The sequence below is a fragment of the Streptopelia decaocto genome (assembly GCF_964273445.1).
Source record: "Streptopelia decaocto genome assembly, chromosome: 4".
In the NCBI taxonomy this organism is placed as follows: domain Eukaryota; kingdom Metazoa; phylum Chordata; class Aves; order Columbiformes; family Columbidae; genus Streptopelia; species Streptopelia decaocto.
The window spans coordinates 69,041,836-69,105,985 of NC_138658.1; the positions used below are offsets into that span (position 1 = coordinate 69,041,836).

A 64,150-nucleotide genomic window follows, 5' to 3' on the forward strand; every position below is an offset into this window, starting at 1 on the left:
CTTGTTCTTTCTTCAGTACTGACAGTGCATCAAGGCTCTGGATTTCAACAGTGTCTCCAGTTATGAAGCTTCAGATGAGTGATGGGGCAAGGTAGGTCTTGAGGGGATTGCAGAGAACTAACAAATGACACTATCCCAGAAGAGCTCAGAACTTGCTCTCTTTCCACCCATTTATTCTTTTGCCTTGAAATACATTCACAAGTCCCTTACACAAATCAGTGGTTTTTATTTCATTGCTCAACTTTCTTCAGCTATTTCACCCTATTGGGTGAAATAATTGGAATCATGCAAATAGATCCAAATATTAATAACAGTTGCAAATTAAATTATGTTCTAAGTACTTTATAATAAACAGAGTGAGAAAAAATATATTCATGTTAACACCTGAATTCATTGTGTAAGCAGAATCAAGAAACTGAAGATGAGAAGGAATGTTAGAAGTTGCAATGACCCTAAATCTTGGGTCACGCAATTTGAGCTCAGCCACTGGAAAACTGTTGTGCGTATTTGCTTTGTTTTAAAAAACACACTGATGACCCTGCAAGAATGCTCGATGGATCAAGTCCCCAAAATTACATGGTAAAGTCCGTGATCAAAATATATCATTTCATGGTAAAGTCTCCAAACCTAGGCTGAACTTCACAATGGTGCTGAGCCTTTACAAATGCGTTCACTGCTAATTTACACGATGGCATCACCCTGGCACAGGGTTGCTCATCCCACTTCGGCAGTGGACCAAGCCAGCTGGCATTCAGCATGAATAGGGAATGGGTATGGGCGAGGAATAACATCTACACCCTGCTCTGCTGCCTCCTGCCTGCCTTGTCTCCCCAAACCCCACCAGCGCCACTTTGCAGCATCAGACCGCATGGAGCTTTTCTACAGTCGCATTGCAGGCGAGGAGTGAAAAACCCTTGTTTCAAACTCCTGCGTTATCAGAAAACTTCTAGAGTTTCTCAGGCATTCATCGCAAACCCTCTATCTGTCCAACAGTGAAATGCCTTGCAGCGGGATCGGGTTTTATCCAGCACCAGGTACGCTGATAACCCTCCCTAATCAGCCACCAGCCTCTGCTCGGTGAAATCGCTCCCTGCCGTACTTTTACTGAAGCTATTTTTAAATGACAGTGTGATATCTGTTTCATTTTGCCTGTTTGTCAATGGAAGAACTGGCTGTGGGTGGGTCTGCTCTGGCAAGAAACTTGCAGTGATTTTTCAGCCCATTCCAGCTGGGATGGAGGGACGGAGGCAGGGTTGGAGAAAGTGCTGGTTGCAGGCAGGGTGAGTTCCCTGGGAGCAGTGACCCCACGAACCTCTGCCTGGCGGGGTCCCCCAGTGTCCAGGTGTGGGAAAAACCTGCTGGGTTCCTTCTGGCTCTGGTGTTGATGTTGCTTTGGGCTGGTTTTCACAATTCAGGTTGTTTTATGTTTAGCTCCGCTGCTACTTTCATGAATGTTGGGGTTTGGGGTTCTTTTTTTCTTTCACTTTAATTGTACTAGATTTTCACGAAATTATATTTTTAGGTTTCAGTTCTGAATGGCCTCAAAGCATGAGTATCTAAAAACTGAAAATTAAAACCCGAAATGTCCAAATGGGGTCACTGCATGGACCATTCACATTTCTTTTTGTCAAACAGCTTTCCCAAACGGAGACGTAACCAGTTCCACCTCTTCATCCAAGCGCCTGGACACCACAGCATGTTCCACAATGGGCTTTGCATCTCATTTCTCTCAATAATGTATTACAGATTGACATTAGCCACTTTCCAACCCCTGGGGATTTCTTCTGGATGTAGGAAATAGGAAATGCCTGCTGGAATTTTGCTGATTCCCAATTCCTCCACCCATAAGCACTGTCGGATGACAGTTGTCCCACAGTTTTTTACCAAGATTTTCTAGCCCATCAAATTCAGACACGAATGGCTCACAGTAGATAAGAACCTACTGAGAAATACGGATTGTCTATATGTGTGCAGCGATTGGATATAAAACATGCCTGATTAAATCCTGGAAAATTACATTCTCTGGTTTTAAGTCCTCTGTTTGTACATGGGCCCAAGATTTTTGTTTCTACACCAGTGAGTTACCCCAGGATTTGTTCCACCCCCTTCTCTTACACATAATATATACAATACTGCTTCCCTACAGAGCTAATCCCAGAGACTTCAGCAAGATTACTGCTCAGGTAGCTCAAGTACCTTTCCATCTAAGAAATGGGACTGTACCAGTCCCATGAGAGGTGCCAGTCTCCAGGGTCAGCCTCAGGAGTAGAACTAGATCTTTACTAACATTTTCTGCCCTGATCCAGCAGCTCCAGCAGCTGGAGCAAGAGTGAGAATTTCATCCCTGCTTGGCCTGAGCTCTGCCAATTCCCACCAGTTATCCAGGCTGGTTTTCTCATTGCAGAATCCCGTAGAACTAGATTGAAACCAACATGTTTATTTTCTCATAGAGAATCTGACCAATATTCTAAAATCTCTTAAATTTTCTAATTTCTAATCCAAAAGCCATTGGGAAGACCAGATACAGTTTGATGGGCTAGATTTTAAAGATAAGTTGGACCCCAATAATTTCTGCTGCCCTTGGTTAAGATTCCTGAGGCAATAATAATGGAAGCTGTAAAAATATGTCCTTTATTCACCATGGCTTTACATCAGTTTACCGCTCTAATCATTAACTAGCCTGCTGCATTATCTGTGAAAATTGCTCTGTAATATTTATGAGATGTGACCTTTGTTAATTCAATGTTACAAAGTGTTGGATTTGTTCTGTTTGCAAGTGGAACAGATTTCCAAATCACTCTGCAATTAGTACAGTTTGATCTAACCAGCCTATCTCTGCATGGGGTGGCCTTCTCCTGGAACAGCAGGATCGCTGTCAGAAATGGAATCTATTTTCCATATGGCTGAAAGGAAGGCTGTAACACCTGCTTGCACTGCATCATCTTTGGCAAAGGTAATCTCTGAATGAATATTCCTGATAAGGGAAAACAGTAACCAGACTTAGAAAGCTTTTTTGTTATAAGAAATACCTCTATTAAAAAAATAAATAAATAAAGTATGTGGCCAAAAATGTTTGCTATTCGTAACATTGTAAGGAGACACCAAAAGGTAACAGGACAATCTCAGGCTGAAATGGGCACTATTAGTCATTCCACAACAGATACAGATAAAGCAACGGCAAGTGACAACAGGAAGATTCAGGAGAGCCCAGTGGAGTCAGGATGCTTCAGTACGAGACTCTCCAAATCACTCCCAAAGCCACCATTAGGAGTGGATGGTAAGGTCCTTCCCAACCATCTGGGTCCATCCCCAGCCCATCTTCCTGATCCAGCTAATGCTACCACGAATTTCTGACTCTCACCATCATACAGGACAACCAATACCACTGCAGCGTAGGTGGTGTGCTAGAGGAACCAAGTTTTGTTGAAGCAACAGCTGTGCCGGAGCAGCATCACGCAGCGCGGCCATGTGGCACCACTCGACAGTGGATCAGCAGCAGCCTGCAGCATCCCCAGAATTCATATCATATTTTTCCATCCCTGAGGTCTGAGTGGTCCATGTCAGCACTTGGTTTTCAATACAGAGTGACCATGGCTTGCTCCAACCGGAACTGCCTCATGTGACACACAACGTTGTGAACAAACTGAGCATTTTCCTGTCCCTGCATCAGTCCCCTGAGCTTGTCCACTAGTGATGGAAAATATTAGAGTTTGGTTTGATGAGCCAAGTTAAGCCCTGATTAAATCTCTGTGTAAAATCATAAAAGATACCCATTTGGCCCCTCGTAAATCTGTTTTAATTTTCCTCTAGTGTGACATCTGACTGTGCTTTCCTTCGCAGGAAACAAACATCATCTTGGACAAAGCAGGGACTGGAAAGCCACAGAGACACCACCCGCACGCTGTGCTCCCTGCCTGGGAACAGAGAGGGAGGCTGGGGCTGAGCTGGGACGGGATGGGCGGCGGGTCCTTGTCCAGGACAAACTGGTGCAGCTGCCCCATGGACAGCACGGCTCTACCAGGCCAAGGAGAAAGGTGCTCAGGTCCTCACAATGGTCCTGCCTTTCAAACTGGTATTTTACCACTTTTTTTCTTTCTTAGGTATGAAACGGAAACCGTATTAACCTACAGCACATGAGCAGTTTGGTGTGAAGGCAGCAGCGCAGGCTGCAGACAGAAAGTCCTGCCTGTGCTCTGCTGCCAGAGTCCATGTTTTGGTCCTAACATTCAAAGCTGCCTGCAAGCCTGGCCAACAGTGCCTGAGGAACCTCCCCTCTCCTGGTGACCTTGACAATGTGCTGGTGAACAAAGGAGCTGCTAAGGAAATGAATCTGAGTTGTGCCTGCGAATGACATGGGTTTCTTGGCATCTGGCTGAAAATTGTGGCACTTGTTCCTAGAACTCAACAGAATCGGGGAATCCTCCTTCATCTACGTCACTCTGCTGTCCCCTAAGGGAAAGGAAAAGGATACAAAGGTCTGAGCAAGGAAAGCGCAAGAGAGAAGCTAGAGACACGTACATGCCATTGTGATATGAAAAGTGGGGGAAAACAGGCTCCGTCAGTACTGGAGCTGCAGCATTGCCTGTGAACAGCAGTGGGGAGAGGGACCCTCCAACAGGCTCCACTCACCACCAGCCCACCCCAAACGTTTATTTAGATGACCTTCTCATCTCCCAAAGTTGTTTCTGAATGCAGGAACATTTGGAAGGGGTTAAATCACGTGCTGTGAACCAACTGGCAAGAAGGAGAAGATTTGAGAGCAAACACGTGAAACCAGGGAGAAGGGGAAGGAGCAGCTGCTCTGATGGGATGAGCTCAGCCCCTCCAGGTGTCCCAGGAACACGAACACATGCCCTGCCAGCCGTGACGAAGACAGCAGGATTGGCAGCGACTACGGCACTCAGAAGTGTGGCAGCAACAGCACAGGCATCGCGGCCCTTCAGCTCCTTGCTGCGGCTCCATCATCAGCACTTATCGCAGTTGCATGTGCCTGCACTGGTGCAGACTGGGTGAAGTCCTGGGTGACCTGGTTATCCCACAGCTCTGAGACAGACACAGATCCAGGGAATGAGGGAGCCTGAGACAGAAGAAGTGGTCTCGGCAAAAACATGTCTAGAAATCCCCAGGCTCCCACAGGAGAGCAGCGCTAGAGCCAGGTTCTTCCCTGCTGGGCTGAGCAGGTTCCTCTCTGCAGCAACTCAACACGTTTTCTCTTTTCAGGATCATGGATTACTCCATCAAATGAAAGATTTTCCTGCTACTGTGTCCTTCCTCAAAAATGAGACTCTCTCTACCATGCACTGCTGCCCTCTTCTAGCAAATACACACAAGTAAGTGTGCTGCGAGGGGAACACGGCTTTGCAAAGTCTGTGAGATCTCAGCATCCATGGTGTGAAACTCCCATTCAGTTTCAGGTCTTCTCTTTGCCTTTTTTTTTTAACCACTTCAGCATTTTCAACCTTCTGAAGGTTTAGGAGTTTCTACATTTTTGCATAATTAAGAAATCGAGAGCTGTGGTTTATCTACTTGTTTCCTGCAAAACACAAAGGGCCTGAGAGACCGGGGGGTGTCTGTGTGTGTGGGGTGTGTGTGCAAGGCCAGGCTGGACAGGGCTGCCCGCCCAGAGAGCACGAGGGTGAGCGTGCAGCACCACCAGGAGAGATATTCCCCGGGTCCCACTGGTATAAGGAGAAGACCACAGCCACATTTGCCCATGACTTTTGGAAAGTACCGCTCACACCGAGATGGTGTGCTGCAGCTTATTGTCCTTGCAGCTTATTGTCACTGCAGCTTGTTGTCGCTGTGGCTCTCAGGCTGTATTTCAACAGCCATGGCTGTGCCAGTTTGACTGAAAATGAGTTAATTTTCCCATGCAGTTAGAAACTTTTCTTTTTCATAACTAGTACAGTCATTATTTGGACTTAGTTTAAGAGCAAGAGATAACACTCCAGAACAGAGCTGATGTTTTTAATTGCTCTAGTCTGAGAGCCAAGGACATTCTGAGCTCTGCCCACAGGTGTGAGGCATCGAGGCACAGATGAGGCAGAGCTTGACTGACACCCAGACTGATCAATGAGAGTACTCCATCCCAGTAGCGCCACGCTTCATATTTAAGGAGAGTCAGGATCTTCTGGGCATTCTCTCTCTCACGTTCTTCTTCACTCTTTTTGTCAGAGCCGGGGGAGTTCAGTTCAGGACGTTTAGTTTGGCCTTTAGCTGTTTTGCAGAGGCCTCTGAGCCTTTCTGCCTCTTTTTTTTCCTTTTTTCTCTCTAACAGGATCAGCTGTTTGGGACCAGGTGCTGCTTCCTGGGACTGGCTGCTTGGTGTGGACAGAGTTCATGAGGAAATGCCTTGAGTATATTTTATTTATATTTTATATATAGTTACTAGTACTGTATTAATATTTTGTTAAACTGTGTTTATCTCAACCCAAGTTTCCCCCTTCCCTTTCAATTCTCTCCCCTATTTGGGGGGGGAGGGGAGGGGATGAGTGAGTGGTTATTGTGGTGGTTGTGCTAGCTCGGGTTAAGCCACAACAATGGCACCCTCTTGTCCTCACCAATGCCAGCGACATTTTCCACCATCCGAACCCTCTCCTCTATTGTGGTGTTTGCCACAGAAGTGTTTTGTTGATGAGGAGGTGTCTCAAACAGCTGTGATGAGGAAGGGGCACGGTGCGTGTGAGGGACGGTCCATCCACGAAGATGCGGCAGCACTGCTGGAGAGGTTGGTGCTCCCCATCCAAGCTGCCCCTTCCCCTCCAGCCCTGGTCCTGCTGCTGGGCTGGGACCACCGAGCTGGGGCAACGTGCAGGCTGTGATTGAGCAGCACTTACTTTGGAACCAGCTTTCCAGCTGCCAGAAGGCAGCAAAGTTCCTGTATGAAAATGTTTTCAGTTGAGGATATCACAAAAAGTAATAACAGATATTAAACAGTAAACAGTAGCTCTTTTCCTCCAGCGAGAAAAAAAAAATCACAATTACAGGCTTTGCATGTTGCATAGCTGTTTACTAACATGTAACGTAACTTTAGGGATCAAAAGTGGGGGAAAGAAACTGAATTAAAGGAAATGTGGGGTTTTTTAACCTAAATGTTCTCCATAAAACTATTATGCTGAGAGGATGACTAATGTAACCAGTGTGTGTTTTGAAGCGTGTCATGAACACTTTTTATGCTTTCTGAGCACACAAAGAGAAACCCCAGGAGAGAATTAACTTACAAATCTGATTAAGCATAGTGCCTAAGTGGCAAAAAGCATCATACAATAAATAACAGACCCCGCAAGTAAGCAAAGCTTTACAAAATAAAACAAACATATTCTACAAAGAGCCCAGATGTGTGCATTTTGGGTAGCTTAACACATTTGGTTAGATGTCAAAGGTAGAGACAATGAAAGCAGAGGTCATGCTGAGGTATTACTTCCAACCTCTTCTTCATTAAGCCATCATACTGCCTGCCTAGTGTCAAGCACGTATCTTAATTTGAGAAGCAAAGTTGAGCCTGTAAACAGAGGAAAGAGTCATAAGACAGGGGTTTTCTACCTGATGACAGACTTACAGTATGGTTCTCGGCCAGTCACAGTGGAATAAGCTGGGGTGAACCACGAACCTGTCATCTCCCAGGGGTTTTATCTCCCACCAGGTGCAACATATTCCCTCACCACTGACCCACAACATGGGGGCAAAGTACCCCAGCATTGACTCCTTACCCTTGGGTACAAGATCTGCTCTGCTTCGCACGGGGCCATGGCAAGGTCCTGCCCCAGCCTCCTTTGGCACAGGGCCCAGTGACCTGAGCCTCGACCAAAGCTGCCTTTTGTATGGGTTGTGTCAGGCTTCGTTCATGCGTGTTTATAGAGTAGTTTATGACCGCGCTTCAGAAACGAGCAGTAATATTGCTCAGCAATTGGAGTTTACCTGCCTTTGGGGACTTTCTGAGTTCACGGGAGTTTGTGTGTTAATTACAGCGTATTATAGCTGTACATCAGGGTGCCTTCAAACTCCAGAGAGACGTATATTAGAAGTTAAAGCTTTAAATCTCATCAGCGCACCTCTGAATATTGCAGCGATCTTTTATACATGGGAATATACTTCTGCTAATCTTCTCACCCCCTGGGATAACCGCCAATATACGTAACACTTTAAAATAACCCTCATCATTTCATTCAAAAGTCAGAGAGATGACAGAGTGACTTGGTGTGACTTAGACTTTCCCATGCGAGTGAGTGAGCGCGGAAATGCCCTGTCCCAATGCTGTTGTGGCAGTTGTCTGATATGGGTCCACCTTCTATTATTCTTAGCACATTCGAATGGGAGGCAACAGTGAAAATCCATCCCTGTGTTACACTGGTTCCAGTGAAGAGAAGGAGGACCATTTTGCGGTGAAAGCCCTGAACTGGACTCCAGGTATCCAAGTTACTACAGGTACATCATGACCCCTACTAATGAGATCCAGGGGTTTCTCTGCGTTTCTACGTCTCTCTGCATAGGGAAGATTCATTCACAACAACTTTCTCATACCTTTTTCCTTTTTTCTCCATGTTGACTTTAAGGTCTTCACATTAAAAAAATCTCTCTCACTGTGTGAAGATCATCTAGACTAGAGGGACCTTGGTCTCCTGTAGATACCAAGAGACCAGCAAGAATGAAGAAAAGGTGAAGAGCTGCCAGTGTCTTGATCAGCTAGAAAAGAGAACCCATTAAGTAATGCCCTGGAACTTCTTTTCTGAGGGATAGTAAAACATACGCTCACTTGCACAATGCAGACACTGTCAGCGAAGCAGGAGGCCGTGTCCTCGGCATTGCGAATCTGTGCCGTGGCTGCAGGGAGCCCAACACCTTGGACGTGGCTCAGGCGGAGAATCTGTGTCACATGAAAGGAGAGGAATGGAAACAGTGGGAAACCACCGGCAACAAAGGAAGGCGAACAAAACCAGGACAGACGGGATCACAGACAGAGCCAAGTACAAGGCAAAAAAATAGACTGTGGAAAGCTGGAAGGAAAACAAACCAAGTAAGCTAAATTCTCCATCCTGGCCCCATCTCCCCTCTCATTTGCACCTTGTTACTGAAATTTTCTCCCAGTGCTAAAATCAGTGCATCAACACAAAGGATGGGGCACCCCACATGACACTTGCATGGTAAACATCTTCCTGAGGATGAAGCTTTCCCCTTGTGATTTTGGCAGTTTGCAGTTACCACATTTAGCAAACACAGTGCTGTGTGGGTCCCGTAAGGCTGGGTCCAAACCACTTTGTGCTACAGCAACCCCAAACCAACAGAGCAGCTTAAGTGATTCATTTTTTATTTTTGCATGCAAGGCTGCTTTCAGCAAGTGGTGCCTTTTGAAGGCCATTCCTTTTCCACTCCACCCCATCACAGAAGTCTTTTTGGGGTTGTCGAGCAAAGATCTTCCCTTTGCTGGAATTCAGTGCCTCGAGCAAAGCACCAAAACCAACATCCAGCTTGAAGGCTTAGCTCGGAAATAATACAGGGAAGCATCACATACAGTCGTTGTTGGCCAGACCTACGCCACCTCCCACCCACGATCCCTGAAAACAGTATTCACTAAATCAGTTCCATCCACACAGAGATGGTTAGTCTGCCAACACTTACTTACTCATTAGCATGATTGATTTCCCATTATCTAATTAATTACTGCAGATTTCACATTTTCACGTTACCTGCTTTGCCATTTGTTCAAGAACAGCAAATGGCTCGTCACCACAACGTGATGGCAGCAAATTTGTCTTTGTCCTGTACCTTGCATTTTTCCCCAAATCGATGCAAAACTCCAACCAGGGACCAGCAAAAGCGGTCCAGGAGGTCTTTGGGTGCTCTATCCCCTGCCTGAGGCTGCAGCCAAACCTCTCGCAGGCTTCTTGAGCTGAAGGTGCCAAAGGCTCCCGGTTCCCAGCCCGGTGTCTCGCTGTCCTCGCTGTCACAACGTTTTGCTGATATCCGACCTTCTTGCTGCAATTTAAATGCATTGCTTCTTCCTCGCTCAGATGCCGAAAGCTGATGATTTCCTGCTTGCATTAGCTTTTTGTTGCATAGTGAAGAGAGCTTGTTAGAGTTGTTCTGCCTGACTCCTCACTCAGTTTCTGTACTTATACCAATAAAACAGAGTGGGAAATTGTACTTGCTTTATGTAGAATAAGAGGCTATGTAAGACAGTATAAAATCAAGCCCATATTTTTTATTCTAAACCACACGTTACAGATACAGTTCCTATAGGGTGCACATTTACCATTCAGTTTCATTTCTGCATAGGAGTAATTAGCTTGCAATGAGGAAAATCATTTAATTAGGCCCACAGCTGATTAGAGCCTGGTGCATAGCCTATCAAAATAAAGGCGAAGATAGAAATTGATTTCAACATGTTTTGGGTCAGACCCCATCTTCCAAAGCAAATAGAGAGATAAGACAGCATCTGCTGACTATTCACCTGCCAAGTCTTTGTGCTGATCTCTAATTTTAGGTCCTGCAGGCAATTGTCTAGGTTATTTACCACCTGGGCTGTTTTGATCTTCTCTCAAATGCGTGTATTGATGTACGAGCTCTCCAACCTCTACCAAGGTAATACCGGCCCAACTACACTAGCAGTATGAGGTTCAGGATCAATATTGATTCCTCCCTCATTCAGCTGAACAGCATTTTATTTACCTAAATACTAATATCTTTTAAGGGCCTGAACTGCCAAATCTTGACTAAGCCGTCTGAAATGTGTGAGTTGGACATGCTACAGAAATGCAGAGTATGATCATTATTGTACAATATGGGATGCACCTACGATATTCCCATCACACATTCACCTGGATCCATCACAGCTAATGCAAGTAAGCAACAGAATCCTACAGCTGACAGTCGATCTGCATCCACCAGATTAGGCATTTTTTCCTTACTGGGCACAGAACTCAGCGATTTGCTTACATACTTACTGCAGACTTCTAAATATCTTATAGATAGCCATTATTTGATAAACAAAAATCTGTCCTCCCATAGATGTATGCACATCGCTTGGTTCCTGGAGAATGGCTGCATGAAAAGACATCAGGAATCCACTTCTTAATTTCCTTCTCATCTCAATATCTGACTTACTCAGCTTACAACTCAGTTGATTTTGGATGTCCAAGCACCCATGTAAGGAACCTCCATGCTTAAATTTGTAAATGTAACTTTTTATTTCTTCGTTCCCTATCTGTAATAAATATTTTGTGAACTAATGGCCGCTAACTATTTTGTTGTTCTCCATAGGACACATGAACTCATTCTTCTGTATCTAGGTGGATTTTCAGACCAAAGAGCAACACAAATTCAGTGGAGCTTCTTCCTGTAAACTCAGCAGACATGATTCATGGATACACAGGAGGCAGGCACATTGGGTAAGAAAATGTTATCTTTTTATGTTCAGAGGATAGATGCCACTGAGACTCTGTTACCACTGGTTGATTTTATTCCTAAAGCCCACAGCTGCCTCCCTGTCCTCTCAAAGTGGACACCGTGTTTGCCAAAGGCGGGCTGGTTTCAGCTCCATTTGCTATCACAGGTGCACAACCCTGCTCTGTTTCTCTGGTCTGCAGCAGTGCTGCTCAGCATCAAGGCAGCTTGGAAGATGATCACAGCAAGGTAGAATATGTTTTCAGTGCTATATGATGTGCTTATATCAAAGTTACCTAACAAGAAGGTCTGACTGCAAATTTTATCAGATAAAGGAGAAAGGTTTCATTTATCAGCTCATTCAAGCAGTGACCTCAGGCAGATGCCCATGCCCCCCAAAAGCACTCAAACCAAAAGCAGTCTGTGGTTTCTTCAAAGTTCCTTTGCACTGCACTCGTCTATATATTTTGTGGAAGCTTAATGCAATACAAATGTACATAAGACCCCTTTCCTACACTAGGGGAATGCAATAAGGCTTGTCTGAGATTCAGATCCTACCTCAAATAACAAATCCTTCCTCTGCAGTGTATTACAATGCCAAATATGCCGAACTGGAACACCAGGTCATCCTCCCAGCTCTTCCCCTGCCTTTGCTGAGTGACATTACCCAGTCGTTTTGCCTTTGTCTTGTTTCTTCTTTGTCTTTTAAAATGAAAGCCTTGATACCACTTCCTTTTGCAAAGTGCTGAGCGTGGCAGCATCAGTGAAGATTTTTAGGATGATACTATTCAAAATTGCCAGGCATGGTTTAGGTGAAATAGAGTTGAGGCGGAGCAGGATGATGGAGTAAATCAGTGTCTCTCAGGCTTTTCAGTCTATGCCTCACTTCAATCAGTTAAGAATAATTTCATGCCTGATCACAGAAATGGCTGCAGGGCCTGGCGGCAGCGTACTGCGCGTCTCGCTGGTCGGGGAGCGCTGGTGGAGGGGGCATTCGAGGTCCCTGCAGCCAAACTGCCAAGGACGCTAAGATACAAACGTCTTTCATAATTCAGCGATTAACAAGAAATGAATGTTACAAGGGACTGGCATTCAGTTTGAAGTACTGGGGTTTTTTTTCAGATTTGACTTTCAAGCATGTCTGTTCTGTAGCATTTCATAAACCCTCGCTAAATCCCAAACAAAACCAGGAGAAAATCAATTGTTTTGGCAAAGCCAGTGATTCAAAGAGTGTGGCAAACAACTGGTCAAGAGCAGGCAGCAAGCTGGGCTGGCGAGTGTGAGGTACAGAGCCACCAACCCAAACGTGTGGGAGTCATTCAGGTCCATAGGACCATACAGTATCTATACTGGTTACTTGTTGTCGTGGTCCTTGGACCAAACTACTCTCCAAGCCTACACCTGGGTTTGGTTCTAGGACAGGTCAAGGACCAACCCAGAAGGCACATTGGATGAGATTGCACAGACAGGACTGCTCCACACTACAGAGTCCCTCAGCACTGTAGCAGCACCCCATGTACCTTCATGTCATGTAACCTCAGCTTCAAGCTCTGAAAGCAGCTCTCTGATGGGCTGCCACACATCCTCAGACACTTTGCACCTAAAAAACCAACCCTAGACTAAAAGCAAACCACACAAAAAATGAAGTGATGACTAAAAGCCACATGTGTGCCAGGAGCAGCCTGGAGGAGACGCAGGGCCCAGCGGCTGCAGTGACACCTGCCATTTGAGATCAGGGTTGTGCCCATGGTCTCCATGGTCTTTGGCCTTGCTTCATTTGGTAGGGTAGATATAATTGGAGCATCTCAGGTTGGGCTTGGGCATTGACAAAACTGTTACTTCCGAAACTTCTTTCTATTCAAATTTTAGGTGTTTTGGTTTCTGCATCTAGGAAACAAGAGTCATGATCTGAACCACAGGTGAGATGAGAAATTAAATGGGATTTGAGATGCTGAGACAAGGAGCTGGAACTTGTCAGTGCCAGCTCTGAGTGCAATCCCCTCCTGTGCGGGAAGATAACTAACTCTTTGCTAATTACCTAAGCCTTGCAACACCCAAGCAAACAGGGGGATGAAGTCTGAGGTACAGTGAAGGAGGTTATTTCTTGACATAGGGATAAGACACAGTAATGAATTTAAAGAAGAGAGAAACAAGTAGGAACTTCAATGAGCCAAATTTGAAAAGCATGGGAGGCCTAATTATTTCTTTAAGGCTGTACATGTGGAATAGTGAATGAAGCTGCTTGAACCATGGATCCTCAACTTCAGAGCTCTGCCCGCATCACAGCTCCGGGCAGTCAGCAGTTCCGATGTCACTGATCTGACACGCCATGTCACACACAGGACGGATTTTGGAAAGGAAAGGCGTTGTAACTTTTAAAAATGTAAATACTACCACTCCAATCACAAAGTGCAGGCAGCACAGAAACCGCAAACAGTACAGGTTGCAGGGTGTGGCTGCTGATGACTCTCCCTTCTGCTTCTAAACAGAAAGTTTTTCAAACTTCACCGAGAAGTGACAGCTACCCCTTATCACTGAAGGCCAGCTGTTTCTTTAGGACTCAGCTGTTCATGCTGCTTGCTCGTAGAAATGGAAAAAAGCTATTTAGAGACGCAAATCTGCAAAGCCTCTGAACACATGTATATCTTAGAGCATGTCCTTCAGCTCTTGAAGTAATTCGCTTGATCTTCTTTCACACCCATTTTACACCTCTGCACCCGCGCTGACACCACCAAAGCTGGTCCCAGTTCACTGGCACAAGTAAAACCAGATGCAGAATGATTGATTCCAGGTATTTTAATTGTTATGGTCGCTTCTGAGGACTCAGCTGAATTAACTCTAGAAGAAATACTCTTGGTAAGACTACTCTGAATTCTCTAACACACTGTTGCACACCGTACAGAAAGCTGCTTTGATGCAACTACAGGTTAAATGTGTGTCAGCGCTTGTTTGGGACCAGCCAGCCCATACACTGTCCTTCCTAAACGCGTTTGCGTTTACTTGGGATTTCCTGGAAAGGGCAATTATCCACGTGAAATTGTGCTCGATCACATTAAAACCACTGTCTTCAGAATACTTCTGTGCCTTATCTGGCCATCTTTGCATTTTCTTTACTACATGCCCTATGCACATGGTTAGGCAAAGGCTTTCCTGTGTGGACAACACAGACCTATGCATATACGGTTTTATGCTCTTTTGTAACAGACAGCAATGTCAAACAGTGTCTAAATCTACTTCCAGTTAAGTCATCAGCAAAACTACCACACATTTCAACGGGTTTACAGTGAAAACTGTACTGTCACACACATGCAGCAGAATTTCAACAGTTCAAGCAGCAAGTGGAAAATGTTACGCCACTTTTTTTTTACTCTTGCAATCTAGGCACCAAATTCTCTTCTGCCGGTGTCCGCTTAAGTCCATTAAGCCGGATCTTCAAGCTAAAACTAATGAAAACTGTGAGTTTCTGTTTTCAGGACCGGATCATCGGACACCCTCGTGACCCGTGTACCCCGGTGACCAGAGAAGTCAACAAGCCAGCGAGCATCCCATCTGGGCCCGAGAGTTCCGCACTGATAGAATCCAGACAGCAGCGAAGCGGCTTCCGAGGAGGGAAGCTGCGACACTTCTGTGTGATCTTGATTCTGGGGTTTGTTGCTACAGGTAAAGCGGAACCAGGTTACAGTCACCATGGCTAGCCACCCTTATATCTGCTTTAGCAGGGCCGGTCATTGTAGGTCTGCTAGCACTAATCTTCGGACCCTGCATACTGAATAAGCTTGTAGCGTTTGTTAGAAGCCGACTAGAGCGAGTTAACATAATGCTAATTGAACGCCAACAACTCCTTTAAAAGGAGGCATTTACCTAGGGTTATCCCCAGTTATCCCTAGTTATCCCTAGTTACAATCCATTACTGTCACTTTCTAGTTTTCACCAGTTTATGGTGTCTTGCTGCTAACATTATTTAGTCTACCTCTAAAGATTACTTACACAGTATTGTACACTATTACCTCCTAGTTCTAACCAATTTATAGTGCCTTACCGTTCACTGTAGTCACTTTACTCACAAAAATATTGCACTAAGGTAGAAGCACAAAAATTTTTAAGACTGTTACATTTTAACTAATTTAGTTTTGCATAGGGAGGGGGGAAATGTAGGTAGTTAGGGTCTGGCGGTCGGAAGATCTCGCGCTGTACGGAAAGATAGTAGCCCCTCCCTAGGTAGGTAGGAGTATGTGAGGCAAGCAGACGGACGTGACGTTGTAAACCTAAGGTATATAACGCTGTGATATCTGTTAATAAACGCCATTTGCCGTCCACCACATTGGTGTCTGCGTGCTGATGGACCGAGCGACCTGGGGTGTGGTCGCCGTGCTGCTCCTGAACCAGGTCGTCACTGCCTACTGAGAGGCAACAGACTTTCTCCAAGCAGATATAAAATTCTCTTAAAATGCAAGGCTGTGAAGAAAGCAGCATTGTGACTGCAATCTGTCTCATCCCTGATGCCTGGACCAAATGGCAGCAATATGTGATCTATGTTTCAGCAATGTTCAAGAGCCACATTGCATTTGAGTATCTGAAGCAACAACATACAGGCTTACAAATAATCAGGTGCAATGTATACGTAGTTTTACGACAATCCTGTAAAAAGAGTAAGGCATAATCCTTATTTTAATCTGAATTGCTATTATCCTCTTAAAAGGAAACTGTGGCTGACATTTTTACCGAGGAATAAACACACAGGGCGATATTCTGCAACCCTCCTCTACGCTAAATAGCTTACTCAAACATTAATAGTTCAGTTAAAATCAATGGGACCACTTGTGTGCGTAACTGCTAGTCTGCAGGAGGACCGATTACAGCACTTTAGGCCTGAAAATATACCAACTTGTGACCACAGTGCAGCTTAAAATGTGCCTGTTTAAAAACTACTTACTCGTGTTAAAACCAACCAGCTTTAGGCAACAGCTGCACAGCAGATATCTGAGATAAGGATGCAAAGTTAGGAGTGCAAATAGGGTGGTGTGGACAGGAAAGGTGCTGAGCTCCTTCCTGTTCAGCCTGCACACCGGGAGCCAGGCTATTCTGGTAGATGGCTTCTGTGTATCCAGATGACGAAAGGCAGCTGAATAAGCTGGCAAGGGTTGGAAAGCTGGCAGTAACTCTGACTGCATTTCTGAGAGCTTTCCACTGTTTCTTTTTTTCAGCAGGTCAGATTATTGTGTACAGTTCAGTAATTATTTTAAGTCTCTGTGCATGTTTTTGCAGTATTGCCGTTTTCCTCTCTTGCCTGTGCACTGTAAAAGATCAGAGTACACACCAGACACATTTTTTACAGCACCTCTGGCCTCTCATTTCTATCGTCTTTTTCATTCCAATTCATTTCTTGCTGTACTTTCCACTACGACAGCAGGCGGCTCTTCCTTCAGTTGCAGTCATATGCCAACATTCTTCTGATTGATGCTAAGAAGAAACAGGACCGAAATCTGCTTGAAATGTCAGCTAAGTGGTGAGAAATCCCACAGCAGACACACCGAGAGCCCCTCTCTTGCTGTAAGATGCTAAAGGGCCCAAACCCAATGGCCTGTGGACGCCCAGGGAGGTGACGCCCGGGGACCAGGTTGGTTTTTCAGCTCCCTGGGCGCTGTAAGGAGGCGCCTCCCCACGGCCCGCTGCCGCTTCCCCCCGCCCAGGGATCCCTCAGGCTACCAGGGGTTCCCTCCCCGCGGCCTGGAGGGGAAAATAACGCCCTTTTGGGGCGAAAAGTGCCCGGCGCTAAGGCGCAGGCCCGCGGTGAGGGGGCGGAGCGGCGGGGGCACAACCGGCCCGCGATGCCCCGCAAACGGCCCGCCCCCCTGCCCTGGTGCCTTTTCCGGGGCAGCGGGGCCGCCCCAGCCGCGCCGCGCGCATGCGCAGCCACGGGCACGGGCGGGGCCTCGGCTCCCCCAGCCCGGAGCGGGAGGAGCGGCCGCGGGTGCCCGCGGGGGCAGGGGGCTGAGCCGGCCGGTAGCGGTGCGGGGACAGCGCCTGCGCCCAGGGGCACGCCGGGCCGGGCCCAGCGGTGCCCGGGCGGGTGTGTGCGGCCGTGCCGAGCAGGCGCGGTTATGGCCGCAGCGGGTTTCCTCCACACGGGTCGGTGATGCCCAGGCCTTGGGGCGGCGCCCGCGCTCCTCCACCGCCCGCCCCCTCCTTTTTCCTTTGTTTTTTTCCTCTTTTGTTTTTTCCCCAGTTCCTCAGGCCGCGCTGCCGGCAGCAGCTTTGCCGTTAACGTCAGTGGCTGCCCCGGCGCTCCGCACGGCGGCGTGTGAGGGCGGAGCCTCGGCTCGCCCCGCCCCTCCGCCTGCCTCTTCCTCACAGCAACGCCACGCCCCAGCCCGCCCATTGGCTCCCCCCGCCTGCCTCCCCGCCCCCTGCCGCACGGCACGCGCCTCTCACCCCATTGGCCTATTCTCCGCCCTTATTTGCATGGAGGCGCGAGCACCAATCGGCGACCGCTACCTGCTTAACATGCAAGAAGCCGGCCACTCAGCGAGCGCGGGGGCTGGGCCACCACGTGCTGTTGCTAAGCTTCGGCTTCTAAATTGTTACTATAGTGGCCAGCCAATCGGAGGGCGCGATGGGGATCTGTCAACATTCTCTGTCCCAGCCAGAGGAAAAGGGGGGGTGCTCTGGCCGCCGGTTGGCCCGACTGCCGCCCTGCGTCCCGCCCCCGCGCCCAATCGCGGTTTCCTATTGGCGGCGCCCGCTGCCCGTCGCCTGTGTGTCAAATGTAGGTTGAGAGAGGTGCCTTATAACCGGGGGCTTGGAAGTCCCCCGCGCGTGAACTCGGCGCGGTGCGGGACGCGGGGCGACGGGGGGCTCGGGGCTCGGCACAGGCAGCCATGGAATTGAACTCTCTGTTAATTCTCCTGGAAGCGGCCGAGTACTTGGAGAGAAGAGACCGAGGTACTGGGCGCAGGCGGGCAGTCAGTCAGGCACCCGCAGGCGCCCCCGGCCGCGCTCGGCCTTTGTTGTGAGGCGGCGGCGGGCGGCCCGGGCCGGGGGAGCAGCCCCGGTCCCTCAGCTGCCCGGGGCCGCGGGGGTGAGCCGGGCTCGGCCGGCGGCACGGCGCTGGGGGGGAGCGCTGCTCCTCTCCTGCCTTTTTTCTTTTTTTTTCTTTTTTTATTTAAAAATCGGTTATTTTTTTGTGAAGCTCTGGCTGGGGCCGGTGCGTGTGGCAGCGCTCCGGACACCTCTCACTCCGCTGTGTGTGGCAGTCGGTAATTGTACGGCAGCGCTCCCCTCCCCCAGCGCAGCGTGACAAGGGTTTGCATGATCCGCCTCGTTTTTTAATGTGCACTCCAATAATCCTCCTAATTTCGGCACTTTTTTTTCCTTTTCTGTTTGCTTTTGTTTTTATCCGTTTACCGAGTTGTTATATATATATATATATATTTTTTTTTTTGTCTCGCTTCTTTAAGAGATGCCAGAATAAAATCCAAACAAATCAACCGGAAAAAATTCTGTTCTTTACCCTAGCGTTCCTGCAAAGGAGGAAAAAAATGCATGGAAAAAATATATTGCCACTAATGCTGACTTTGTCTCTAGAAGCAGAACATGGCTATGCATCAGTGTTACCCTTCGATAGTGACTATTCCAGAAAGAAAACAAAGGCAGGCACCATGGCCAGAAAATCCCAGAATAACAGGTAATAGACGCACCGCTTTTTCAGAATGAATCGGCAGCTTTTCCAATGTGTCTAGCTTATGTGCAGTGCATACATTTATTAAAAATAATAACTAATCCAGTGTCTTAGTTTCCCCCATCCCGGTAGTCGCCATTTTTTCCCTGGATGGGCTTGGCTCTGTTTTGATCTCTCATATAAACACTGCCACGCGTACACCATCTCCTTAGTACTCACTGCACTTCTAAACCATCCGCCCTCATCGCTCCTTCTGCTCTGCGCTCACCGACAGCGGCTTTCACTGCAGACCTTAACACCATAATCGCCACCCAGACTTCTCTTTGCGTGACACTAATTTTTCTCCCCCCATACCCCGCCTCCCACCCCGGAATTTATTTATAAACCGCAGGCAGCGAACCGGCCGCCTCCCCCATGGCAGCCGCAGCAGATGCAGCCTGTGGTTGCAGCGTGGCGCCGGGTTCTCGGAGGGGGAGCGTGTGCGGGGCAGCGGGTGGAGACCCACTCGTGCACTTGAACTTGTGTAGGTATTAAGAGAGAAGGTGCCAGAGTGAACTTGACCCCTCTGGGGCTCTGCCACACCGCCGGATCGCCAGCCGCCCACCCACCGCATGCAGATCCATCAAAGCGCATGACTCGGTCATTTTTTATCACGATTATCGTCTGCCTTTTTGTCGTGGTCGCGGCGGTTTTGTTGTTTTCCCCGCAGCCGCTACCTGTGCTGCGATGGCACGAGCGGAGGGCTGCTGTGCGCAGGCTCTCTGCAGCTTTGTTTGCTGCTCGGGCAGCGGCTGTGTACGTGCAGGAGGCTGTCGTGCAGGGACGGTGCTGGCCCCTGTCCTGTGCTGTGCCTGCTCTGCTTTGCTCTTCCAGGGCTGCTCCGGAGAGGACCGAGGGCCATGCCCAGCTGGGCCTGCTCCTCCCTGGAGTGGCGATGCTCTCCCCAGCACAGGTTCCGCTCTGCACGGTCGTGCTGGATGGTGGCTCCTGTAGAATAGCCTAAAATGAACTCGGCTTGCACGTGACTTGTTTTCCAAAGGAGCAGTGAGTCTCGGCAGCCCGCTCGGCTCTCGCTCCTCCGGCGGGCATCCCGCACGGCCGCAGGATCTGCCGGGGCTGGGGCGGTGCAGGGCAGCTGGCCAGTGGCTTGTGGGGCACCGGAGGCACAAACTGAAATCAAAAGCTGATGAGCTCCCTCCCTCAGAAAAGCATGAGCTGGTGAGCACCCTGCTCGTGCCCACTGCTGCCCAGCAATGTGTCTTGAAGATAGCTGAGGGGGAACAAGTTGTTCCCCTTTGCACCCGCTCCAAGCAAGGCAACCATTTCAGGGGGTATTACTTGCAGTACTTCTACTTTTTGTTTTTAATTGAATTCTTTGTCTCATCTTGGAACTTAGAGAAGACAGCAGTTCATTTTAAAAAAGAAAGTAATCAAGAGTGGGAGGCGTGTCTTTATTTCCTGAGACACTTTGCTTCTGAAGCTTTTAAATTATTTTCTTATAAATTATGCTTACTGCCTTTGAAAAAACCCAACACATTTAACCTAATCAGGTCCCATAGGATTTGCAGCTGTAAACTACGGATTTCTTCTCTTCTGTCTCTTGCATCCAAGAAATCTGTGTTACTTACAGAGCTATTATTCCATCGTTTCCGTTCTTAGGTCTCTTGTCATCCACTGCAAAATAGTTATTTGTCTGAACTGTAAGCTGCTTTCAGGAGTTTTTAGGAGAGGATTTGTAATCTATCAAACACAGCAGAATTAAAAGATTTCTGGTTACAGATTTGCTAGTGTTATTAAAGCTGAGGCATACACGTCTGCTTGTAGATACCTTCTTGCTTTTTTGATGCCTGTAGATTTGTGTTTACCTGTTCAGACTTTCTGATTCTCGCACTGTAGCAGTGGCAACCTTCAAAAATGCCATCCTGCGGTATGGGATGTATATGTTTACTTACACTTTCATTTTTTTCTAGCTGCAGTGATTAGAGTAGGGGTGAGTTGTTTGTGTTATGGGACAGGATAATGCTTGTGAAGAAACGAGTTCACGGGTGGCCAGCACCAGGACGGTGCTTTGCCTGGTTCAGCACAGACACCGGCCTTGCTCACCGGTGTGGGATGCAGAGGCGCGTTGCTTTAATGCAGCACCCTGCAATTTTGGGGACGGAGGTGCAGCAGCAGGGTCCTGTGGGCACCTCCGCATTGGACTTGCTGACCCTGTACCCAGCAATCGTTGCTCAGGTGTGCCTGTGTGCTCAGATTTCAGGGGGAGAGATTATCCTTATGTTGGAACACCAGTCTAAAATGCAGGAAGGACACCAGCGTCACTGGTTTATTGTTTATTGGGGCTTACAGGCTGTGGGGTCTGAGCCCCAGACTAGAGTCTGAATTTTTGGTAATACAGTTAAATCTTCCTAAGCAACTCAGAGATGAACAGAGGGAGATGACTGGCCCAAGTTCAGGGGATCTAAAGTGGTCGTGGGTGATGTGAACCGCCAGGCAAAGTGTTTGTCCATATTGTTCCACCTGAACCGTTTTCCAGACGCTCTGGGTTTGGAGCATTAGATGCAGGCGGGCATGATTGCGTACGTGTCCGAAATTTATGCCTTATTATTGCGTTGTTTTTCTTACATGTAAAAATGTATTATTCTTAAGGGTGGAAGAGTAAGAACGGAGCAGATAACAGCACATTTCAAAACTGCAGGGGCTTTGTTGTTGTTTTCATTATCTATTTTTGCATCCTGCTGCTTGCAGCATCTGATCAGATTAAAAAGTGAGATATATTTTAGTTGTTGTTTTCATGCTTTATGAGCAATACATATATAAAAGCATGAAAAAGTGTCTTCCTCCTCATTCTTGGAAAATCAGAAAAGGGGAGGAGGAGAAAAAATCTGTCAGATGTGAGGAAGCCTGGTGTGCTGTACCCTTCTTCTTTGTTCTGCCTTTTCTCCCCCGTGTTGCGTGTGTGCAGGGGGGACGAGCGTACCCCGTGTCACACAGCGGTGCTGGCTGGGCGCTGCGGGCTGGGCACCCTGCAGGGAGGGACGGATGGATCCCAGCTGCCCTGTTGCTCAGGTCTGGGCTAAAAGCTTGCCAGCCTCTCGACTGACATTAAGTGAGAGGCAATTTTGACAGGTTTGGATTCGTGCAGGGAAGAATACCAGCAGAATTGCGTTTAATTAAGCAAAATCTATAAGCTTTCTGTCCACCGCAGGAATTCAAATGTTTTTGCTTTGTCCACTGATAGGTTTGGATCAAAATTGGATGTGGTCATTAGCAGTTTGTTGCTAAACAATATTCTCGGGGTTATTGGTAGCAAACAGAAACAATTTTTAGCCATTTCTTTTTCACTTCTACATTAATATTGCTTGATTTTACATGTTTTCTTTTCAGTTTCCCATGGTGTGCCCTTTCCCGTGTCACACGAACCAAACTGCTTTGTTTTCTTTCTCTTTCCGGTTTGCTGTTTGTACTGTATCCTAAGCTGAGATTCAGACTTGTTCCCCTCCAGTAGTTTTGACCAAAATCCTCTGGCAAATGAAACTGGATTCTTGTTTTGCAAAGAGGACAGGAGATGGGAGAAAAGCACACGATTGTCTTTTGAGGGGAGGTAAACCTGGGTCACATCTTCTTGTTACACTAATACTTATCAGGTACTTGACCACGGTATAATAAATGTCTCCTCTTAACATAGCAGCGGCTGTCGTTCCTGAAGCAGTGCCATGCAGTCTAATGATTCTTGTTAATGTGCAGTTGGAATTATAGAAAAGGCTGGATTTAGTGCAGTTGTGCCTTGAAAAAGCTAATAACAAATATTCAGAAGGCCCCCTGAGCTTGCTGGTTGATCCAGAGAAATGGAGAGAGAGGTAACACTTGTGAGGTGTGCCGAGGAGGACTACAACGCCAATCCAAAATTGGGTGATGTTTGCTCACAAGGGAAGGCATTTTTTGAAAGAAAAACAAGCTGACCTGCAGGGAACTGGGCTTCCCTGTGCCCTGGCTGTAGTGACACCCACCAGGAGTGCGGTGGCTTGAGCTGTGCGTGGGTGCAGGTCTGGGGGTGCAGGTCGACATCTGCCCTGGCAGCCAATTTGACATGAAAGGGTCAGAAATAAGGTAAAATCAAAACTAAAGTGTTAGTGTTAATGCCAGTCTACTGAGGTCACAGTTAAATTTACTTGCAGAGAAAGGAAGTGTACGGCGATGGTGCAGTGTGTTTGGCCTGTTAATTTAGGAGCTGGTTTATTGAAGGAAGGGGCAGCAAAATAAATGCCGGTTTATAAATATGTCTTCTGTATCTATTAATTAATAATTTTACTCATGTGTTTTATAAATAGACTTGGACTTTGTGCTGTGTTCTGGTGAAGGGTTATATCTAGAAAAAGATGAAAGCTGTGTTTGGTGTTTCAAATAAAAACAGAGCTTCGTATCCGAATTCCTCTGTTAATGTTGGCTCACGGAGAGGGTCAACCCATGGCCTGCAGCGCGAGCCCCTTGCTCTGTGCAGATGTTGTTCTGTGCCCACACAAAGCGGCTTAGGGATCACAGCCTGATTTTTATTTTATTTTTCCCTTTTATTTATTTTTTCCTTTTTTTGATGGAAGGCCGAGAATAGAACCCTGCAGACCAGACTCTGCAGACCGGGCTCCTCTGCTTTTTTGCCTGGCTTTCTGAATTCAGTACATCCCTCTGGGTTCGCTTTCCTAATGCTGGTGGCAGAGGGACAGCAATTGGAATCACCATGCCCGTTTTTAATGTTGTTGATGCATTTTTAGTCCCAATATAATAGATCTTGCAAACTGGTCTGTCGCCCCTGAGGAGCTGCAGGGGGTGTGCAATGCCTGAGAGTTGCAGTGCTTGTGTAATTGAAGAAAACAAATTGTCACCCAGTTAGAAGTGTGTTCGGACCTCGCTGCCGCAAATGTGTAGCAGCACAAAATCGAATGAGGTGCTGGAGCCAAAGCTCTTGCTATGAGGAAAATGCAGTAGCCATTTCTAGTGCATTGATTCCATACAGACTGTTTCTTCGCAGGCTGGAGGCAATGTGTCCAGTTTAAAACAAATGGAATAAAAATCAGCAACCCAGGAGCAGTGCATACTGGACAGAATGCACATTTGTGCTCAGGTTTGCCATTGCACCACTCCTCATATCTGGTGGTTGGGGTGCTGCGCTGTAATATTGTCAAGTGCGTCCCACATCAGGTTTTATGTGAGGACAGGGAAGCAAGTACCCTTGTGGGTGTATGAGCTGTGTGCTTTTACACACCAACATGCTTGGGAGTGGGACTTGGATACAGACACTTCATGTGTAGCACCTTGCAAAACTTCCTGCTTTGTTTGTTCTTTCTTTTTCGACCTGGGCAGAAGGTGAAGTGCAGGCAGCCCAGTTCACACGTGGCCCTCCAAGTGCTGTGTGACCTTTGGTGGAGTTGTGTCCTCTGCACGTGGGTTGTACAACACCCTGCCAGCTCTGCCTGCACCTGAAAGCCCTGCTGCAGGCGAGATGCTTGCTATGGTTTTAAGCACTTTGTTAACTACCCTGCTTTGCTCCCTATAGCACTTTAAAATGCATTGGCAGCTGGTAGCATATTGGTGAGTCGCAGCGTGAACCTTGCTCTCGTTAGCATAGGGGAAAACATTTCTGCAGCGATGCTGACAGGTCCCTGCTGTTGTCAGGAGCTGTGCTGGATCCTTCTGACAAGGTGCACTGTCTGGTGGGGCAAATGGCTGGAGGAGCAGGAGAGGGTGTCAGTAATAGAAAAGGCAGCGCACTGGGCATGGAGTGAAATCTCAACCCAGTACAAATGGGCAGTTCCTGCTGGCTCACCTGTAAACTGTTAGGAAGTGGACTTTGAGGAGGACTGGTCTTTTTTGTGTTAGTCTTATCATCTCAGCACCTGGTCTGATTGTTTAAATGTGTCTGCTGAATGTTGGTTGCATCAACCAAATGCTCAAATCCAATACCTCGACTCTTGTTTAGGGGAGCGAGGTTGGTGAAAGGGGACAGCTCCGGGATGTGCTGTTGGAAGTGGCACAGCAGCTTGCAAACCAACATCTGCATTTACTTCGCTCCTCCCCCTTCTTTCACATCTTCTTTTGACAATTTATTCACAAAGAATATTTAAATGCTACTTCATAGCTGGTGGACTGCTTGGCATTTGCTAAAGAGATATTAGGGCTGCCTCAGCAGCAGCATTGCTGATCTCCTCCTTCTGAGTCTGTGACTTTGTTGATGATTTTTTTTACTGCTGGCTTTTCCCTTTTATTTTTATCTGAACCTTTTATTGATACCTTCATCGCTGCTACCCCCAACTCCCCCAGGTTTTGCATGGAGATATAAAACCTAAATATTGGGCTTAAGCTAAACACCAGAAGTCCTCCTTCTCTTGCAGCCGCTTTTGAAGGGCTCCACAGACCATTTGTCTGAAAACCACGACCATGCATCTGTCTCTTTTATAGAGATATATATATATATCCATATATCATCTTAGTCTTGGCCTGCAACTTATCTTCTACTGAAGTAATAAAAGACTCTGTTTTGAAACAGAGGTAGTGCTTGGGGTTCTGGTTTCTATGCAGACCGGGTCTTAGTTTTTTTTTTCCCCTCACTTCAGTTTGCATGAAGAACAGAAAAAGCTGGATGTTCTTGCAATATGGTGTTGAGCTTAAGCTCGCTATATTGGATTCTGTATCTCCAGGAGAGAATAAACAATTTTTAGAGAGTGTTCCATCTCTTCTGAAAACAAACCCATAAAAAAAAAAATAAAACATCACGCTTAGAACAGGGTATTTAGCCTGTTCTGTAGATGGAGCAACTCCCAGGTACGTGTCAAAACTCTCAGTTTTGATTCCCGGGTAGGGCCTGATGCTTGAGGCATTAGTCAGCCTCCCTGCACCTCCTGAGCTGTGTGCTTGGTGCCCGTGTTTGCACACATTGATAGGACTTCTGCATCCCAGAGAGCTGTGCACAGAGGCACCCGTTTGCTGCCGCTCCGCTCGGTAGCTGGCACAACTGGGGTAGCAGCTGTGCCCCCCAAATCTGGTCTGGCAGGACATGCCGCAGGGTCACCCTTCATGATCCAGGGTGCCTAGTAGGCGTGCTGCACGCAGGATTTCCAGCTGTGTGTCGCATCCTCTCTTGACCCAGCAAAATACTCTGTGCGGCTTTCATATTTTGGCCAGCAGCTCTGCTGCGCAGTGGTCACCAGGCCTGCCCGCTGGAGCTGGATGTGAGCTCCGCTACAGCAGGCAGGTCAGAATCGACTCGTTACAGTGATGATGTTCATCTTAAGTATAATTGCCAAAAATGTCAGGGAGGTGATGCCATAGGGCTGAATCTAGGCCAGCCTGTATTTCCTCTCCCCCAGAGTCCCCCGTGAACCGTAGCTTTGTGCCTTTGACAGGCCCATTGGGGGTGTTTGGGGAGAATGGTTCCTCCTGAACTTACATTTTCTGTGGGTTTTTGTAAAACATTGGCAGATTTGGCATAGTGTTTGTCACTTTTCATGGCAAAAACATTTGAGCTATCTCTGTGTGTGTAGGAGTAGAAAATAAAAACAGTATTCCCTTATTATGGTCAAATGGCGAAGTAAATCACAGCAAAGCCAGCCCACCTTGACCGATTAATTTAGCACAGAATGTGTGTAAAAGACTTTCACTGTTGCTGCGTTAGTCGGGAGCACGAACATTGCCTGATAGTGGCTCACTTGATGGCAACAAGTTAGAAAAAAAATAAAGCCATTGAAACAGATACCAGGTAATAGCTGACATAGCTGATGTCTTTGTAACAACACCGGGATGCTTTCCAGTGAAGATGGATTAACGTCAGTGCGGCACCTTATACACATTTGAGTTTTCTTTTATCTGCAGAGGGGCAGTTCGCTTAATTCCGTGCAGGATCAGGAGCTGCGCCGGGCTGAAATAAATTGCTTGGCGATTTGTTCGTTGGTTAGTTATTTCCATGAGCTCTGCTTTCTTTTCCCCCCTTCTCTGTGAGCGGAGAGATGCTTTTGTCAGCAGCAGCGCTGAGGTGTGCCGCAGCGGCCAGCTGCCCGCGGCTGTGCGGCAGCGGAGGACGACTCGCGCGTTTGTGCGGGAGGAATTTCTGGCCCTGGGACGTCTCTGCTCGCTGGCTGGACTGTGCACTTACACCTCCCCAAAGCCGCCTCGGTCAGCACATCGTGCCCAGATGCAGGCAGGGGTTACAGCACGTTAGGAGAGCTGCTTTGACGTAAATCTGCCAGCCATAAAAGCTGCAACCGCCTTTGTATCTTTTGATCCTTAAGTACTGGAAATGTTTTTGCTTGGACTAAGCTAAAGATCCAGGAAGTCGCTGGGTTTGAAGTGGTGACAATAACTTCATTTTAGGAACGTTTTTAATCTGAGATGTATAAATAAATAAAATTAATATTTCCAGCTGAATCGAGTGAAAAAATAATCCTCCAAGAAGTTTGGGCTGCCTTGTAATGGCAAAAAACTTGAGGCATTGTTTGGGGCAAAATATCCTGAAGCCTGGTAGATTAAAAGAGAGCAGCACACTGATGTGGTCTGTTCAGGGACTGTGATGTTTGGATTTTTTATTTTTCTTCCCGTTTGTAGACTCAGAGGAATTAAGAAGATTCCTCCTTTTTTTTTTTTGCCATTAAGATGACAACAGCAAAAGCTGCTGATTTTTCTTTCTGCTTCTCTGTGGGCTTGAAAGCTGGCTTTCAGGATGCTTCTTACTCTTACCTGTTCCCATTTAGATCTTCTAACACCTTCTGCCCCCTCATGATTTTTCTTCACAGATAAAAATCTTGTGGGCTGCTTTTATTACTAACCTGCTCATTTTTTTTATGTTCAATTCTGTCCCTGAATCTATTGAACACTAATAAATGCAAATTTATTATAATTCCCCCCTAAACCCATGGTTTACGCGTGGAAATTAAATTGATACCTTGAAGTATCTAAGGGATGTAAAAGTGAACCAATTTAACAGCAAAGCTGTTTCGTAATCCATGTAAATACATGTTTTAGAGAGCTCTTTTGCAACTTATGCAGGTGTTGGCTCTTAAATATTCTAAATCTTGCTATTTATCCTTTTCTCTAATATTACTTTTCTCTTTTTAATAGGTCATCACACAACGAACTAGAAAAACATAGGTAAGTCTTGAGAAAAAATTTTAAAGATGTATGGTTGTCATTAGACTTACCAAGCTTGTTGAATAATATTTTGTTAAAATTGTTTTGATTCTGCACTGAATATTTTATTAAGTTTATTGAGTTTTTTGTCAACTAAAATCTAATAGGGTATGAATTATTTCTCTTTTTTCCCGTTGTTAGGTATATTGTTTTTGAAACACCCTTGATAATTATCTTTGGACTCATTAATGCTGTAACCAGTTAACTGTATTGCTACTAAAGAACCTGATTGCAGCAACTGTTTGCTAGAGGTGTTAAATACTATAAGTACAATCAAAGCGTTTTGTGATTAAGGTGGATGATTTTGGGGGAACAAAAGGGTTATTCTTTTGTTGTTGTGTTTTGTTTTTTGTTTGTTTTTTTTTAAAGTATGCCTAAAGTGCAGTTAATTTTTCTCTTGCATGTAAGTACTTACAGACACGTTTTCCCCCCGTCCCTCTGCTTCCTTGCTGGTGCGTGTCCTGTCCACAGAGCTGTGTGTGAGCTGGAAACCAGCAGCTCCTGGGCTGCAGCCCTGGTTCTGTGAGACCTGTACTTACTGAGGACATGCATTAGACCCTGCAGACTGGATTTTTAAAGACCTCGTGTTTGCGCAGTTTTGGGGCAGTGTTCACTGTCTGCTGAATCCTGTCAGAGTCTGTTTGCAGGTGGGCTCTGTAGCTGCAGGAGCCTCCCGGCGTGCGCTGCTGCGGAGCTGCCCAATGCAAAAGGTGCCCGTCGTCGCCTTGGCTTTCGGTTCCCTTCACTGCCTTTCACTGACCATTCAGGCAGCAGCGCAAACGCTCTGTCGGGTAGTTTATTTTGTTCTTTCTCATGCAGCTTGTGGACTTTTGGGTTTCATGCATCCAAAGAAAGCAAGGGCCGTATGTGTGGATGTGAAACCTATTTGCATGCTTCTAAGTACATAGAACGTGGTTGATGGCACAAGAAGATTGAACTCACAGGGTTTTTGCGTGTGTGTGTTGTTCTGTGGCTGCAGCTACGTAGCAGCTAGACCATTATTTCCCTTGCATGCCTACATGCTTTCCTGTAGTTTAATTGTAATATGAGTAAACGATAGCCCTGCCTGATGGCCACGTGGCCATCCCAGAGATGAGAAGAACTGGGGAGGCTTGGGCTCAGTCACAGGCCTGGGCTGCAGAACGCAGCGCATTGGCTAAGGCAGTGACATCAGCTGGCAGAAGTTCTGCTGACAGAGACTTCGGGAAAATAACTTCATGCAAAAATTCTGTCCTTTGGTCACACTTATTTAAAAACAAAAAAAAATCTTTGGCCCCAACTATGCTTCTTTCTCACTCTCTTTTTTCCCATCCTCTTTCCAGATACTCTGTTCCATTTGCTCCTTTGCCCCTGCTCCATCATTACTGACTTGTCATCGTCTAAACTACATATTCCTTTTTTTTGTTTTTTTTCCCAGTCATTTTTATAACCTGAGCATGGAGTTGCCTCTTTCCCCTGCTCTGCTTTAACATGTTTAAGCAGCTCAGTAAATGAGGCACAGCAGCATTTGCAGGAGATGCAGAGGCAGAAGAAGGATCTATCAATTGTTACATCTCTGTTCTCACTTCTGGTTTTGTTGTATCTTTGTAGTAGCTGGACCATATAGTATTTGCCTTGCTAGCTTTTCTTTCTCTGCCGTCTCAAGGTCAAAATAGGTGAACTGCAAAGTACGTCTTGCAGTTATACAATTAATATTTGTAACTGCTGCTGCTTGCTGAACCTCCTACAGTTACACCACACTCAAAGCCAGAGTTTATTCTGGAGAGAACCTGCAAATTAGCACAAAATCTTTGTGTGTGCAAACAGGTGTTCACAAAAGCAGATCAGGTATGCACAGCTGTGGTTATCTAACGTAGCGGTGTGAAGAACTCTTGTAATGTATTTATGTTTTTTAACAACCTCCTCCTCTCCCAGTCCCTCACGTGGTGTCAGTGGGCTGGACCAAGCGCTGGAGGGCAGGGAAGAGGCTCCCTCCTTTGCAGGGCCTTTGCGTGCTGGAGGAGGGTGGCCAAAGCTGCCACCAGCCAGAGAGCCCCGGTAGCCACGTACTGGTGCATGGTGCTATTTCAGGTTCTGCATTGGTGTTGGACACAAGCGGTTTGGTCTCTGGTTTTGATGGTGGTGCTTGATCTCTGTGTCTGTGCAGACTCGGCCGTTTGGCGCCACTACTTTAAGATGCATTTTTTGCTGCTGGGTCTCTTTCCTGTATTCTCTTGAGGGGATGCTCAGAGGAAGATAAATGGAAGCAGAAACGTAATTCCAACAAAAACTCTCCTTATACGATATAACTCAGACTCCAGTTATGGGAAAGTGTTTGTCAGCAATTCATAAAGTTCCTTTCTCTCTGTTTAAGTCTCCTTAGAATACTCTGCTCAGAACTTGAATGTGTGTTCATGATAGTGAAGTTCTGTAAGGACTCAGCCCTCTAATGGCAGTCCTGGTTTGGTCCTGTGTGATGGAAGTTTGCATCTCAGCGCCATGAAACAGGAAACCCCCTGAACAAAAAGCAGGAAGGCAGGAAATCTCCTGTCCTAAGGACAGATGAGGTTCCAGAAGATATTTTAATAATTACAGACAGGTCAATCAGAGTGGCACTTGGATATAACTAGTTCCTAATGACAAATGTGTACAAGTATATTCATGTATATATTTTTGTTATTGTTCGCAGCCAGACCAGTGTACCTGTAGACTATCACAGAACAATGTAAATAGCAAATACATTGGTAATCATGACTTTTTGTAAGGCAGTTTTTAAATCGACCTAACCTGACAGCTGTATAGAGGAATTCAACTTTTGTAGTGAAAACAAAACAAAACAAACAAGCAAGAATTTTAAAAAGACATAGCATAATCTCATTTATTTGCATCAATTTATGATAGTTCTGCGTTACAATGGAAAAAACAAGGTGTACCCCCCCGACCCATCACAGCTCCTTTGGTGACAAAGTCATGTCACTCCTGCCTGGCCCTGAGGAGCTCTGCTGCAGGAGGAGTTCGAGATCTTGTCATTTCTATGGCCAAATATTTGAAAATAGCTTGTGAAACTGAATGATTTTAAAGAACAGCTTTTAAGAATTAGTGAGGAAATAAATAGAAGCGTGCCTCGAAATTGGCAACTCGTGCTGCTGTCCCCAAGCTGGCACTGTGTGAGCCTTGGCTGGGTGACCATGCATGGTATGGCACGATCTAGATGGATGGTTATCTCCTGTCTCTGTCAAACCATTTGTATTATTCTCTGTGGGGTTTTTTGTTGGTTTGAGTTTTTTTTTTTAGTCAAGAAGGAGGGAAGGGGCTGATCCGCAGAGATAAAAGTTGTCCTGCCTGCATTCCACAGAACAGTAAACTCCTGGCAAGCAGTGGAAGTATATTTAGAAGGGAGAGCTGATTAATGCCAGTGGGCAGCAGGATGGGGACAGGATGGACCGGCACTCTGGAGCACAGCAGCGCTCAGCAGAGCAGCATCGCTTGCGAGCGCTCTCCTGCCTGGAGAAATGGGCAGATCCCGTCCCAGGGCCTTTGGCGCAGGTGTGGCAGAACCTGGTGAGCTGAGCTTGGTGGGTAAAACCAGGCGTTGCTGTCGGGAGAGCTGTGCTCCAGGGGCATTTCCCTGATTTCCTGTGCAAGTTGCTCCAAGAAGAAGCAGCGCACAACGTTTAGCTCCATCGCTGGGTGTTGGGTGGGACAGGGAGCAGTTCTCTCTTGCCTGGGTCTCGCTCGTTGGCGTTGCGGCGAGCTGAGACTGCTGTGGAGATGGCCTGGATCAGCTGAGTGGGACAGCCCTGCAGTTTTAGAAGTGCAAGAGCAGCATGGGGAATACTTGAGACATAGTGACTTGCAAAAACTTTTAGTAGAAGAAAACAAACCTTTCATCCTTCTGAAATGAGCCTAACGTATACATTGTTTATGGTGCTGATCAGGGGGAGACTGAAAGTGTTCTTGTACATACAGAAGGTAATGCAGTCCTGAGTTTTGGATAGGGCTTTGTGTAATTCCTAAACCTATAATCTCGCCAGCAAAAGGTTGTATGAAGTAGATACCTGTATATAAATATAGGTTTTGGTGAAAAAGAAATATTTTGATGGAAGCGTTATGATGTACAACATCAGTTGATAAAGTAAATGCAGTAGGTGCCTCTGAAGAGATAAGTCAGTTTTCTCACGAAAGAAGTGCAGATGAGCTTGCCAGGAGCATAGTTACGTTCATTGGTACATTGTTTTCACACACCAGGGTTACTTGGAGGTTAAAGTTTGTTTAAGCTGAGAGAGCGCGTAGATGGATGTCTTGAAATTCTGTGGTTCTTCATGTTACTGAAAGAAAAGCACGTAATGGCCAGTTGCTGGATAAGCTTGGAAGTTTTGAAACCGAACTGAAACGTCATTGAAATAATAACATACCAAAACAATGCTTAATGTTTATTTTTATTATGGGCCGCCTTTTCAAAATCACAAATTACCATTGCAGTTCGTACTGTTATGCAGCATATTGTTATGTGTTGATCCGTCACACTGAATGGCTGAGGTGCCGTCACTAGTGGAGGAAATCCCCTGAGTGGCTGCTGGAGGTGAAGTGTGTCCAGGGAAGGGTCACCCTGTAGGTGTCTGGCTGGTGGGGGTAAAGTGTGTCCAGGGAAGGGTCACCCTGTAGGTGTCTGGCTGCTGTGCTCCCATTGCAAGCTCACCCCAGCCCGGCTGCACGTTCCTCTGCTGGGTGCTGCCCCACGGGAGGGAGAAGTTCTGCTTCTCCAGCCAGCTCCTTTTCCTGCCCCAGCTCACTCTCTCAGGCACACCCAAATGCCAGCACAGGGAGAGGGTGGGATCGCTCCTTTGAGTGACACTATCAGTTTACAGGACAGAATAGTGCAGTTCATTTTGTCAGTTTAATGTTTCTCCTAAGTGTCCAGTTTTGGCCGCTGTTGCCTGGAGTGTGCTGCACTGGATGGGTCTTACTGACCTGGTACAGATCTCGTGGTTATAGTGAATCTATAAAAACTGCTGCCATTTTTAGGACATGTTCACATTATACATAAACCATCTGGATAACGTGGCTGCTACATTAGTGGTGGGAACCACCTTTTCTTACTAGCAGAACTTAACCTCTGTATTTGTTTCTTCTGGTTTTCTCGTCCATTAAAGAACTTTTTACACCATCTGGTTGGTGTGACGTGGTTTATTGCAATTCAGGTGAACACAATATACATACTTTTGCTTTGCTTAAGCAAGGTAATGTCTTAAGACCCTTGACTTGCCTTTGCGAGAAAACAGCTACCATGGTTTGGGCATCAGCCCCCCCAAGCTGTGACAGCCTCTCAAAGGATGCCAGACACAGTGCTCAGGTGAATGGTGATGGCTCAGACAGTGCAAGGCTGAGTTTCAGCTCAAACCTGCTTTTACCTGTCATTTACCCTCAGGTTTCCAACAGAGAGGCAAAGTAAATAGTGGCGTTTATGTCCTAAATTGCTGTAATAAGATTTTTTGGGGAGCTTGTTTAGCAAAGTCTATAAAGAACTGGAACCATAGAACTGAAAATTTAATCCTGTGCTTTTCTCAAATTGTCCCATTTTTTGAGTAGGATGAATCCATGGATTTAAAGAAATGAGAAGGTTTAAATCTCTGTGCTGAAATGCTGTTCTTTCCTCACCTTTTCCCCACCTGTAGGCCATCAGCAAATGTCCAGACCTGTGGCTCGTCCCGTACTACATGCTGCTGTAGCTACTGTATGTGCTGTGCACTGACCTGCGGTGTACACAGTGTACACAGCAGCTCACCCCATCGTACACTCCCACCAAAAGTGCCTTCCCACCCAAACCGCTGGTTTGGAACAGAGGGGTGTAGCACGCAGATGAAGCTTGGAAGTTAATCTGCTCGGGAAGTTCTATTCCAGGTATCAGAGCTGTGCACATCCTCGTGCTTTGGGCAAAGTTTTTATTTGACAATGAAAAACTGACTAAAATAACAGTCCTGACTACATTTCAATGTCCTTTTTCCTGCTGAAGCTGGCTTTGAACTGCAGAGCCTAAGTGCAGCCTTGGGTCTGAGCTCCAGAAAGCGTGTGCGTCCAGGCCGGCTGAGCAGCCAGCAGAAAGCAGATGGGCGAGAAACCAAGTGTGCGTGCGTTTTTTCCACTTGAATTTGTTCATCCCTCTCTCCAAACACAAGTCCATTGTGTGTCGGCCTCTAATGGACTATGTGAAAGGTGGTTTATGTTCTCAGCGTCTGCTAATTGACCTGGCCAATTCTTATCCGCCGTGGTGGAAAGAGTGGGCTGGTCTTGTACAAAATAGATGGGTGGGCCAGACTTCCAGGTGCTCTCAGGGCTGCACAGACAATAGGTAGGTGCTGATTCCCTGCAAAGAGGGGAAGAGATGCCTGATGGTGACCTCTCTTTTGATTGGAGGAGAAAAAGATTTGTTGAATTAGGTATCAAAAAAGTATTCCTTTTAAGCTTGCTCAGCTACGTCTGGGTAAGCTGAAACTTGATTTATTTTTTTTTTTTAAGGTATTTAGGCAGCTAATGGGCTTTAAGAAGTTGGCCTCTGAAATGAGTCTTATGTAACATGATGGGAATCCTTGGCTGAATCCCAACCAGTCGAGTCTGTGGAAGCCCACAGACAAAGACTGGGTGCACAGAAGTGGTACCTGCCATGGTTTGAAGAGGTGCCCAATGCACCCTAAAGCCAGCAGTGTGGCTCCAGCTGTGGAAGGCAAGGTTGGTCCTGCACTCAGAATTCACACCAAATCTGCAGGAGACTGGATTATTTTCTCCCAAATATGGCAGAGCTCAGAATTTCAAGGACCCCATGTCCCTGATTGGAGTAGACATTGAGGAGGCTGGCTATGTTGTGTGGGTCACTTGTCCCATCCCCTCCTCTCCATGTTGTACTGGCATCTCTAACTCTATTTTCTGCGCTCCTTTCTGTGGGCAGCTTACCCCATTTGAGTATTGGATCTACCGTGGCCTGGTCCCAAAGTCAAACCCTCTCTTTCTGGATGGAACAATGTGTACTTTCCTGTTACAGCTCATGCTGCTTTCCCCTTGTGCTCTCTGTCAGCGGACACTTGTGCTTAAATTTACTACAGAGAATTCCTTCGCAGGTCAAGTAATTTTTTAGTCTGTGTTTTTCCCTGCGATACACCCGGTGCTTTAGCATGTGTCAGGCTGTGCACCCGATTCTGCACCCCGCTCGGGGTGTTTGGGTACGAGATGTGTGTGCCTGTCCGCAGGATGAACCCCATGGCACATCCAGGCAGCTACAGAGGATGCAGTTAAGGTTCCAGAAACCGTACGGAGCACGAACATTGAGCCAGCAGATGATAAGTGTGGAAAAGCATAATGCTCTTCCCTCACGGAAGTTTAATTTGGGCCTTTTTTTGAAAAACAAAAGCAATAAGCAAAAGCCACAAAACAAAATAAACCAGACAAAAAAAAACCCCAACCAAATAAAAACTCCATGCATGTGATCCAGTGAAACTGACTTTTCTTGTCCGAGAGAACTGCACAATTCCCAATAATGGGTAAGATACTCCTTTCCCCCTTTCCCCTCCCTATTTTTGGAAGGAGAGGGATATTTGGGAACTTCAGAGTTCTGTGTTTTGGGATGGAAACTGAAACACATACTGAGCTATGTACCCATCCTGCTAGAAGAGTACAGTGACAGGACTTGCCAAAGGATGTCAAGTGGCTAATATCCTTGTTTAACTCTAGTTTACGTTACACATCTTTTTCTATACAAATTGGCATAATTGAGTGTGCAGTACCTGGGGATTGGTGTAGCTGATACAGAACAGGTGTGCACTTGGATGTATGTACATGGGGTCATCTGGTGCAATGCTTCTAATCTAAAAACTAATAACTCTAGTTACAGGCTACATGCCCTGTGTTAAGAAAGCCTATATTAGGTTCTACCTTATAGCGAGACAGCAGAAGATTTGAGGAACAGTCAAAGACTACATCTGAATATGGTAAAACATCTCTACAAGGTTGGAGAACTGCTTGAGAGTCCTCTCCTCCCAACTGCCACCTTGGGATTAATGCCTAACAAATTTATCTGCTTTTCTCTCATTGATGTTTCAATTTAGGTAACTAAATGAAGATACAAGGTGCTAAGTAAGGCGCCTGCCTGGTGCGTAATTGCTGCCAGAACTCGGCAGCTCCTGTTGAAGTCGGGAGTGCTGTCAGTGTTTACAAATACTGGCTGCGCAGACACTGTGTGTCTTACATACCACATTCGCTGGCATTTACAAAACATAAAGGTAGCAAACCCTGTAATTCCCCCAAGAAAGCTGACTTAATCCCGATTGGTAAATGCTGTTGTGAAATGAGCAGCATGGGTGGAGCAAATAACTCCTGCGAGGGAAATTTAGGAGCTTGGCATGTGTGTTTGGCCAGAAGCAGTTACTGGATTTAGGTGCTAAGAGGTGTTTGAAATAAACTGTCAGGTGTCTTGGTTCCCACTGCCTGACTTCCCATCCTCACGTGGCAAGTAGTTCCAAACTTATGGCTTTCCTTCCATTGCCAGACAAGCTCAGGACACTGCATTTAAGTAACCTGGGTTGAGTTTTGTGGGGAAGAAATAAGAAGAGAAGGAAAGAGGGAAAGCTTTGAAAAGCTGTTCCGTAACTTACCATCCCCAAATGGATCGTTTTCAGATTGTGCTTGACTGCACCCTGTTTGGCACAGAGACAACCAGCTTTGTACTGTTCAATGGAAAGGGAAATAGAACGGAAATTAAATTATAAACAAGGCACTATCTGTGCTGTGGCAAGCTAAATCTAAACTTTTGAGGCAGGACTGTCACATATCTGCAACTCTCCACTGTCCCGTGATGCCAGATTTTGTCGCTGCTTGCTTGAGAGGGAAATACTACATAAGTGTTGCTGAGCTTTTAATTCATACAAAAGTAAGAGTACCCGTTGTAGTCTTGGAAGAGACCATCTTTAATTACAGTCAGTGCATTTAATCCTTCTAAATTTGTTTATATATACACTTCACTCTGTCTTTTCTACCCACCTCTAATTACAAGGTTCCAATGACGGAGTTGGAGACATACAGCAAGACATCTGGGGACATGTATTTGTAATTACTTCAGGGTGATTTCTTCTTTTCCTTTGGTGTTCTCACTTGGGGCCCGAACCACCCTCTGTTTGGCTGGAACAGCACCCTGATGTTGTCCCAGGGCACCCCAGCTGTGTCACTGGAGGCCATCTCCACTTTCTGCAGGGGTAAAAGTCAGCAGCACCCACCACCTCTCCCCCAAAAGCCATATAACTTCTCTCATGCATGCTTAAGCTGCCACCATTAGCTACTCCTGGCCATGAAGCTTTGGTAGGTACAGGTGCTGAGGAAGTATTAGCAAAAGCAAAAATGGAACTAAGATCCCTTTCTGATACTTAATTTCCCAATCACAGCTTAAAACTTCCTACCTCTGAGAACGAGAACGTGATTGTTCGGGTGCTGAAGTGGAGGTATAGTTACCTTAGCTCTGATTAGGTTTTCGAACTGCAGTGTGAATTGCTCTTGTTTCTTTTGGTGCCTCATACACGTGGGAACATGGAGTCCCTACAGCATTTGTCAGGCTTGTTAAATTGGACGCTTGGTATTTACTTGGCATTTGGATATAGAGGCACAATACACAATAAAACCACAGCCACAGGTATCCAATATTGCAGATATTAATGCCTCACACTCTTAATTTAACTTGATGCAGGAAAAGGCTGTTTAACTCCAGTTGTCTGCCATCCCAAGGCCTCACGCTCAGTGTGTGACTGCAATGCATGGTTTTGATTTAGTTAGAATAATTCAGCTTGACTTGCCGCTCCTTTAATTTGGCATCATACAGTGGTGTAAAAAAAAACCCAAAACCTTGAACACATTTCTCCCCTCATTTGACATATGTATAAAATAACTAGGTCTATAGGGAGGTTTAAAAATAGGCAGAAAAAGCTGGCTAGGCCTCGTACTGTGCTCTCTTCACTTAGTGCTGTGCAACAGCTCAACTTCTCTAGGCTTCTCTAACCATTGTAGTCACCCCACTCTTTTTTTTTTTTTTTTAATATCCTTCCTGTTGGCAGCTATCCTGAGACACGATGTTCTTGCTTAGCATTTTGATGTGGGGAAACAGTCTGATAATTAAAGCCGGTTTCAAGCCCTGAGCTGATTTGTAGGCAGGGACTTGCTCTGGGGTGTTGTCAGTCGATAAATGCGGAGCCGGTGCGTGCAGAGCTCCGCTGCACCTTGTGCCTCACACACCGTGTCAGGGGAACGTGTGTGCTCCCCGGAGCCACGCACGGGGGAGACGGACTGCATCCCCTTCAGCCACCTTTTGGTAAATGGTTAATTTGTGGAAAATTGCAGTTATCATCTTGTTTACCTCTGCCTGTAAACCCGGTGCAAACCCGTTGTTGTTATGCGGCTTATCCATGTTTTAACAAGTGTAATTCTCTTTGACCTGTGCTCTGCAATCTTCAACAAATTGCTTACAAGAGTATCGTGAAAGGTAACAACTGAAAACGCAGCTATTGCGGAGCGATGCCGTGGGTTTGCATTTGCTGTGCAGTTTGCTGTGTGGTGTCGATGTTCCACCACCGCCCAGGACCAAAGCAGCACTGTGCTCGTGTAAATGGTGGCGAGTCCTAATCCACCCTTGTGGTTTCAGTGGGAGCATGTGTAAGTATGTCTGTATCTTCAATCTACGTAACTTCAAGTGGGAATTAAAGCTTCTTGATGACAGAATGGCGTGATCTTGCAACGGCACTTGCCTTATCTAATTGGGTCTGTCACTATTCTGAGGTAACAGACAAACTGAAGATCTTCATTCTCCTTGCAGTGTAATGTAAGAAACTTGAGTGCCAGTAAGACAGATGGGTTTGAAAGGTCTAATTTAGGAGGACTACTAAATGGCAATGTGTGCATTTTCATGTGTGAAATGAATGGGTGGAAGGCTGGATGAATGAAGTATTTAATAAGCTTGTTAAAAGCATGGCTCATTATTTTTTGGTGGACTCTGTTTTCGAGTGTGTGCAGCGGTACTTCCATCACTCATGTATCTCCTCCCAAAGTGCTGTGCCTGTATTAGATAGGTTCTGTGTGATGCTGAGCTCCTGCTACTGAGTGATGCCTCTTTTGCTACTGCTTAAAAGCATTTGAGAGGTAAATGTTAAAAGATAATGAGTAGATATCAGGACTAAAAATAGAAGACACCTGAAACAGAAATGCCTTTTCTATAGGTGTAATAATTGTTCCTATTTGTCTGACTTTGACAGTGAAGGTTTAAAATACAGAAAACTGCTCTTTACAGATGAGCAAAATCTGAAGGCTGCAATGATAACATATAGGTTGGATTCTCCTTTTATTTTCGGAGCAAAATAAATCCATACAAGGGCAAAAACTTACTGCAGGGGATTTCAGCTGCTTGTATAATGCTTGATTTCTGTTGCCTCACATTCTTGCAAGGTTAGAGATGTTATTGCCTCTGGTCAAAGGACGGAGAATCCTGTACATGTAAGTTTGAGATGGTCACCATCCAGGAAAGACAAATGGTATCCAGCTGCCATTTGTTTGTTTGTGATGCTTTTGGGGATCCTTGTATAGCTTATAAATTCTTACTGACGTCTCCTGTGAAGCACATCTCAAATTTCTGCATGTTGCTGTTGCTTCTCTCTCAGACCTGAGACAAGGAAGGGCTGTCAAACCTTTCATGGCTGCTCTTCCGATAAGAGCAGCTTAAGAGAATGGGATGGCTGAAGCCTGAGGAAAGCTGTGAGGACAAGTCTCGCGACAAGGAGGAGTCTGGAAAAAACAAGGAGAGGAGATAAGGATGGTCAGATGATAGTCTGGCAGCTGTTAATACTGCAGAGCCTGAGGCTGCGGTTAAAACCCATTCCAGTCAGCTGCTGGTGTCCCACCTGGCCGAGTCCTCACTGAAGCGGTTCTGCCTTACCTTGCACAGGTGCTCTGAGTGCCACCAGCCCAGGAGAGAAACCAACCACTGTGTTTGGGTTTTGTCACCTTGCTGGGTTGGTCTGCAGGCAGTTTAGGCTTGTGGATGAGCATGGGGTGGGGTGGCCCGTGTCACACCTCGAGTGCTTCTCTGACAGCTCGTGCTCACTCTCTGCAACAGGAGGAGAACTTGAGCAGGAGAAGGCTGAGGAACAATAGAGCAACAGGCACTAGCTGTGCCACAAAGCTTTTTATTTCTTTTGCTGGTTGAAGTTAAATGGGACTCGGGACCCTCATCAGTGTCTGTCTGCTGTCGGGTATGCTCCTGATGGGACAGCACCTGGGTTCACAGAATCACAGAATGTCAGGGATTGGAAGGGACCTCGAAAGATCATCCAGTCCAATCCCCCTGCCGGAGCAGGAACACCCAGATGAGGTTACACAGGAAAGCGTCCAGGCAGGTTTGAATGTCTCCAGAGAAGGAGACTCCACAGCCTCCCTGGGCAGCCAGTTCCAGACTCTGTCACCCTCACTGTAAAGAAGTTTCTTCTCACATTTAAGTGGAACCTCCTGTGTTCCAGTTTGTACCTGTGTGTTGTCCTGCCAGCCACCGGCTGCTGAGGCTCCAGTTGGGTCTCTTGCTCTGCTGTTGCCCAGGTTGCTTTACAGGGTCATTCCAGCCCAAAGTGAGCCCTGAGAGCTGCTGCTGTTTGCCCATCTCAGCTGCTGCCCCAGCTTATGGCAGCACATGGGCCAGCACAGCTCACCCTCTGGTAGGAACCGCAGCACAAGGAGCACCGAAGTTGGTCTGTAGGCATTTTGAGAGATGAAGAATCATTGATATATCCCGATGCTCATAATGTAGGACAGGCAGCAGTCACTGCACTCGGCAGGGAGCTACCAGAGGGACAGGGAAAGGAGGGAGAGGGGCAGAGGGCAACATGGGCAGCAGGGTCTGCCAGACAGCCCCTCTTTTGGGAACCAGCAGCTTCCTCTGCTCAGACCAGCCAGGGTTCACCTGTCCCTGGCCTGCGTCCCAGCGAGCTGTCCGCGTGCTGCTGCCAAGGGGCTTCGCTGGCCAAAAATGCACACATTTGTGGCACTGCTGATACTTCCCTTGTGTTTGCTGAAAGGTGTAGGAATAAGTTCTGGTTTCGTGCATATGTTCCAAAATATGAACAAGCTGCAACTTTTGGAAGGCAAAAAGGCCAAGTCAAAGTGTGGAGTCTTGGCTCAGCAACTGGGCTGAAGTGGCAGTAAGTGAAAGTAAATAGAATGCACTGTGAATGCGGCAGTGTGCATTTATATATAGCGAAACAGAGAACTTAAGTATTTTTCAGAGTGGTAAAATGCACAAAACATTGAAATGGTAAAATGTATAACAGGCGGCAGAGGTTTTCTTCTGTCTTCCTTAGTGTTAGGAGCAGCACCAGGCATTTCTGAACAGTGTTCATAGGAAGACTTGAAGGTGACTAAGTTCATAGCAGCATCGAGTCTTTGAAAACTAGTGATGGTGAGATACCGTTGGAGCTATTGCGTCCGTAGGCAGTTGATGTCTTGTGTTTGGTCACTTCAGAGGTACCCCAAGACACCAGATAAAGCTAAAACTATCCAGCTGGTTTCAATTTAGCAAAACAGATGCACAAAAATTATCAGCACACTGCAAATGCATGTAGAGGATGAAACTCTAGTTAATACTGGAGTAAATAAAGCAGGCGGGTGCACTGATTGTAGGGCTGTTGCATTTAATTCACTAACAATCAGTGCAGTTAGGCACTTGCAGCTTTTTTTGCCTGTCAGTTGTCACGGTGCTTTCCCAGGCTTTGCTGCTGAGTTTAGCTGCAGAGGCCTCTCTGAGATGTTAGACACGGGCAAAAAATGCCATGTGGAACAAACCCTGCATGAACCTTGAACTGCAGCACATACTTCAGGATTTTGTTCTTAATATGCAAAAAACAATGGTATCTATTGCAGAACACTGGTGTTTGGCTTATCTTTTCTTGGACAATAGAAAACCAAGAGGTTTGCTGTAAGGGCGCTACTGAATTTTCTGGTTTTGACTCTGAAGCACTCAGCTGTGATAAAGCATTTCACACATCTCGTAGCAATCGGCACACCGGGTGCCTTGCTATGGTACAGTGCTTTAATACTAAGAGGTTTTCTTTCCTTTTCACTAAAGCAGATTTGTTGTGTAGTTGGAATAGATTGTGCAGCTTGAGTATGAGCTAGAGCCTCTTCTGGAAAAAGTGGTATTTGATGTTTCCTTTGTAGAGTAGAAAGTATTGAAAGTGTTTCTGACTGAAATAAATAGGGAAGAGACAGGATTTTATACTTCAGTGGAGGGTTGTTCTCTACCACTGTATTTAATATTTTCCTGAAAATATTCTAAAATCTGTCTGGACCATTAATAAATAGGTTTCCTTAGAACCATTTTTATATGATTGAATTTCTGCACTTTCTTCAGATGGAAGTTTATATATAATCTCTTTAAATGCCTTTGTAAACAAATGTGTTTTAATTAGTACAGGGTCATCTTTGCTAGCTTATAAAAAGTATTGCAGAGCTGTAAATATATCACTCCTGACACTTACTTCAGAAAAGTGTTAGCTTAAGGAGGAGTGAGGCAAGTGTGCTTCAGTACCAGCTCTACTAAGCAGAGTGGGGTATATCATTACGTGTTTACCAACATTATCTGTATTGCCATGATATCCAGGAATATACAAAATAATAAGAGCACATTTAATTGTCAGTCCTGTTAAAGCCATTTGCAGCAAAATTCTGTCATCACTCAGGAGTGTGACTGTGCACAAGATAAAAAGAGCTGCAGCTCTTAAGAGATGTAGACTTGCTGTGTCGAGCAAGGGTTGATGTTGGAAGCAGGAGGCAGGCGGAGTTCCTCTCTCTGGTTTTACCTTGGTGGCAGGTGAATCCTGAAGTCAAAATGGGGAAGTTTTCTTAAAAACTTTGAAATAATTATAGGTTTGTGAGTATATCCTGACCAGTGCATGCCAGAAAGGATCCTGAGCTGCTGCATTTGCTGATTCTCTTTATCTAAAACTTGAGTGATCCCTGTACGCAGGTATTTGCATTTCATAAATAAACCTGTGAAGAGCCTTCCTGTAAAAACACAATCGTCTCACAATTGCAGTTAGCTCACTTCTGTGTTTTTTGCAGAATTTCATGTCTGGTAGAGAAATAAAATCACCTTTCTTCAGGAAGAAAACAACCATTAGTTCAGCGCAGGGGTCTCTGGCCCAGACCACTGGGGTTCACAATGTACCTGGAGAACATTTGACTGCAGAAGCGATTTTTTTATGCAGAGATTCTTCTCTGACTTTACCCTATGTACGTTATTAAGTCAGATTACACAGTCATTATGTAACAATGAAATATTTAGTCACTGCTCTATATTTAAACCTTTGTGTATTACATCGCACAGCACCAGGACCAGGATAGATAGTGTTGAATGTTGAAAAAAAATGTGAAACATGGGAGAAGGAATCTGAAATGTTTTGGTAATTCTGTCCAATTGGTAATATTATATCTTCTTTTAGATTAACTTCAGATAGGTTTATGGGGGTTTTGTTTGTATTGAATTTGTACTAAATTTGGCCGTGATAAAGTCTGAGGCTGGTTTTGGATTGAAATGGTTAATGTACAAAAATGATGATTTTTTAATTTTTGCATCTATGTCAAATGTATCTGTTGTTCTCACTAGTGCGGCTTATAATGGTGGCATTTTCAGTGTCATTTGAGTGTTTGATCTATAGTGTCCTTTTCTTTTCAGAACATCACCAAGCAAGTATATTTAGCAATCGATTTGAGAATTTGTCAACCTCCTGTACATAGAGCTAGTTTAGTAGACTAAATTTGGGACATCTGAAATACAGACACATGTTCAGCCCCGCAAGCTTTTTTAGCATTAAAGCATCTTGCAGAAAGCAAAGTGAGGACCTTCTTGCGAGGCAAGCAGCATTTCATGCCCACACGTGCTTCAGTGATGCACCGTGGGGTGAGAGATACTCTGTTTCCCCAAAAATAAGACAGGGTCTTATATTAATTTTCACTCCAAAAGATGCATTTGGGCTTATTTTCAGGGGATCTCTTATTTTTTCTATGAAAAACAATCTACATTTACCTTGAACAAAAAATCAACATTTGTTCAAGTACAGCCATGTCATCACATTCTGGAACATCATCATAACTCTCCAAACCCTGAATTCCATCACGAATTTCTTGTGACTCTGTTTCCTGTAGAATCATTGGCCCCAATTTCTCATGTCCAGCAATAGCTTTTCCTAAAACGAACACCTCTTGTCCATGTAGCTGGCTCACAGTGCACTGGCAACACAACTGTCAGTTGTCTGTCACGTGTCTGCTTTTCTGGTGAAGGGTCTGTCTGTCCTGCTGCATTCTGTTGCCAATTAATTTTACCTTTTTACATGCATAGCTGCCTGGATGCTATTTAAATTGACTTTTTAAATGAACTGCAACTAGGGCTTATTTTTGGAGTGGGACTTATATTTCGAGCATCCTCAAAAATCCTGAAGAATCATGCTAGGGCTTATTTTCAGGCTAGGTCTTATTTTTGGGGAAACAGGGTACGTCAGGCTGTGGGTATTGAAGCAACAACACCCTGTCTAACCCGCCAACTTCTGCTGGAGCCAGCGTGAAGGGAAATCAGAGCATACAGTATGGGAATATGGACACGTGGTGGTTGTTTCTCCATTTCCCGGCCTCCCAGATCCTTGCCGCCCATCAGCTGGAGCTGCTGCAGCTCTGAGATGCCTCCCAGTATGGCCAAGACAGCTGCATGTCTTGACTGGGCAATCTGCTCGTAGGAGTAAGTGTGTGTGGAGCAGTGTTGTTGTGGGACTGCCCAGGAGATGACACACTCTGCTGACAGAGTTGCTCCTTGTACAGCCAGGCTGAGAATGGGTATGTGTGAGAGTCGTTCTTCTAATTTGGGGAGGCTGTGGGCTGGGACCTTGAGGATGTGTGAGGTGAATGCTGTCAGAAACTTGACGTCTCTCTGAGTTTTTTGCTCTTGCCCACGATTGTTGAGGAGCAGATGAGCACAGCCCTTCCCAGCCTTTCTGCAGGTGATCTCTAGCAGTCAGCAGTGCGATGACAACAGCAGGTTCTCCTTCCCTTCTACTCTGCCCTGGTGAGACCACACCTGGAATATTGTGTCCAGTTCTGGGCCCCTCAGTTCCAGAAGGACAGGGAACTGCTGGAGAGAGTCCAGCGCAGGGCAACCAAGATGCTGAAGGGAGTGGAGCATCTCCCTTATGAGGAAAGGCTGAGGGAGCTGGGGCTCTTTAGCTTGGAGAAGAGGAGACTGAGGGGTGACCTCATTAATATTTATAAATACATAAAGGGTGAGTGTCATGAGGATGGAGCCAGGCTCTTCTTGGTGACAACCAATGATAGGACAAGGGGCAGTGGGTACAAACTGGAACACAGGAGGTTCCATTTAAGTTTGAGAAGAAACTTCTTCACGGTGAGGGTGACAGACACTGGAACAGGCTGCCCAGGGGGGTTGTGGAGTCTCTTTCTCTGGAGACATTCAAAACCCACCTGGACACCTTCCTGTGTAACCTCATCTGGGTGTTCCTGCTCCGGCAGGGGGATTGGACTGGATGATCTTTTGAGGTCCCTTCCAGTCCCTGACATTCTGTGATTCTTTGGCTGCAGCTTCAAGCAGATGCCTCCCCTGCACTACCTACCTGCCATAAAGGCACAGACGGCTGTCGGCAGCTTTGTCTCCATGGGTTGCCCAGCCCAGGTGGGGTTGACACGCACATGACTCAGTGTGACACTGTAAACTCTCACGAGTGTCTGTGGCCATTGAATTTCGCCAAGGCCTGGCTAAGATACGCCCCACTGAGGACTAAGCAGCTTGTTTTGGGTGCTCACCTGCTGAAGGAAGGCTTTGCCTTTCCAGCTGTCTTTGCGCAAATCGGTGGCTTAAACAATGGATGTCGTTCCCTCCCACAAACAAGGTCTGTAGATTTATACTTGTATGGCTTAGCAAACACACCTTCACTGCTACCAAAAGTCTGTGCAACTGCCGCCCGAACAGCAGCCTGCGGTCTGAGTAGCTGCAGGCCATTGCTGTCTGATGTACTGCGCCTAAAAAAGCCCTGGGGAGCCCCTGGGGAAGGGCTGATGGTGAGTTGGGTCACCCCACAAACCTGCCAGCACTGGATCCATCAGACAGGCACAGGTTTAAATCATGCAATTTGGGGTCTTTTTGCTGTTCTGTGAATGGGGGCAATCTTGTGAGTCAAATGCTATGGCTTTACAAGCAACCTCCGATTTAAATGCATATAGAAATGTTGATTGGAGGGACCTGTGGATGGTGATGCCTTTTTCTGGGTACATCTTGAAAAACCTCCAGGGACGGCACTTCGGTAACCTTTCTGCCAACCTGTTCTGATTGTGCACCACCGCGCTAGTAAAAAATTAGTTTCCTAATGTCCAGCCTGAGCCTCTCAATTCAGAATCATTGCCTCTTGTTGTATTATGTGGCCCTACTGGGGAATATTGTGTTCCTGTTGCAACCACCCATCAAGTAGCTGTAGGAATTTCTTGGAATGGTTGCAGTTTCCTTAGAATGAAGATTATCCAGTGTGAACAATAGGCTTTTTTGTTTCTTTTTTTTTCTTTGCATCTTAGTATTCCATTTCTTGGTGTGCTAAAATGGATTTGTGTCTGGGATTTTATACATATGGGGAAGCTTATAAACCGTTATCTAATAGACTCATTTAGCACAAGTTTGAAATTGGTTAGGGTCAAAGATCTTAATTTACTTTTGCAACTGTTTGTGGAGAAGTGGTGAACCAGAGCTCGTCAGGCCAGCATTGCTCCTGCCTTTTCATAGCCGAGCACTGGAGCACACTGGAGTCTCTGAGGAGCAGAGGCAGTGAGTGATCTCCAGCTGAACTTGGGGGAGATGTCCCCCTACCATGGGGCCATTCCTGACAACACTGTTGCTGCTTTGTGCCTCCAAGTTGTGGGGCTCCAGGGTTCATTTTGTCACCAGTTCTGAAATACCCGCCTGTATTGCCCATCACAGCTTTCACAGATTCAAAACGGATTTCCAGCTGGTACCCGTTACTTGTCAGCAAGTTACATTCTTCTGGATGTGAACATGATGAACCATCCGACCACTCCTGGCTGTGGCCACTGCTCTGGAACGCTGACCAAGCCTGTGGGCTTAGTAATTCATTTCTGTTAAGCATTGCAAGAACTATAATGCAGATTTACAGGACCATGTTGTGAGCTCACTTATGAGGAAACATGAAGTGTTGAACATCTGAAACCCCTTTATCTTCTGGCAGAAAAGAAAATGTGGTAAATCAGAGACAGGTCACCCATCAGCCTCTCTGACAGAATCACAGAATGTTGGGGATTGGAAGGGACCTCGAAAGCTCGTCCAGTCCAATCCCCCTGCTGGAGCAGGAACACCCAGATGAGGTTACACAGGAAGGTGTCCAGGTGGGTTTGAATGTCTGCAGAGAAGGAGACTCCACAACCCCCCTGGGCAGCCTGTTCCAGGCTCTGTCACCCTCACTGGGAAGAAGTTTCTTCTCATATTTAATTGGAACCTCCTGTGTTCCAGTTTGTACCCAGTTTGTACTCTCCATGCATGGGGCCATACCCAATGTGGAGAGCTGCAGGTTTGAGGATTCAGATTTTGGATGGATGGCTTTCTTTAGATGCTTACCTTCAGTAGCAGTGTTGGGGGGGATCTCTCTGTGCACCCTCCTGAGGTGAGAACAGTGCTCCTGTATCACCGGTGTCCAGGCCCGACACCGCGCTCCACGCGGGCGGAGGTGTCACAGCCACGTTTGGAAGCTGGAGCAGAGCGTAATTACCCAGCTTCAACCACATTTCACACACGGTGATTGTCACCCCATTGCTCTGAGACCAAACTGCTGTTTTGCTTATTTTTTAGGTGGAATTTAAGGCATGAGCTGCAAAACGGCTCTGGCTGCGATTGCCTCTGCGAGTGCCTTTTCCTCCTCCGGCGCTCACAGCCAGCCCAGGAAAGTGAACACTGTCAGGTCCCCGCAGAAAGAGGGAGAAATTAGTGCTGGCACAGCCTGAACGCGGCAACTTCTCTGCTGCAGAGTTTGAGTCCCTTATTCCTCCTGGTGTGATATGTTAACATAACATGCCTGAAATGTTTTCTTACATTCTTACAGTCTTTTTTTTTTCTAAGATGTGCAAAATGAAAAGTGTGGGGATATTTACTCCAGTACCACTGGAATTGTGGTGGGCTGGTTTTCTTCTTTTGTGTTCACATTGACTGTGCCGTTTTCTTATATGAATTAGCCACATAAACATGCCCATATTTATGTAACAATCTGTGTGCTTATGCTTTAAAATTTTTATTGGTTTTGTAGATGCTGAGTAAATAAATGAAAGAAAAGGTCCCTTTAAAAAGAAAAAAAAAATGAAGTTAGAGCAGGTCTTTTAGCAAGTGTTTTTATTACATTTAGTGCTATCAATTGTTAGTACCGAGAATGCCTTAAAGCAATTTTTTTAATATTTAGCTCTTCTTAATGCTTCTCGTAGGTCAGTTAAAGTATTCTTTTTAACTTCAGTCGTGTTCTTTGTGGCCCTTCTGTAAAGTCCTGCTTTGCCTGCTTGGCAGGTAACATAAAAGAATTAGCGCTTTAAAGAGACACACAGCTGTGCCCGCTGGATTTTGGTCACGTTTCTGTTATAACAATTCCCCCGTTGATGCTGAGGAAGTGTGTGCACTAAGTCCTTTTTTTCTCCTGTGGTGAGCAGACTTTCTTCAGAGTAACAGAGGCAGATCAGTTGCGAATATAATCTGGTTTCATTAATGTTTTTTAGGATTAATATGAAGTGGATCTCAGATCAACAGTTCCATATACTCCTTATCAGACTTTTAATTACCACAAGCATATATTGATCATTCCACCTCAATGTATTTAACTCTCCGTTTACTACTTGGATGCTATTCTTGTCTTCTTCCTTGCCACATCCTCCTTTATCTTCAGTCCCCACTTTCTTGTCAGCTGTCTAAATACAGTTGCATCCAAGTAGCGCTGAGTGACGCAGATGATTGCGTGTGTGTTTAGAGGCCATTTAAAAACCAAAAAATGAATTTAATTTAGTCCCTGAAGCAAGGTTTGGTTTTTATGTAAAACACAAAATGAGCCAGATAGTTGTTCGAGATTACAGACACAGAAATAAAAATCTACCTGATCAGGATTTTCTGTATAAATACCAGTAGTCCCCCATTCTGGTATTTCACCCTTGGAATCTCATTAGATTTCGGTTTAAATTTGCAGCCATGGAGGTGCTCTGTGACCTGATGGGGCTATTTTTGTATATATTTACCCCAGTCTTTGTTGTTGTTGTTTTAATAAATGCATATAGATGGTTATATGTAGACCGTTGTCTTTAAAAACAAACCCCAGGCCTAAACAAAGAATCTGTCATCAGTTTTCTCCTGAGAATCACATTTTCACCAATATTATTTTTTTCCCTTAGTGACCTGAAGAAAGAATTAACAATTTTATAGAAATGCTTGAGTTCCTCCCTAATATGTCGCTGATTTATAGGCAGCCAGAACTAAGCATGTGAGTGTGTAGTCATTACAGTACTGTATTTTAATTAGGTTTTATTTTGCTTTGCATTTTTTTCCCCATTAATTCTCAAGCTGTTTTCACATTACACTAATCATTCCGATTATACGTGTGTAATTTGTCATTTGGTTTATGTTAAACCCTCTCCAGCTGCATTTCAAACACTGAAGCTGAATCCTGTTTCTGAACTGATTGTTCAAAAGAAAGTTCCCTCTTGACCAGAAGCCTTAAATTTCCTGCAAAATTTGTTTCCTTCATGCAGCATCGAGCAGATTTGAAAAAGATGTTTATTCCTCTCACACTTGTGATCCACTTCACTCATTACCACTGCTTTGTGGCGGCTGTTCTGTGCTCCCGGTCACGGTTTCGTTCAGTCGGTAACTGGCAGAAGGGAGGATACGAGAGATGTTGCTCATGTCGGCGCTTTGCATCTGTTTCCATCTCATTGCAAAACTCAAAGGTGTATGGATTCCTATTGAAGAATTGTCCATTAAAGCCAGGAGAGGTTTTATTTTTGGATTTAAGTGTAGAAAAACACTTGCACACTGTTCTCATGGACTGTTGTATCGCCGGCTTCTTCATCAAAGACAGACAAGGTTTGGAAATGAAGTATCTGTAGAAATACCACTTTGTTTATCCTCATTTTACTGATGGATTTAATATCACGAGTACAGGAGGGGTTGTTGAGAGAGGCCGTAGTGATACTTGCAAAGGAGTAGCAGCGAAAGCAGGACACGATGTGGCTGGAAGTGTTTTCTCTGGTGTGTTTCTAGCAGAGGTTGTCGGGTCTGGTGCAAGGAGGAAGGTCTCCTTGGGGACAAGGGTCCTGTGAGTCAGTAGAAGGGAGGAGAAGGGGGATCAAGACCTTCCTCTTGATAAACCGTGTCTGGAGGCAGCTCGGAGCCGTGCGTTAAGCTGGGACTAACCAGCCTGAGCAAACAGCTTCGAAACGTAGGTACGAAACGACTCTCTGAGTGTGCCAAGCGGCGTTACTGCGTTTCAAGTGACCTTTCGGTCTGAAGCTTTGCCAAAGGGAGGGGAAGGGAAGCCACCGTTGAGTCGAGTTCTGCACTGAGATCCTGCAAACAGATGGTGTTTTCATGTAGGATATGCTGTTCGGGTGGAACTTTACTACAACATTCTTCGTTTTTAATAATTTCAGGCGGGCTAAGCTGCGGCTATATTTGGAACAGCTAAAACAGCTTGTGCCTCTCGGGCCGGACAGCACCAGACACACCACTCTAAGTCTGTTGAAAAGAGCTAAGATGCATATCAAGGTAAAAACGTTCATCTGTATTTTTATTTCTTGTAAAGCAGAATCTTTCAGAATTTGTATCCATAGAGAGGAAACCAATTTTCACACAAAATCCATATCCGTATGTCTGATCTTCTGGATATTTTGGCCTTTATTGGTTGCAAGGATTTCAGTCACAGTATCGAGGTTTTGTGTTTTTCAATTTGCCTTCCAGTTCCAGATACATAAAATGGTGGTTTTGTGACTTCTGCATAGTTAATAGTGGCTTACATTGTATTTTTTTTTTTTTAAAAAGAATATATATGAATCAAATATATTCTTTGACTACTATATTTATTTTTTAAGGACTGAGCAAAGTAGCCTTGTACTGCATTGATCTCAGTGTAAAAAGCCAGATCCATTCACAATCAAAAAAACACAATGAAGTAAAAGTTTTTATAGCTCCTAGTAAGTCTTATCCACATCCCATGTCTAGATGACCAGATCCTGGAGCATTTGACAATCCTTTAAAAGAAACCAAAAATGAAATGCAGTCTTCTGTTAGTTGCCGCTCCCCTTGCAAGTTTCATGGGTGTAATGAGTTTAAAATGAAAAACAACCGAAAATCTTACCCATGATCCAGCAGCAGTGCAGCTTGTACATTTACACAGGTAATTCAAAATGAATTAATTCCTCAGGCCTCTTCTCTCCAAAGACACCTTTGCTCCCATTTTCACTGACATAGGTTTCAGGGGATTATATGTAGAAATAAGACAAACAGGTGTTCAAATGTAAAAGTTAAATAACAGGTTTCTGCTGCCGTGTCCTGGGCTGTAATTATTCACCTGGTGTTTTTTCAGTGTTATAGGGAAAGAGGTCAAGAAAAGTGTCAGCAGAGGCTGAGCACTGCCAGTAATCTCGGAGTATTTTGGAGAGCAGCCTGCTGTTGTACAGCACTAAGATTCACTGCAGTTGCAGAAATGAGTGTAATTCATACAAAGAATTAAAGATTAATTTAAGCAAAAACCATTCTTGTGCACAAGTTTACTGAGCTACTTCTTCAGCTCTTGTGAGCACATTTAGTCCAGCTGGGCAACCCCTGTTTTTACCATTTGAGATTTTGGCTTGCTGTTTATAATTCAGGCTAACACGCATGAAAGGCACCGCATGTGCTTTTTGTCTTGGGCTGCCCCCCTATCATGGGCTGCTGCATACAAATTGAAAATATGTTTCTACAAGTGGCAAGTGTGGGAGATTAGCCATGCGCTTACCCTTTCAGCTGCTGATTAAAAAAGCCAGGAACAGATTCTTTCCAAGTCCATCGCGCGCCGTACCGAGCACTCGTTTGCTGAAAACTGAAACTGAAGTTTAGTTTTCTTTTGAAGATTTTGAACTGGACCTACCCGAACTGGCTTGCCACTTAATTGCTCCTCTCCCGCAGGTCATTTCACCCCTGCTGCACTGCCAGGCCTGGCTGCCCTTTCTAATAGTCATTAGTTTTGAACTTTTCACACACACACACCCCCCTATAAATTGAAATTTGCCCTGAAAGACTGGATGCTTTTGAGTCTCCTGGATATGAGTCACTGAGTTCACTCCTAAAATAGTTGTTAGAGTTTGGGATGGCAGCCAGGAACATACAGGAAAAGGAAATCTGATCAATTGGGGGCATTTGGTTTGTTGTGTACATGGATGTACCAACCCCTTTTCTTATTATAACATTGTGTATCCACATATAATGCGTATCTACATCGTGTATTGCCTGTTGGGGGGTTTAAGACGTGGCTGCAGACATTAAACTGAATTCAGCCCATTTCAGTAGTGCCAATTATTTTTTCAAAGAGAAATACTTCTGTTTTCAGGCTTGCATTGGAGCAGCAAAATCTCTCAAACCGTTTTGCTTGTGGTTTGCTGTGCACTGTCCCACCCCGCTCCGAAAAGCAAGCGCAGGTTCATGCAGACGCAGGGAGGAGTCGCCAGCAGCCGCATTCGCTCCCTGCTCATCTCCTAAATCTCAGTGCTGGTGTAAACACAGCTCACGGACAAATCGGTCTTTCTTTTAAGTGCTTTTATGGCTACAAGCTGTAATTTACTTCAGTAGCTAGATAATTTTTTGAAATAATGTAAGGTGTCTTGCTTTGTGTGTCTTTCCTGCTTTTGATCACATGATACTCATAACACTTTCTTCCCAAATTCTGTCGTCAATTTTTAAACGGCTGTTGGTGATTTGGAAGAGGGTGCAGTTGAAATCTTAAAAGAGACTATTTGTGTTGCTGCATTTAGACCAACAGTGCAGCACATTTTACTGGGTGTAAAGTGTTCTTTTTATCTCCAAAATTAATGCTTTATTTTATTCAAGCAGAGGGGAGAGTTTAGGTAGATGTGTGGAAGGATCCTTTCACAGGCTGTTTGCTGAGAAGTTTTGGATTAATACCACTGATTTCCTAGGAGGTTATCACAGATTTACCATATTTGCTCTGTAGAAGTTCAAGGAAAAAACCACAATAATAAAGAGAACTGTTTGTAAATTCCTCCTACTATGTATAATTAATACTACTTATTGTTACTGAAGCTTTTTAAATGGTAAAAATGCCCATGGCCTGCAGTAGGAGGGAGAGCATTCAGGAGGCTCACGATGGTTCCTTTATGGTGATAAGTGTCTTATTTCACCTGAAGAGCTGTTACATTCTGACTGAAACCTGAGCTGCGCTCTAGTTATCAAAGATAATGCCAGTTTTGCTTGACAAAACGATTTAACTGTTCCCCACAGCAAGGCAACAATCGTTCTGTCTTAGCTGAGGAACGTCTGCTAGTGGCAAAAGAGTCTCTGCGACATTGTTTTTTTTGACTCTGTATCCATGTATCTTATTGTGAAACAAATTCAGTTCTGTCCTAGCCAGCTTATAGTCTACTGACCTCTGTAGAATGGTAAAAAAGTAATTTTTAAAGTTAAATTTAATTTAAAATTAAATGTAAATTGTTTTAAAAGTATTGTTTATAAAAAGATGTTAAGTTACTTATGTTTTAACCAGAATAAAAACTGTCGGCTTACTGTCTTGTTCTCCCTTTCAGAAATTGGAAGAGCAGGACCGAAAAGCTCTGAACATTAAAGAACAGTTACAGCGGGAGCACCGCTACCTCAAGCGCCGCCTGGAGCAGCTATCCGTGCAGGGCATGGAGCGGATCCGCACCGACAGCATGGGATCAACAATATCCACTGACTCTGAACAAGGTAACTCGGCGGGGAGCGAAAGTGTCGTAGACGAGCCAGAAATCATTATTTAGAACTAAAACCAAGCTTTCAACAAAAGCCAGGCAAAATTGTTCTGCTATGTGATTTGCAGAATAAAAAACTACTGCATCTTTTTCACATGCTTTGAAAAATATCCTTTTTCATCGTCAGTTTCGAAGCTATTAATATGCCGTGCATTTTTAAAGCTGTTTATACTGCATGTGTTTTTGCCCGTTCTTTAACACTTGCCATTTAATATTCTGACATTTTTGTGTAATTATTGGTAAGGCTGGCATAATATTTTCTTCTTGGAACTCTTAGTAGTCTTAATTCATTTGTGTGAATAAATTAATTCACACCATTAACTGTGAAATTTTAATACATTTTCTGTGTAACGATCACCAAGTGTTCTCTACATTTGGTTCTCGTTGAAGACAGAGCTCTCCAGGCTGCCTGTCACCATTTGCTGTTTTCTCCCGTGGAGTTTTCCTGTGCCCGAACCCTGGCCCAGGATGACGCTCCCAGGGCCGGTGGCAGACGGTCGTCAGTCCCGGTGCTGTTACCGGTGGACAGATGGTGACACCATGGCCACCACCGGCCGACACCTGTTGTATAGGTTGGAATTACCCTGCACGGCGCTGCGGCCACTGAGCGCTGGGGTTTTTCAGAGGTCACAGAATCACAGAATGTCAGGGATTGTAAGGGACCTTGAAAGCTCATCCAGTCCAATCCCCCTGCCGGAGCAGGAACACCCAGATGAGGTTACACAGGAAGGGTTCCAGGCGGGTTTGAATGTCTCCAGAGTAGGAGACTCCACAACCCCCTGGGCAGCCTGTTCCAGGCTCTCTCACCCTCACAGTGAAGCAGATTCTTCTCATATTTAATTGGAACCTCCAGTGTTCCAGTTTGTACCCATTGCATCAGTGTCCGGGCATAGGCTGGAACGGTTGCGGGACAGCATTTGGGAGCGATGTCATACAGTATGTTCATGGGGGTGAGCACAGAAGGGATTTTAATTCTCGGGTGGACAAGATGAACTTTTCCTCAGGAATTACTGTTCCAGGTTTGTTTGGTTTTTTTAAATTACAAAAAATGAAGTATGATGTAGGTTTCACCTGTTGATTGACACAGGCAATACTGGCCCAGGATTACTTGCTACAGCCTTTCTGAAAACGCTCCTTCTGTTTTTTCTTTAGAAGTAGACATTGAAGGAATGGAGTTTACTCCGGGTGAAATGGACAGTATTGGAAGTGCCAGCGATGCTGAAGACCACTACAGTTTGCAAAGCGGTTCGAGTGACGGAGGCTACACACATTCCCGCAGACTGAATGCCAGGCTCTCATAGTGCCTGAGTGACCCGCTCAACTCAGGACCATCTGACTGAAGCACTTATATATGAAAATTCCAGAGGTGTCAACTGCCACTCTTCCGGGAAACCCCAGCCCCAGTACTCTGACATGGAGGTTTCTTACCCACCGTTCCCTGCACTGTAACCACAATATTGGATATTGTAAATCATGGGTTTGCTGCAGAGAACTGTGGTTAGGTACAGTTGTGACTTAAAGCTAGCTTGATGTAGCCATACTGCAAATTAAAGAAAATAAATTACGTCATTCCATTCAAGAAGTATTCAGTTCAAACTGTTGGAAGCATGGCGTAAGGGAGTTTGATAGTTATTTTGATTTTGCAGAAACCATTTTCAAACGTGGACGAGTAAATGGAATCTATGTGTTAGTGAATCAGAGATACGAAAACCTAACCTAAAACTACTTTTTGTGGTATTTTTTTTCATGAAAAAAGAAAAACCAAACCATTTTGAATACTGCATAGTGGGCTCTAGAGAATAAATTCTTTCAGCAGTTGTTTGGGTGAAGCAGGCAGATAAATGTTCAAATCTCAGATGATCTTTAGAAAAGGTCATATTTACAAGTCACTACTGTACTTCAAAACGGGGGAAAAGCCAGCTCTAATAATGACTTCATGTGGGATGATCTCAACTTTCTTTTGCTTTTTTGTATTCAATATCCAACCAGCAGCAAATCATTCTGTCCATGTTAACGGGAGCAGTAGGAAGCAACACTGCGACTTCAACCTGTTACCATGGAAGGGATGACATTTGAAGCATTTCAGTGGTTTTTTGGGTTGCTTTTTCATTTCTTTGTCTGAAGAATACAGAACTCAAGCGATCCAGTTTGTGATAGTTAATCTTTCCTTGCAAGGAAATTAAATCTCTGTTTGCTTGTATTTCTTTTCTTCTATTTACACATGTCAATACATTTTTATGGAAGGCATGGCTTAAAATTACAGTATTCAGCTAGAAGATAATTAATCTTTTTTTTCTTTTGCACACTATAATTGCATTTTCTATTCTTAAAAAAGTGCAAAAAAATGAAAATGTATGCTGTAAAACAGCAAAGTTTATTTAGTACTCATCAAGCTGTTCAGAACATATTTACCCAAATCGTAGCAATACTATGAAGATGTATTTTAATACAACTTCTGCTTAGTGAAGTCATTAGAGCTTGGCTTGCCGGGTAAGAAAAAAATGGACCAGTCTTTGCATTATCTGTTTAAAGAAGGTCTTTTAAAAAAAAGAAATTAAAAAAAAAAAGAAAAAAAAAGAAAAAAAGAAATTAAAAAAAAAAAAAAAAGAAAAAAGCTATAAACACTTTTAGGGAAGTGATTTTAGCAAGTGTAGTCTATATTTCCTGTAAGAGATTTTGTATTATATTTTCCTAAATGTTCTCATTGACTTGTATAGGGAGGGGAATGGTACAGACCCAGACCAGAGTCTCAGGGACTCTTCACCTTTGTCATATTGTGCCTTGGTGACCATTGATGTTTGCCTCTCCTGTTCATTGTTTAAAGGACAACTAAGCTTTGTTTCGAGACCCTCTGTTCCAATGGTCAGTTGTCCACCTTCTCGCGGATGAAGCAGAGAGGTGCATTTGTATCTCCACCCTCTCACAACTGAGTCGGGGCGGCTTTAAGTAAAATCATAAAATTAGGTTTTGGCGCGAGGGTGAATTGTCTTTGTATGAGCCCTCCCTCGGGTTCTCCAGCACCCGAATCTCTATTTTGTTAGCTTATAACGTCAGGGTCTCTGTGAGACCAGTGCTCAGTGGCTGGGGAAACACAAACGTACTGTGTAAGGCTATGGGATGTCCAAGTGTGGTGCCATTTTTAGCATTCAGATACAAGACCTCATGACAGACTGACCATGATGATCAAAAACAAAGATTCAGTTGTTCTTTCAACATCTGACATACGTGTCCTCCCTTGGCTCTTTCAACACAGAGTAGAAATATGAATACATTTTGTGGCAGCTTACAGATCCTTGTTTGCACTCTCGCTTACTGCTTGGAACTTGCCAACAAGGAAAACGTATACATTTAATTTACATAACCTAAAGGACGGCCACCCCTTCTTTGGCTCTGGGGAGGGGCCTAAGGTTATAAACTCTGGCAGCTGAATAAGAAAACAATTAACCTTTTCTGTGATGCAGGTTTTGGTATTATGTTCTATACACCTTGCATATTACTAAAATCCTCATTGTTGGGGAAAGCACACAGCAATATACTCATTGTGTGTAGCTGACAAGCAGCAGAAATTACTAGCTCCTTTGGTGCATATGTAACTAATTTCCAAATCATGGAAAACAAAAAGTAAGAGTTTACTTTAACACACGACTGTTAACAGGAAAAAAAAAGGCTAGTATATTGTTGCTGTTCATTTATTATATAATGAACACATTCATGAATTGTAAAGTGTTTCCTTTCATGACAAGCAGCTCTTGCACAGAACCTCCTAATGAAAAGAGATTTGAAACTTACAGAAGGAAAACCGAGATTTTAAATTGAACATTATTGTACCTTAGGTCGACCTGAAATTTTCCTTTTAAAGATGAATGTGCTAACTTAATGAGTTCTTCCACGCTGGGTATCCATGGCTTTGTAGATCTTATATTTTCAATAAAAATTACTCAAATAATCTTGAGTGGGAATAAAAAGGGTTTATTTGCTTTTACTTTTTCAGTTATTACAGCTGGGGGCTATTATGGTGGTAAAGAAAAACGACACGGTTCTGCCTGTGTCCCTGGCCCTGCAGTGCAGCCCCATTTCGGGTGGAGTTTTCAGGCACAGCCCCTTTCCCGCAGCTGGGATGGAACGAGCCCAGTTACAGGCGATGGCAAAACTGTTCCAAATGTTGGATTTTTGGCTGGCCGCCTGTCCCCAAGCAGCGCCCCGGCCAGCCCGCGGTGACAGGCTCTGACCTTCCTTTGGGGACATCACTCACCTGCTACTGAGCAGCCAGCGCAGTGCTACCTGTGGCCAGATCACCTTGGGGTGCAAATAGTGCTCTATTTTCTTTTTTATTATTTTAAGCTGGGTATTTGTGTGTGTGCTTCGTGTGTGTGCACGCGTGTGTGCATCCACCCGTGTGCGAGTGTGCAACCGTGCCTGCAATCACGATGTGACGGCGAAAAGCAGGCGGCTTGCTGCGAGATGAAATAACTGGCACCACCGTGGCAGCTCTGTCCTTCCATGTCGTGACCGCGCTTTGTGCAGGTGAGGACACGCCACCACTCGGTTCATCTAATGGCAGGAGGATGTGCTGGGGGGGTTCAGGTTGGACATGAGGAAAAGGTTCTTCACCCAGAGGGTGCTGGACACTGAACAGGCTCCCCAGGGAGGTGTCACAGCCCCAAGCCTGACAGTGTTCAAGAAGAGACTGAACAACACCCTCAGACAGGCGCTGTGAACTGTGGGCTTGTCACACGCAAGGACAGGAGCTGGACTTGATGATCCTTGTGGGTCCCTTCCCACTCAGGACATTCTATGATTCTGTGATCTGTTTTCTCTGCAGTTACCGCATGTGAAAAGGAGTGGGGACAGGACTACAGGGCTGCTGGGTCTTCTCCTCTGTGGAAAAGGCTCTGGAGAGATGAAGTCATCAAGAAGTTCTTTTTCTGGAGACGCAGAGGTTTGGCTGGTTTCCTGGTGGCAGAGGAAGGGCAGGGTTTTACCTGGCGGTTGCAGGTGTCGGCAGCGCACACGTCCCTCCTGGCTCAGCCATTCCCGAGCTCTGTCAGCGCGCTCCCTGCCCTCACACGAGAGAGGCATTAAAATCAAACTAATAAAAAAACAGCCTGAAATGGTTGGCTCTGCCTGCAGATTCTCCACTGCCGTTTGGAGGATGAATCTCTTCCACACCCATCCCATCTCTGCTCAATTTGTAACCCGCCCAGCCCGCTGAGGTTGCTTTATTTACCTTCCAAAAAGCAGGGTTTGCCCAGTAGAAACTGTACAGTGTGTTGCTACTGAGAGCCTGGATCCTGTGTTGTCCTGTGCAAAACCCGAATTTTGGCTCAGAGTGAGTTTTATGAGATGAAAGTAGAAATAAAAGATTCCCCGAAAACCATGAGAAGGGCAGAGATTTTCACCTGGTGTTTATAGATTTGTTTCTATCCTAATTTCTTAGTGTAAGATTTGGGGTAGGAAAATAAGTGATTATTTCACCATTTTACCAACTTTATAGCAGGCTGGTAATTATGGGTGAGGCTTCTCATCCTTGCAGATCGGCCCTGTGGAAAAGAAATACATTTTTAAAAAGAACCACACCATTAACTTTATGTACTTCTATTCTGTGATGGTGTTGATAAAGGAATGTCTGCAGAACAGATTACTCTCTCAGAAATCTGTTATTTATTTTTGTTACTACTACAGGCCATTGGTTTTGTGTGTGGTGAGAACCAGTAACAGTGTTGATACTTAATACACTAACTTGCACTTTCCAAAATGGGTAGAAGGAGAATTGAACCCCTTTAGATAGTTTTGAGGAAGAGCTGTACTCCCTACAAACACTAATGGGGCAAACACGCTCAGACATTAATTTCACCGGCAATGAAATGAGCCAATTTGCTTAAGTGGCTGACTAAATGCACTGTTGTTAATTGGTAGCTGCAAAAGAAACATCAAGTGTGTTGCATAACTACCGAGAATTAAAACACAGAGGATCGATGGAAAAGGAAAGATCATAAACCATTGGGTCACCTCAGCTGTTCTTTCTATGTGAAATACTGTAAATTAACCCCAGGAAAGGATTCCTGGGGAGGCAAATCCAGAGACTCGCCCGATGGAGTGAAGGTGCTCTGGTTTCTGAATTTCTTCCTTGCATTTTGCACAAGAGGCGCAAAATGTGTTTACACGCAATTTCTGTCACTGAAAGGGTCTGTGCAACACGGATGTTTAAGTGACGACATTTTGGTGCACGTGAAGCACTGGCAGAGCCCTTCTGCTCTTTCTCGGTTAAATGGTTACTGAAGGTGTTGGCAGGCGGGTTTTGTGCCAGAGCCGCCAAGGGAAGCTGTACAGATTCATTTGTTCACATGTACATGGTGCTTGCCACGTTCTGTAGCACACGGAGTATGGTGGTGTGTCATTATCTCGTCATAATATAAATCCAGATTTTTATACCTTTTTGTTGTGGTTTTCATTTTTTTAAATATTTCGTCTTTGTGTGTATGTGTGTATAGCGTTTCTCCTCTTTGCAAATCTTTGCAAATACAGGCTTAGTGACTACTTCATAAGGAGCTCACTGAGTTTTAGCAATTCAAATGAATAGTACGGTACGAAGGTTGGAGTGCTATTTAAACTAAAGTTCTTTTACATATGTTGGCCTAACGCAGCCCTAATAGTCATTAATGTTATTTGTCTCTTACCATGGGTGCTGTATAAATTTCCACTATTTCATTGCTGAAGACAAACCAACCTGTAAAACAAAGTGCAAATTGAAATGCATTAGTGTCTGGTTTAAGTAGTTACACTTGCAACCGTTCCAGCTCTGTGCACGATGGGGAAAAAAAGCGTCACAAGGCAGCCTGCGAGTCCTGCGCGTGTGTTTTGTTGAATATGTAAGTCACATCACAAGCAATGCACAGACAGACAAAAATGAGCATTTTAGTTCGTTACTCGGAGAGATAAGAGGAGGGACAGAACTGCAAAGCTTTTGCAAATCGCATTGTAGAACTCGCAGCTGTAGTGTGTGACAGCCACTGGGTTTTGTTTCCGTTTGTCAAACATGTTGCACTTAAATACAGTGATGTCTTAAAATTATAGAAAGAGTAGTCTTAAGCTGAAATCATGGCAAGCAGCTTGTCAATACGTTTATGTTTGATTCAAATGAACTGAGCTGCTGAATCAGTAAACACATTTGTGTGCAAAGCATAGTAAATTGTTTTTTTATCAAAGCTTTCTTTGAAATTACCACTATCACAGAACAAGCATAAAATACAACCCAGCGCATCACTAGTTTATTATAGATCAATCTCCAACCACAAAAAAAAGCTATAATAAACTTCTAGCAGTGCTATATTTTGGGAAAGCAGTGTTTTTTCTTAGCACAATAAAGAATTGCACAGGTTAACAGCATTATGACAAATGTTATGGCACTTTTTTTTTGTGAATCCCGTACAATTTATGACCTGTACAGCTTATGTCCTGACCTTTGTAATGTCTTCTGATTTGTTTATGAGAAAAGTAACTCTCCTCATTTTGCTAATGATGGAGGTTTCAAATTTAATATTAGAAGTCCAGAAGCTTGCCTTGCTGCAAGGATGAAAATTGGATGAAAATGTTTTGACAAAGCCTGTTTAAATGCAAGAGAGTCTTAAATTATCATTGAATTTGTGATGATAAAACCACCAGCTTCCTCTAAAAGAGGCAGTTGAAAGTTGTTTCAATGGCAACGTTCTCAGAGAGGGGAGCAGAGCAAGGAAGAGGAGAGGGGAAGATGGTCATTCATGGTCCCTGACGAGTCTCCATGTCAGTTCCCACACAAAGCTCCAGTTTCTTTGGAACAAAACCCATTTGCAGACAGCCCAGCTGATCACCCCTAATATTAATCCATAATAGGGTCAGAAGAGTAAACAAACAATTTCTAGAAAAAAATCACCTTGTGCATCATATGTCTAAATAACACTAGGAGTGTTAGCCCAAACATGTAGGAGCTTTTTTTATATTTATGGCATTGAATCCAACAAAGCTGAAGAAAACTAATAACTTTGACTTGCTTTTCTGAGAATACAAGGTCTCAGAATGAAACCTACTGTTCCTCTAGAGAGAAGATACATGTGCTTGGGAGAGAAAGCAAGCTGGTGCCAAATTTCTGTCTTCTGACTTCATTATAATAAAAGCTCACATGGCACTTAGGAAGTTGTATTTAATTCAGAATATAAATTTGCTCAAAGTAATGAATTACGTTTTAGGACCAGATGTTTCCAAAGAGAGGTTGTGACTCCAGCGATCTGCAGCGGGGACCTCGAACATCCTGCTGCTGCTGCTGTGAGCAGACGTGCAGTGCGATGCAAAACGAAGGAGTTTCTGCACTGTTGCAGTTCATCAGCTAAAAACTTATTTCCATGTCTTCTCTCCTCTTTTTTTTTTTTCATAAGCCAAACCAAAATCCTAAAGCGGTAATAAGCACAACACTTTTATAAGAGGGATGGCAATTGCGCTCCTCGGCTGTTTCTTACTGCCTTGGCCAATGGGTACCCGACAGCTGCTCTCTGAGGTATCAGGCACAACGACGTAATTTTGCAGTGGAAGAAACACAACATGGCATTGATGGAACAGTGCAGAGCTTGCAGAGATCCTTCCAGGAATGCCTGTGTCTTAATCTGCTGGAATCCACCATAGAACGGCTTGTGAAGGCAACATATCATCTAAGCAACCTCACTGTTTCTCCAATACGGATGTGAAACTGCTCCTAGAATGGATAAAAAAATGTAAGGTAAGCCTTTAGTTATGTTTTGACTGAACACAACCAAGAAAAAAATTAATCAGAGGAAAACAATCTTGACCCATAAGGAGCTGCAAAAGCAAACGCTGAAGCACAGGGGGCTGTGGTTGGGTGGGGAAAGGGGCTGGAAGGAATTTTGAAGGTTTGTTTGTAACAGAATTGTAGGGGAAGGCTGTCGTTTAATCTCTGCCCTAAAAGCCAGTCGATGATCTGACAAATGAGAATTTGTTTCACATTAGGGGCTTGTTCTTTCAAAAGGAGAAGTTTAAGTGCATAATGTTCTGACCTAAAATATTTCAGTTCTAGCCTGAATTCCTATGCCAGCGGGGATTATGAGATCATGCTGTCTGTCAGCTCCTCTTTCATCCATCTGTTCCCCTCCTCCTTTCCTTGATAACTTTTGAACCTTCAGGCTAATTTTCACCAAAGCAGAGATAGGATGGAGGCTGCAATGACAATCCGTGGTGAAAACATCCAGGAAAATTCCATGTCCGGGTAGAAAGAGAAATCAATTATTTCCTGCACTGAGGGTGCCAGAAGGCTGGCCCAGCCCAGCTCTTCATGGTCTCAAGCAGTGGCTACTGGCCAGTGCGTAGGTAGCTCCAAAAGCTCCCGAAGGGGCACAAAGTCCTGCTTGCCTAGCTCAACAGATGGGGACGCAGGTTTTGTGAAAGGCCAGGAGGGAGGTGGCACATCGTGTGCGTGCAAATCTGGAAAGAGGGAGAGGAACAGGTCACACAGGGAGCGGAAGGTACTAGCTGGACTGATCCAGGCAATTTGATAGACAAAAGAGAGACAATCTTTCATCAGATGTGTCTTCTTTCGTCCAGGAGGTGGGCTCCACAGAACTGAATTGCTCTCAGGACAGGAAGATTTTTAGGAAGATTTCTAGGTGTTTAAAATTTGCTTTACGCAGTCATTTTTTACATGAGAAGCACTGGTATTTATAAAATTTTAAAAAAACCTATACTGTGAAGCATAAGCCTCCAAATACTACCATAGGACAAGTTGATTTTAGTGTGAGTAACTGAGTGAACTGAAAGGGCGTCATCTTGCAAAATAAGCCAGTGAATGCTTGCATTCCCCGTTGG

General features: G+C 45.1%; 1 protein-coding gene across 3 annotated transcripts; it reads left to right on the plus strand.

Moving 5' to 3' along the window:
* Positions 1 to 18,164: 18,164 nt before the first annotated feature.
* MXD4 (MAX dimerization protein 4) lies at positions 18,165 to 58,256 on the plus strand. Of its 3 annotated transcripts, none has more exons than XM_082050528.1 (6): positions 18,165 to 18,321; positions 18,895 to 19,063; positions 28,163 to 28,192; positions 50,957 to 51,071; positions 54,101 to 54,260; positions 55,457 to 58,256. In XM_082050528.1, the coding sequence occupies exons 1-6, from the start codon at positions 18,258 to 18,260 to the stop codon at positions 55,603 to 55,605; spliced, it is 687 nt and encodes a 228-aa protein (XP_081906654.1). In that variant the 5' UTR covers positions 18,165 to 18,257; the 3' UTR covers positions 55,606 to 58,256. The 3 variants fall into 3 exon arrangements, with proteins under 3 accessions (XP_081906654.1, XP_081906656.1, XP_081906655.1); XM_082050530.1 differs by having other exon boundaries at positions 18,168 to 18,321; positions 18,967 to 19,063; XM_082050529.1 differs by having other exon boundaries at positions 18,171 to 18,321; positions 18,964 to 19,063.
* The last annotated feature ends 5,894 nt before the right edge of the window (positions 58,257 to 64,150 follow it).

Coding starts and splice junctions, on each gene's coding strand:
- MXD4 (XM_082050528.1), top strand. CDS start 18,258: ATGGAATTGAACTCTCTGTTAATTCTCCTGGAAGCGGCCGAGTACTTG. Junction 28,193..50,956: donor AACGAACTAGAAAAACATAG/GTAAGTCTTGAG, acceptor TAATAATTTCAG/GCGGGCTAAGCTGCGGCTAT. Junction 54,261..55,456: donor ATCCACTGACTCTGAACAAG/GTAACTCGGCGG, acceptor TTTTTTCTTTAG/AAGTAGACATTGAAGGAATG.